This window comes from Gouania willdenowi, chromosome 20 (genome assembly GCF_900634775.1).
Source record: "Gouania willdenowi chromosome 20, fGouWil2.1, whole genome shotgun sequence".
NCBI classification, from domain to species: domain Eukaryota; kingdom Metazoa; phylum Chordata; class Actinopteri; order Blenniiformes; family Gobiesocidae; genus Gouania; species Gouania willdenowi.
Window position 1 is genome coordinate 26,001,071 of NC_041063.1, and position 72,089 is coordinate 26,073,159.

The following is a 72,089-nucleotide window of genomic DNA, read 5'->3' on the forward strand; positions in this document are numbered from 1 at the left end:
TCTTGGTTTGTTTCTATATGTATTCTGGATTTGATCTGGATTGCGCATTTCAGGTTAATCGTTTGAAAAAACGGTGGCGTCCATATATTTGGACCTACTCTATCGTTATTAATGGGGAGAGAAATTTCTTACAAGCCCTTAAAGTGTGAATAATCATGTATGAATGATCAGGATCAATGATCCAGATAACTGCCGCTATCTGGAAAAGAGGAAATTTGGCCCTTGGTGGAGGTTTTTCCTCTTTTAGGCTTCTTGAGTGGTTTTTTTTTGCTTATCACAGTACATTGTATTGAGTATTTAATGCCACATCGCTTCTTTCTCCCTTTAGAAAGCTGGAAAAAAGTATTGAAAATTAGAGCGCAACCAATGAGGCATCAAAAAGCCCATCAGGCAAGTGGTTGGAAAATATGGCATTTAGCATTGTCTAGGAAGACCCCATTACACTTGATGGATTTCAAGATTTGTTTATGGCACTTTAGAGTGTCAGTTATTTAAAATTGGACATGGAAAGTGATCCGCACAACCCGCAACCATCACTGTTGCTTTCAGCAGAGCCGTGTAGCTTGTTTCATGCCTTGTTGAATAGGATTTACCTGACGCGTAGAAACTTTCCAGCTGTCTCTCTCCACTTTCTGGGTGCTGATTGATTGGAGTAGATTTGCTTTTTTTTTTGGCCATGCTTTCCTCTCACCCAGCTCAGCGTGGCTATAAAACTGGGTCCTGAGTGAGCGGTGGAATATTAAACACACAGAAAAGGTCAGTCAATATCTAATTGCTTTGTCAACCCAACCTTTATTCATATCGTGAATAATTAAAAACACCATTACTAATTCAGAGGTGGGACTGTCTGTACTCTCAAATCACAAGAAAAGATCTCATTAGGCATTTTTCATAATGAATGACATCTCTCCTGGCTCTGGGGCTCTGCTTTACATGGATGCTCACACCTCTGGGAGAGAGAGATCACCTTGTCTTCAGTGTGCGAAATGTAAAACAAAGGAAATGAGAAAATGTTTTATCTTTTGGGGAGAATAAAGGATAAGAAGAAACCTGCTGGTGCTGCTCAGGGCACAGTAATCCCCGACTGTCAGCCTCCAACTGGGACATGTGGTAATGTATTTATTTGATTTGATTTGGGTTTAGAAGATTCTTTCACAGGAGTGTGAGACATTATCGACTGTACAGGGACTCATTTGTTTTCTATTACTCAAGACGATGCATTCACAGCCTAACTCAGTGGTTCTCAATCTTTTTTGGCTCAAATCCCCCCCCACAACATTTTGCTCAGAATTCTGTGAAACAACAACTATAGATCATAGTGATGAAATTAATGAGTAATAACACACATTTTAAATAATCTCACTTTGTAAATAAGTAGGGATGTAACGATTAATCGTAAGGCAGTTAAAAATCTATTCATAGGTATCACGGTTCAAATCGATTCTCTGAAAATTGAATCGCAGTACTTTTTTTATTTATCCTTCTCTTTTCTAGAAATATAGGCGGCGGGCAGAATCTGCTACTACTTTCTTTCTGGCCGCCTTCTACTCTTAAACATGTTCATAAATGATTCCTTACCCCTTTAGCACCGAAAGAATATCTGTAATATTATGTGAATATCTGCAAAAGTCAGGTTTTTATATTAGCTCTGTCTGCTAGCGCATAGCATCTCTTCTTCACTGCAAGAATATCTGCATGCCAACTGACCACTGGGTTACCAGCGCCCTCTGCTGGTCCAAACAAACATCTGAGGTAAATACAGTGCAATGACTGTTTTTGTTAAGGCACAAAATACATTTTCAGTTGCACTTTTAAAAAGAAAAAGAACTATTATGCAGTTTTGCATTGTTTACTATAGAACCAGAATTTAAATTAAAAGGCTTCTTCTTCATTTGTATTATTCCTTTATTTTTTTCATTCAAGATTTATTTTTAGTTAAATTGCATTGTTTTGAATAGTTTATCAAGGGATTCTTTTGACAATCAAAAATAGAAGGAAAATAATACAGTATTTTCTAGTTTTCCCCCCAAAAAATAAAGGAATATTTTTCAGTCATCATTTGTCTACAGTCCCATTTTGTAAAATAAATCATGAGAGAATCGTATCGTGAACCCAGTATTGTAAATCGAATCGAATCGGGAGTTGAGTGCATCGTTACATCCCTATAAATAAGTGAATGATACAGATATATTTGTATTGTTTTTATCATTTACGGTGATTTCCCTCCTGATGTGGGACCTTTTGGTGTCATTTTGTATTCTTTTTAACTTGTACATATGGCAATAAACTTGATTCTCTTTTATTATTCAGTATATTTTTCTCTTCATTTGTGTATTTTTGTTGTCGTTTTTGTTTGTCGTTGGTATTAATTAAATTATTCGTCGTCAGTGTGTGTGTTTTTGGTCTTGTTTTGTATGTTTCTCTGTTATTTTTGTGTATTTTTTTTCTCATTTTGTGTTTTTGTTGTCGTTTTTGTGTGTTGTTGGTATTATTTAAATTATTCTCCATCAGTGTGTGTGTTTTTGATGTTTTGTGTGTTGCTGGTTATAGGATTTCTCTCTCTCAGTGTGTGTAATTTTGTGTGTTTTGTTGTCATTTGTCTGGTTTTTTTATTATTTAGTATTTTTTTATCTTATTTTGTGTGTTTTTGTTGTCGTTTTTGTGTGTTGTTGGTGTTATATTTAAATTATTCTCTGTCTGTGTGTGTTTCTGGTGTTAGTTGGTTGTTCATAAGTTGTTTCGTATGGTTCTCTGTTATTTTTGTGTATTTTGTCATGATCTTGTGTTGTTTTTCTCTTATTTAGTGTGTCTTTGTTGTCGTTTTGTGTGTTGCTGATAATCGGAAGATTTTGTGTTTTTGGCGTCATTTTGCGTATTTTGTTGTTCTTTGTTTGTTCTTTTTATTATTCAGTATATTTTTCTCCTATTTTGTGTGTTTCTGTTGTCGTTTTGTGAGTTGCTGGTAATATTTATCATTTTTAACTATAAATAAATATGATAAAACCCTGTATTTTTTATGTTTTCATGTGTTAATTTCTCCCCCTCTCTCTCTCAAGTAGTCCCATTGTATACGCTAATGGTACACGTACCCCCATTTGAGAAACACTAGCCGAACTCATGCAGTTGCAGTTGTCCTAAAGAGGTAAAGAGTGCAGATAAAATGCTACATCACACACTGGAGCAGCTGGATTAGCACTTGTAAATGTACACGCAGGGGAGCAATTACCTCTGTTACCACTGCTTCTGTTTGTGATTGAGCCGATAAAAGGAGCTTTCCTCCACTAACGCAGAGTGTATAAACCTTTTTGATCTGGCATTTTGGCAGACGACCGAGCTTCTCACCCCCGTCGCTAACACTGAGCCCATTCTCGGATCAAGTCAAAATACATTCATATCATTTTTAATTTAAAATTGTAGTTTATTTTTTTGTATACCTTTATTTAACCAGGATAGTCTTTTCCACTGCAGGAGACATTGTAACTAAACAAAGAAGCACTGAAACCTGGGCATGTTGACCAGCTTGTGTTTTTTCAATAAAATCTAAAAAGAAAGTTCTACCTTTCTGCTTTTATTAGTTGTTCTAGGCATAAATACCTCAGTTAAGTTGGTTTAAAAGCCACAGGCAGATTGTATGTTATTTTTTTATTTGAAGTTGTTGGCACATGGCATGTTAAAGCCAATGTTTTGACTGTAAATATGCCAATAAAATATATTTCATACATAATGTTCTCATGAAGGTGTACACATTTACAAATTAGTTGTTTCTTAAGTCATATATTTAAAAAAAATTTGCAATAATTGCCTTATACTTTAATATCGGGATATATCGTATTGTATCATGACCTATGTACTGTATCGGGACCCGAATCGTATACAATACACAGCCCTAGTTGTTACCCAAAGTTCATGACCCAATGTGAACTGGGACGTAGATTAACGGGAAAAAGATCCACAGCAGGCTTGGTTATAAAATTCTCTTATGTTATGTTATGTTATGTTATTCTATGTTTAGTGTTGTACCAGTAGCTGTTGTATAAGGGTGCATTCACCCCACCAAATACCCAACGTCATTTAGACGTTCTGTTTTGGGCTAAACCTGGTCGGTCCGTCTTAGCCTCAGTTTAGCCCTAGGGGTCATCAACACCTGGTGCCCTCAGGAGCTCTACGGAAAGACAAGCTGATTTATATTCCAGGATTCAAACTCGCAAAGATAAATACATGAGAGAAATATAGTCAGTATCTTGCGAAGTTAAATAGTGCTGATAAAGTTTTAGTAGAAAATTAACCAACTTTAAATGTTTATTTTCACTGAAACATTGTGACAAATGTTTTTAAGTGTTGCAGATCTAGTGTATGGTGTATGGTGGCATGTTATATATAATATATATGAGATATATTTAAAAAATGCAAGGTGGAATTTCTATAAATTTGAATGAAAATGAAACAATTGCATTATTTAGTAGAAAAAAGTGTTGCATGTACTTGAAACCTCAACGTTTCCTAACTTTTTAAAGTTACTGTTACAGTGTAGCCTTCCTTATTATCTTAACCTCTAATTACAGTGAAATTGTGAAAATTTAAGATTTATAAAGTGAGTTTCAGCACCTATGAAGTAGCTCACGGCTTCAGAAAGGTTGGTGACCCCAATAATAGCAGTTGAAATTGGGTTTAGCCTTAATATAGTCCTTGAAATTTAGTTGTTAGAGGATCGTCCAATTTGGTCCAATTTTAGCCCAAATATAGTCATAATAATTGATTTGCCAATGGGCCGTCCAACCACGTCTAAATGTTTCCCCAATACAGTTGTTGAAGGTGGGCCGTTATTGGACCGTCCAACTTGGTCCAGATTTAGCACATTTGGTCCAAGTTTGACCCAAAAATACAATACATCATTGTAAATAGGACTTCTCATTTGTGGTAAGTAGTTAAGCCTTTTATTTTGAAGAAGAATATGAAATAAAAGGTATTGTAACAACCTTCAAAATTTAACCAAAAATGTAAATCTGATCCTGGTACAAATGGACCACAAAGGTTTCTATAAATAAGTATTACATTTTAGGGAGGTAAGATGTAACACTTCTAATCAATTCATTAATTCACTCTAAATTCTAACATAATTCATATTGAGAACAATAAAAAACAATGGGATGTTTACAGGCAGTGGGGCCATGTGACATCATCAATCATTTCAAAATGGAGGAACACAGGCTCTAAAACGCTATTTTTAGAAATTAATAAAACAAATACAGTGCATAACAATGAATTTTGTAACACATAGATCCACAAATAAGTACAATTCAAAGATTTTAGGCCAGATTTGTAAAAACAGTGGATGATTACTTTAATTTTTTCTCCCAGTGATCATTTCTGAGGGATCATCTCCACCAAACCATGTGGTCCAACACACTGTAGTGAGAAAAAAACTAAATAAAACTGGATGAATTCATTGAGTCTGAACTTTTAAAAATATTCAAGAAAACATTATTTTTGTTCTTACTGCAGAAAGGGTAAAAACTACTAAAACAAACTTTGTATTCATGGAACTTCTAACAACGTTAGGCCTTATTTATGCACTTCAATTTCTTCTTTGTGATGATAAAAAAAATAAAAATGCACGACATTGAAGAGGTGGAGAAGAACTGTTACCTTTAGGCAAATTAGCAGATTAGCAGGACAAGTTAAGCAACTAACAAACAGGTAAAATGGGATTTGAACTATGCTGTTAAGTGTCTACTATGAGTAGAACATGTTCTGCTGGTTACGACCTGTCTGTGTGAGAAGGTTTCCACCAGTTTCACCTTTATGACCACAAAATGTTTGGAAGTTCAACTCTTTGGAAAACAGGTCAAAACATAAAAGTCAAAGCAAGAGTTTTCTGTTACAACTTAAAACTTCATTGAAGTAAACGTGACCAAATCAGGTCAGCTAGCTTAAAAGTTAGCAAGATTCATCCATTAAATCAATGAATCAATTTATATTCCTACGATCCAACTACATCGATCTGTGCTCGGCAACTTGTCCTTCCGATTGAGATGAATGGATCTAAAATGGTTTTAAAAGCTAATCAATCAATTTAAACATAGCAGACTTTATATGGATGTATTTTTAAAGCTCTTTTAATATTAATATTAGCTCACTGTGTCCACCCTCGACCGTAAACCTAATATTAGGGCTGGGAGATATCTAACAGAATTCATATTTCATTATTTTTTTACTGAAAATGCCAGTATACGGTATAAATCTTGATATTTTTAAACATCACACAGGCTCATATATTAACAGACAGCTGCACAATATGTGTCATTTTTGTTTTTTTCTCCTCTAAGAGACAGCACGTGTGAGTGAGTTTGTAGTGTGGCTTGTTTAGGACGCACTCAGAAATCCATCTAACGGTGCTTGTCATGTTGTTTTAAGAAGTAGAGAAAGAAACAACTCTGAAAACTAGTCTTTTATTACAAAATAAAATGTATTGTTATGGGTGATATTGTAATTTTCTATATCGCCAAATTAGAAAACTCAATATGTTTCCCAGGCCGTACCTAATATGTATTTTTATTGAAAATGAGAGCAGAAACATTTACATCCTGTTAATTTAAACTGTGAGTTAAACTTTATTTAAATAAAATATGAATACATTTTAAATGTTGTTTACTTGTTTGTTTATGTCCATCATTAAGTTACAGACGATTCCCTTACAAGAAACATCAGGAATCTATGTTTTTTAAATGTTTTTATTAAAGATTCCCATTATCTGGTACCATAGTAACTAGCTCGTCTATGAAACCTCATGTACTGTCCAGTATTCAGGTATTTATTTACACTGGTTAAACTGGTTACATTATTATTTTGGCTAAAAAGTGACTGAATCGTTTTGGATCAAATCTTTCTAAATGAACTAATATTGTCCATGAATCGATACGGCAACAACGAATGGTGATTAGAAGGGAGTTGTTGCTAAAGGGACTTGTTACAGCCCTACTATATGACGATAGTTATCTATGCTGTGTTGCTCAATACAAAGAGCTGTAGGAAAAATGTCGCTGTAGGAAAAATGTTGCTCCACCACTTGTTTTGCAGTGACGTGTTCGACTTGTTTTGACCAAATAACAAAATATGATAATTGCCGCAACCCTGAAATAAGGAGCAAACGGGTCAGAAAATGGATGGATGGAAATATATAGTCTATAAATATATGTTTCATTTCATATACATTAGTGTTTCTCAAATGGTGGTACACAATACTAGAGAGAGAGAGAGGAAAAATAGCAAATATAACAAATAAAAGCATTAAAAACATGGGGTTTTATGTTTATTTTTAGTAAAAAATGATAACTCGCAAAAGCACAACAAAAACACCCAAAATAAAAGAAAAATATACTGAATAAAAAAAATAACAGAAAAACTACAACAAAATACACAAAACGACACAAAATTTGAGGGATATGACTGTAAATGACAAAAACTATAGAAATAAATCTATTCAGGAGGTACTAAATATTGTTTTATTCACTTATTTACCAAATAAGATTCTTTAAAATGTGTGTTATCACTCATTCATTCCATTATTATGATCTATAGATGTTGTTTCACAGAATTCTGAGCACAATGTAGTCGTCAGACATTAAGGGGGACTTGGATTTAAAAGTTATAGAGAACCACTGAATTATACATTATAATGTAACAGTTTGGTACATTAAAAATGTAAAATTATACCAAATGTAGAACAGATTTAATCAGAGAGACTGGGACAAAAGTTCAGTCCTGGCTTTTTCTGTCCAGACCAGCCCATACATGTGGCTTTTTATGTCTTAACTTAATTATTATTACCACAGAAAACCTTTAAAAGAGGAAACTTTTAAACTCTTTTTTTTTTTTTAATCTTTTTGCAACTTTTTTTGTCTTATTTTTGCCCTTTTTCAAAAAGTTCTGACACCTTTTACAGATTTGAGCTCCTTCTGTCAATAATTACCTTATTTTTTATCTTTTTTTTTGTCCTTTCTTTACAATTTTGGCCACTTTTCACCTCAAATAAGCTAATTTTTGCTCAATAAATATACTCCTATATTCCTTTTTTGTTCCACATTTTGCCTCTTTTTGTTCCACATTTTTCACTATTCTTTGCCACGTTTTACCCATTTATTCTACCCTTTGCCTTTACATACCACCTGGTTCCTTTTTATTTGCCCATTTTTTGGCCACTCTTGACTGCTTTTACCCCATTTTAGTCACTTTTCACTCTTTTCTTTCCATGTTTTTGTCACTTTTGGACCATTTTTGACCACCTGTTACCATGTCTCTCTCCACTCACTCCTCAAAATAAAAATAAAAAAACAACGTAGCGGACCGGCCCACATTTGGTCAACGGCCCACCTGGTTGATGCTCGGTATACCAGATGACCAGTTCTGGATCCAACCTGATTTGGTGACACATACACAAGTGATTTCACTGATATACATCTCTATAGCTCATATCAATAGTGTTGTGATCAAACTACAATATTTGCCAAAAAAGTTATTAAGTGACAATAAAATAGGAGTTCTGTATTAGGTCTGTACTCCTTTTTATTTCATTTTAAAAATCTGAAATGCAAGAATGTCGTCTGAGCGCTGATGACTATCTCACTCATGCATTGCATTTCTTGCGCCTTTTTCTTTTGTTTCTGGGGTCACGACCTTTGGCTGGGTCATTTTACACATATTTCTTCATCAGGTGAAGTGACTATAAAAGCCATGGAGTGGCTTTAAACAGGCAGACTGGGTGAAGAGGTTCACCATACTGTGTTTCCTAAGAAGGCTATTGGGTAAATATTCATCACGCTCTTATTTCATGTGTTATTTTTCACATTTTAATGCTGCTTGTTTTTAATTTGATTTTTCCCTGACAGAGGATTCCTGTTGCTCTGCAAACATGCTTCGACTGGTAAAGTATTATCTTTAATATTTTCATCCATGGGTCATTCCATGTCATTTCAACACATGTTCAGGACATTTCACACACTTTGGTTTTAAAAAATATGATTTATAAAACACAGAGGAAAACTACAATAACCTAAGTTGGATTCCAAAATAAAAATAGAGACGTTGCATAAGAAAAATAGTTTTGTATTCCAAGAAAGAGTAACATTTATACTATAAATTAAACTAGAGATCAGTTTTTTTTCTTACATTTCCACATGCAGTTATGGGCCAATGAAAATAGTAGGAAAAATTTCCAGAGCGTGTCACCGTAGAACCAATGCATATATGTGATTAATCATTAGTGATGTGAACAGTCTATGTTCATAGCTCTAAGCTGATCACATAACAGGGAGCTAAGTTCTTTACTGAAGGACCAAACATGTTCCAGACCCTATTTAGAGGAGCTGGCATGTCCACCAGATAGGATGTATAGCAGATCTTTTTCTATATTCTGAGAGAGTAGGTGGAGCTATATTACTATACCCTCCTCACTAAATTGGCCATTTCTCAAAAAGTCTTCATTCGGTCAAACTAAAAATTTACAGTGTGAAGGAACAATTGATAAAAATGTCTTATTTTTCTAACATCAAAGTGCGTGGGCCATTCATATATTGTATTTTCAAGCAGTGGTTTTTAAATAAGTGCTTTTTGTTGTTTTTTTTTTAGCTCTTCGTTGCCATTGTTGCTGTTCTGGTTGCAGGTGGGTCTAGTTTAAAAATTGGAGTCTCTTAAAATCTAAATTTCTCCATTTTGATAACCTATATGAAATCTACACACACTATAATATGATGTGTAAAGTTTTACTTTCACTGTTCTCTTGGGGGGTGTTTCTCACAGAAAGCATCCAGACATTAGCTGACCCAACTGAAAAACCAGGTGAGAACCAGATGTGTTTTACGTGGTGCATTCAATGTACTCTGGGTTTTGTTGATTACATTCATTTCAAACTCTACTCACTTTCTTTTCCTCCACAGATACAACAGGTGAAGCTGGTAAGACGTTCAAAAATAGTTTAAAATCTTTTTATGTCTTAACACAGATAAATATCACTTATTTTATTTTTTATTTACTCTAAATAAATAAATAAACTAAATCTTCATCACTTTTCCTCCAGAATTAGAAGTCAGGGAATATGCTGCAGCAACTGAAGAACCAGGTGAGAACCAGATGTATTTTTTGTGATGCATTCAATGTGTCCTGTTTTTTTTTTTTTTTTTAAATTAGATTAAATTAGGTCTCTATTAACTTTCTTTTCCTCCACAGATACAACAGAGGAAGCTGGTAAAACGTTCAAATCAACACATGAAAAATATCAGTTTTCAGTTCTGACATCATCAACACAACGATTTTTTTAAATTTTATTTTATTTCCTTCTTCATTTATTTATTTATTTTTAAAAAAAATAAAATTACTCTAAATTAAAAAAGAAAAAAAAAACACTAAATCTTAAAATACTTTCCTCTGCAGAATTAGAAGGCAGGAAATATTCTGCAGCAACTGAAGAACCAGGTGAGAACCAGATGTATTTTATGTGATGCATTCAATGTGTCCTGTTGTTTTTTTTTTTTAAATTAAATTAAAATAAATTTGGTCTCTATTAACTTTCTTTTCCTCCACAGATACAACAGAGGAAGCTGGTAGGACATTTAAAAATAGTTTAAAATCTTTTTACTAACATCATTCACAAAAATATAAGTTTTTTCTTTCATTCCCTTATTTTCCTATCTACACTCTAAATAAATAAATAAAAAAACACTAATTCTTAAAACAATTTTCCCTCTAAATTAGACGCCAGGAAGAAACGTGCTGCAGCAACTGAAGAACCAGGTGAGAACCAGATGTATTTTGACTTAAGTGATGAATTCAGTGTGGTCTGTTTATTTTATTGTTTATTTAATTTATGAACTTAAAATACATTTTGTCTCTATTAACTTTCTTTTACTCCACAGATACAACAGAGGAAGCTGGTAAAACGTTCTAATCAACACATGAAAAATATCACTTTTTAGTTCTGACTTCATCAACACAAAGATTTATTTTTTTTTTATTCTTTTATTTTCATAATTTAATCTAAATAAATAAAAACAAAACACTCATTCTTAAAACACTTTCCCCCAGAATTAGACATCAGGAGAAAACGTGATGCAGCAACTGAAAAACCAGGTGAGAACCAGATGTATTTTACGTGATGCATTCAATGTCTCCTGGATTAAATAATAACTAAATTCAGACTTTACTGACTTTCTTTTACTCCACAGATACAACAGAGGAAGCTGGTAGGACATTTAAAAACAGTTTAAAATCTTTTTACTGACATCATTCACAAAAATACAAGTTTTTTCTTTCATTCCCTTATTTTCCTATCTACACTCTAAATAAATAAATAAAAAAACACTAATTCATAAAACAATTTTCCCTCTAAATCAGACGCCAGGAGGAAACGTGCTGCAGCAACTGAAAAACAAGGTGAGAACCAAATGTATTTTACGTGATGCATTCAGTTTTTTTTTTTTTTTTTACATTAAATTAAAATAAATTTGGACTTCACTGACTTTTTTTTACTCCACAGATACAACAAAGGAAGCTGGTAAGACGTTCAAAGAATGTTTATAAATTAAATAGTTTATATTTATTATAATATGAATAAATCAGTCTCTGTTTATTTGTTAAAAAGGTCTAGAGCAATTGAAACCAGAGGGATTGAAGCCAGGTAGGAAGTTTTCTCTTTTAACTTCACTTTCAAAACACAAACAAACCCAAATGTAACCAATGTTCTTCCTTTTTTTGTTTGTCTTACAAAAGACATTGGGATCCTTCCAAGTGAGTGATTTTACTTTACAGATTAAAAAACAATTTTTGTTGCTATGGTCTAAGAGATCCTCCACTGTTTTACACAATTGTGGCCTAAAACCTTCAAAATGTACTTATTAGTAGATCTATGTTAGAATGAAACATTCAGGCAGCTTTTTAGATCATTTAGCAGATTTTTTGATCATTTAGCAGATTTTTCAGTCAAAATTATAACTTCTGCTGCTTTTGGTTGATCTAAATAATCAGGAAGAGTTAAAAATGTCGATTTAAACCTCTTTTGTTAAATGAAAGAGGATCAAATTAGTTGTGACTCAGTACGCTGACACGCTCTGGTGGCTGAAGTTAGCGATTAAATCACGGACTGTTGAGGATGCACACTACCTGAGGATAGAAATAATTTTGGGTGGGAGTCTAACTTTAGCCACCAGAGATTGTCACCAGCGCTCTGTTTAAGGGAGAGTAAAGGCCCCTTAGGAGAGCTCTTCTTCTCTGCTTCATCGTCATCAACCACATGATAACACTGGCTCTAAAACGGTAAAGCAGTCTAATTTTTAAAAGTTAATAAAACAAATATGATGCAAATGAATGTGTTTTGTTAGATATAGATCTACTAATAAGGACATTTCAAAGGTTTTAGGCCACATTTGTAAAAACAGTGGAGGATTCCTTTGTTGACACTTGTTTCTAATGCTTCTTCATTTCCATTCAGTTTTTCCATGTTATCAACCTAACATCAGTAAGCACCTCTCAGTTCATTTGAAACATTCACAGACAAAGGTCCTATACTTCTAAACAACTTGTTTTCCTATCTCAGAGTGCTGGACCAAGTGGTTTGATAGAGATGATCCCAGTGGTACTGGGGACTGGGAAACACTCCCAAGCCTTCGCAAAGAGAACCCTGGGAAAATCTGTCCCAATCCAGCAGACATTGAGGTTGTGACTCTGTCTGGGCAAAGCGTGAGTCAAGCTGGGGAAAAGATTTTCAAGTGAGTCCAGATTAAACTTCTATTGCACTTTCTCAGAAGATGATGCAGATTTTTTATAATTTTCTAAATGTTTTTGTCAACTTCCAGGATGGACACAACTTTAGGATTCATCTGTTTAAAGAAAGACCAACCGGATAAGAAGTGCATGGATTACAAAGTCCGTTTCAGCTGCTCCCAGCCTTTCTGTGATGATGGAGGTATGATATAAATATGTGTTATATTTACAATATTGAGCAGGAAAAGACTCAAATCTGTTTAGCCATTCATATGTCTATACATGTGAATAGTTTGTAGAAAAAAAAAAACACAACATAATAACGTAATACAATTTGCATTGCCATGACAATGCAAGTTAGAATTCAAAAAAAAAAATTGCCAAACGCTTAGATATTTGTAGTTAGTACTCACAGGGTTCTACTGATAATTGCTCTAAGGAAGGTCAAATAATTTCTAGGGTAAAAGTTCTACTTGTGGAAGCAACTTAAGAGGTGAATGCTAAGCACATTATTAATATACTATATTATATATTATTATACTATAATTCTATGAAAGAGAAAGATTGTTGCTGTAGCTGCAGGATTAAAGTTTTAACAGCAGTTTTTCCTCAACGTTTATGAGCAGCAGCTGTCACACTCTAACAGACCCAATCAAGCAGACTCATTGACATAAAACCTTAAATTACATTAAAAGTAAGAGAGTTAGAATTTTACAAATTAGATAGCATCATTACCACTAAGCACTGGAATATTTTCATCTTTGAATGGTGGAGATCAGTTAAGAATTGACAGAGTAACAGCAGGTCAAAATAGAATAAGTAGGAAAGAAATACAAAGCCGTTTCCCAGTAGCTACAGATCTATTTAGCCTTCTTCTTCTCTCTTTGCAGTGTGCTGGACCAAGTGGTTTGATCGCGATGATCCCAGTGGAACTGGAGACTGGGAGCTTTTGAAAGACCTGAAGAAAAAACACCAGATTTGTGATACTCCTCTCTACATCGAGGCTATGACCACAGGCTTCCTGACTCCAGCCGGCAGCACGGGACAGAAATTCTATGTGTGAGTTTAATTAGTGGAAAAAATATACAATATTACTGGTAAAAATGTGTTTGTCTTTACAAGAAGATTCAAAAATTATTTTTTTATTTACCTGATTACAAACGGGTTTGCTTATAACCCAACAATTTAATGTTTGACGTGATATTTTCATGATTTGATACAAAAGATCATTGTTTTATTGTGTTTCAGGTACAACCCAACTGAGGGATTGGTTTGCCGCAATAAGGACCAGAAATGGGGAAAATGCCGTGACTACAAAGTCCGCTTTGGATGCAAATGTTAAACCTGACCTCCAACAACTGGATTTTTTGCCAATTTTTCTCTCTCTATGAAAATGATTTGTTATGATTTTGTCTTTTTTTGCTTTTCCCAACGTAATCTAATGTGGGCTACTATGGACTAATAATGTCATGTGGGCTATAATTACAACAATTAAAAATCAAGTTTTCTCTGCAATGATAACTTGTGTATGCGTGTCATTTTCTACACATCTATGATACTTTCAAGAATGCAACACAAAGGTTTTAAGAGGAGGTAACGGTTAGGAAGCATCACAACTAAAGATCATTTAGTGGATGAAAAAGAAGGAGGAAGTTATCCTGAGTATTAGCTCACAGTAAACGCTGCAAATGGTCATTGATTAAAAAAAAGTGTTGCATGTACTTGAAACCTCAACATTTCCTAACTTTTTAAAGTTACTGTTACAGTGTAGCCTTCCTTATTATCTTAACCTCTAATTACAGTGAAATTGTGAAAATTTAAGATTTATAAAGTGAGTTTCAGCACCTATGAAGTAGCTCACGGCTTCAGAAAGGTTGGTGACCCCAATAATAGCAGTTGAAATTGGGTTTAGCCTTAATATAGTCCTTGAAATTTAGTTGTTAGAGGATCGTCCAATTTGGTCCAATTTTAGCCCAAATATAGTCATAATAATTGATTTGCCAATGGGCCGTCCAACCACGTCTAAATGTTTCCCCAATATAGTTGTTGAAGGTGGGCCGTTATTGGACCGTCCAACTTGGTCCAGATTTAGCACATTTGGTCCAAGTTTGACCCAAAAATACAATACATCATTGTAAATAGGACTTCTCATTTGTGGTAAGTAGTTAAGCCTTTTATTTTGAAGAAGAATATGAAATAAAAGGTATTGTAACAACCTTCAAAATTTAACCAAAAATGTAAATCTGATCCTGGTACAAGTGGACCACAAAGGTTTCTATAAATAAGTATTACATTTTAGGGAGGTAAGATGTAACACTTCTAATCAATTCATTAATTCACTATAAATTCTAACATAATTCATATTGAGAACAATAAAAAACAATGGGATGTTTACAGGCAGTGGGGCCATGTGACATCATCAATCATTTCAAAATGGAGGAACACAGGCTCTAAAACGCTATTTTTAGAAATGAATAAAACAAATATAGTGCATAACAATGAATTTTGTAACACATAGATCCACAAATAAGTACAATTCAAAGATTTTAGGCCAGATTTGTAAAAACAGTGGATGATAACTTTAATTTTTTCTCCCAGTGATCATTTCTGAGGGATCATCTCCACCAAACCATGTGGTCCAACACACTGTAGTGAGAAAAAAACTAAATAAAACTGGATGAATTCATTGAGTCTGAACTTTTAAAAATATTCAAGAAAACATTATTTCTGTTCTTACTGCAGAAAGGGTAAAAACTACTAAAACAAACTTTGTATTCATGGAACTTCTAACAGCGTTAGGCCTTATTTATGCACTTCAATTTCTTCTTTGTGATGATAAAAAAAATAAAAATGCACGACATTGAAGAGGTGGAGAAGAACTGTTACCTTTAGGCAAATTAGCAGATTAGCAGGACAAGTTAAGCAACTAACAAACAGGTAAAATGGGATTTGAACTATGCTGTTAAGTGTCTACTATGAGTAGAACATGTTCTGCTGGTTACGACCTGTCTGTGTGAGAAGGTTTCCACCAGTTTCACCTTTATGACCACAAAATGTTTGGAAGTTCAACTCTTTGGAAAACAGGTCAAAACATAAAAGTCAAAGCAAGAGTTTTCTGTTACAACTTAAAACTTCATTGAAGTAAACGTGACCAAATCAGGTCAGCTAGCTTAAAAGTTAGCAAGATTCATCCATTAAATCAATGAATCGATTTATATTCCTAAGATCCAACTACATCGATCTGTGCTCGGCAACTTGTCCTTCCGATTGAGATGAATGGATCTAAAATGGTTTTAAAAGCTAATCAATCAATTTAAACATAGCAGACTTTATATGGATGTATTTTTAAAGCTCTTTTAATATTAATATTAGCTCACTGTGTCCACCCTCGACCGTAAACCTAATATTAGGGCTGGGAGATATCTAACAGAATTCATATTTCAATATTTTTTTACTGAAAATGCCAGTATACGGTATAAACCTTGATATTTTTAAACATCACACAGGCTCATTTATTAACAAACAGCTGCACAATATGTGTCATTTTTGTTTTTTTCTCCTCTAAGAGACAGCACGTGTGAGTGAGTTTGTAGTGTGGCTTGTTTAGGACGCACTCAGAAATCCATCTAACGGTGCTTGTCATGTTGTTCTCAGAAGTAGAGAAAGAAACAACTCTGAAAACTAGTCTTTTATTACAAAATAAAATGTATTGTTATGGGTGATATTGTAATTTTCTATATCGCCAAATTAGAAAACTCAATATGTTTCCCAGGCCGTACCTAATATGTATTTTTATTGAAAATGAGAGCAGAAACATTTACATCCTGTGAATTTAAACTGTGAGTTAAACTTTATTTAAATAAAATATGAATACATTTTAAATGTTGTTTACTTGTTTGTTTATGTCCATCATTAAGTTACAGATGATTCCCTTACAAGAAACATCAGGAATCTATGTTTTTTAAATGTTTTTATTAAAGATCCCCATTAGCTGGTACCATAGTAACTAGCTGGTCTATGAAACCTCACATGTACTGTCCAGTATTCAGGTATTTATTTACATTATTTTATTTATATGAAAAATATCTCAACAAAAACAAAAAAACTCTCAAAAATATACAGAACACTCTTGAACACTAACTCTAATCACTTACCAATCGCTAAATGGGAAGCTGAACTCTCAATCACCATGAACACCGATTTCTGGACAGAAATTTGTTGCAATACCTTTAAGATGACTAAAAACACAAATCTTCAGCTAATTCAATACAAGGTCCTCCACAGATCCCACATTACCCAACAGAAAATGTATAAAATGGGCTTCTCCCCAACAGACATCTGCTCTCAGTGCACCCAGGGAACAGCTGATTCATATTTACATGCCGTATGGCTTTGTTCGCCAGTTCAACAGTTTTGGTTTCTAATCACTGAAAAACTGTCCTCCATTTTGGACTACAGGATTCCTCAGTCTCCAAATCTATGTCTGTTAGGAGACCTGACTATGCTTGATATTCCAGCAAACCAATCACAATCCATCCTTGCGGCACTTGCCATAGCAAAAAAAACAATATTAGTGAATTGGAAAGATAAAAAATCCTTAAACATAAACCAATGGCGAAATCTCCTCATAGAATTTATTTCCATGGAAAAGATGAAAAAATAAAATAACCTGCTTTGAGGAGCGTTGGACTCCTGTTCTAATTGCATTGAATCTTGATTTTTCTTTCTTAGCCTGATGATCTAGCCTGCAAGCAACTGCCAGCACCACTCTTTACTAAAAAAAAAAAAAAAAAAAAAAAAAAGAAAAAGGGATTTATTTACACTGGTTAAACTGGTTACATTATTTTTTTGGCTAAAAAGTTACTGAATCGTTTTGGATCAAATCTTTCTAAATGAACTAATATTGTCCATGAATCGATACGGCAACAACGAATGGTGATTAGAAGGGAGTTGTTGCTAAAGGGACTTGTTACAGCCCTACTATATGATGATAGTTATCTATGCTGTGTTGCTCAATACAAAGAGCTGTAGGAAAAATGTCGCTGTAGGAAAAATGTCGCTCCACCACTTGTTTTGCAGTGACGTGTTCGACTTGTTTTAACCAAATAACAAAATATGATAATTGCCGCAACCCTGAAATAAGGAGCAAACGGGTCAGAAAATGGATGGATGGAAATATATAGTCTATAAATATATGTTTCATATCATATACATTAGTGTTTCTCAAATGGTGGTACACAATACTAGAGAGAGAGAGAGAGGAAAAATAGCAAATATAACAAATAAAAGCATTAAAAACATGGGGTTTTATGTTTATTTTTAGTAAAAAATGATAACTCACAAAAGCACAACAAAAACACCCAAAATAAAAGAAAAATATACTGAATAAAAAAAATAACAGAAAAACTACAACAAAATACACAAAACGACACAAAATTTGAGGGATATGACTGTAAATGACAAAAACTATAGAAATAAATCTATTCAGGAGGTACTAAATATTGTTTTATTCACTTATTTACCAAATAAGATTCTTTAAAATGTGTGTTATCACTCATTCATTCCATTATTATGATCTATAGATGTTGTTTCACAGAATTCTGAGCACAATGTAGTCGTCAGACATTAAGGGGGACTTGGATTTAAAAGTTATAGAGAACCACTGAATTATACATTATAATGCAACAGTTTGGTGCGTTAAAAATGTAAAATTATACCAAATGTAGAACAGATTTAATCAGAGAGACTGGGACAAAAGTTCAGTCCTGGCTTTTTCTGTCCAGACCAGCCCATACATGTGGCTTTTTATGTCTTAATTATTATTACCACAGAAAACCTTTAAAAGGGGAAACTTTTAAACTCTTTTTTTTTAAATTTTTTTAAAAATCTTTTTGCAACTGTTTTTGTCTTATTTTTGCCCTTTTTCAAAAAGTTCTGACACCTTTTACAGATTTGAGCTCCTTCTGTCAATAAATACCTTATTTTTTATCTTTTTTTTTTTTTTTTACACTTTTATCCAATTTTTGTCCTTTCTTTACAATTTTGGCCACTTTTCACCCCAAATAAGCTAATTTTTGCTCAATAAATACACTCCTATATTCCTTTTTTGTTCCACATTTTGCCTCTTTTTGTTCCACATTTTTCACTATTCTTTGCCATGTTTTACCCATTTATTCTACCCTTTGCCTTTACATACCACCTGGTTCCTTTTTATTTGCCCATTTTTTGGCCACTCTTGACTGCTTTTACCTCATTTTAGTCACTTTTCACTCTTTTCTTTCCATGTTTTTTGTCACTTTTGGACCATTTTTGGCCACCTGTTACCATGTCTCTCTCCACTCACTCCTCAAAATAAAAATAAAAAAACAACGTAGCGGACCGGCCCACATTTGGTCAACGGCCCACCTGGTTGATGCTCGGTATACCAGATGACCAGTTCTGGATCCAACCTGATTTTGTGACAACATGCACATACACAAGTGATTTCACTGATATACATCTCTATAGCTCATATCAATAGTGTTGTGATCAAACTACAATATTTGCCAAAAAAGTTATTAAGTGACAATAAAATAGGAGTTCTGTATTAGGTCTGTACTCCTTTTTATTTCATTTTAAAAATCTGAAATGCAAGAATGTGGTCTGAGCGCTGATGACTATCTCACTCATGCATTGCATTTCTTGCGCCTTTTTCTTTTGTTTGTGGGGTCACGACCTTTGGCTGGGTCATTTTACACATATTTCTTCATCAGGTGAAGTGACTATAAAAGCCATGGAGTGGCTTTAAACAGGCAGACTGGGTGAAGAGGTTCACCATACTGTGTTTCCTAAGAAGGCTATTGGGTAAATATTCATCACGCTCTTATTTCATGTGTTATTTTTCACATTTTAATGCTGCTTGTTTTTAATTTGATTTTTCCCTGACAGAGGATTCCTGTTGCTCTGCAAACATGCTTCGACTGGTAAAGTATTATCTTTAATATTTTCATCCATGGGTCATTCCATGTCATTTCAACACATGTTCAGGACATTTCACACACTTTGGTTTTAAAAAATATGATTTATTAGACACAGAGGAAAACTACAATAACCTAAGTTGGATTCCAAAATAAAAATAGAGACGTTGCATAAGAAAAATAGTTTTGTATTCCAAGAAAGAGTAACATTTATACTATAAATTAAACTAGAGATCAGTTTTTTTTCTTACATTTCCACATGCAGTTATGGGCCAATGAAAATAGTAGGAAACATTTCCAGAGCGTGTCACCGTAGAACCAATGCATATATGTGATTAATCATTAGTGATGTGAACAGTCTATGTTCATAGCTCTAAGCTGATCACATAACAGGGAGCTAAGTTCTTTACTGAAGGACCAAACATGTTCCAGACCCTATTTAGAGGAGCTGGCATGTCCACCAGATAGGATGTATAGCAGATCTTTTTCTATATTCTGAGAGAGTAGGTGGAGCTATATTACTATACCCTCCTCACTAAATTGGCCATTTCTCAAAAAGTCTTCATTCGGTCAAACTAAAAATTTACAGTGTGAAGGAACAATTGATAAAAATGTCTAATTTTTCTAACATCAAAATGCGTGGGCCATTCATATATTGTATTTTCAAGCAGTGGTTTTTAAATAAGTGCTTTTTGTTGTTTTTGTTTTAGCTCTTCGTTGCCATTGTTGCTGTTCTGGTTGCAGGTGGGTCTAGTTTAAAAATTGGAGTCTCTTAAAATCTAAATTTCTCCATTTTGATAACCTATATGAAATCTACACACACTATAATATGATGTGTAAAGTTTTACTTTCACTGTTCTCTTGGGGGGTGTTTCTCACAGAAAGCATCCAGACATTAGCTGACCCAACTGAAAAACCAGGTGAGAACCAGATGTGTTTTACGTGGTGCATTCAATGTACTCTGGGTTTTGTTGATTACATTAATTTCAAACTCTACTCACTTTCTTTTCCTCCACAGATACAACAGGTGAAGCTGGTAAGACGTTCAAAAATAGTTTAAAATCTTTTTATGTCTTAACACAGATAAATATCACTTATTTTATTTTTTATTTACTCTAAATAAATAAATAAATAAACTAAATCTTCATCACTTTTCCTCCAGAATTAGAAGTCAGGGAATATGCTGCAGCAACTGAAGAACCAGGTGAGAACCAGATGTATTTTATGTGATGCATTCAATGTGTCCTGTTTTTTTTTTTTTTTTTTTTTTTTTTTAAATTAAATTAAATTTGGTCTCTATTAACTTTCTTTTCCTCCACAGATACAACAGAGGAAGCTGGTAAAACGTTCAAATCAACACATGAAAAATATCAGTTTTTAGTTCTGACATCATCCACACAATGATTTTTTTAAATTTTATTTTATTTCCTTCTTCATTTATTTTTTTTTATTTTAAATAAATTTACTCTAAATTAAAAAAGAAAAAAAAAACACTAAATCTTAAAATACTTTCCTCTGCAGAATTAGAAGGCAGGAAATATGCTGCAGCAACTGAAGAACCAGGTGAGAACCAGATGTATTTTATGTGATGCATTCAATGTGTCCTGTTTTTTATTTTATTTTTATTTTTAATTAAATTAAATTAAATTAAATTTGGTCTCTATTAACTTTCTTTTACTCCACAGATACAACAGAGGAAGCTGGTAGGACATTTAAAAATAGTTTAAAATCTTTTTTCTGACATCATTCACAAAATTATAAGTTTTTTCTTTCATTCCCTTATTTTCCTATCTACACTCTAAATAAATAAAAAAACACTAATTCTTAAAACAATTTTCCCTCTAAATTAGATGCCAGGAGGAAACGTGCTGCAGTAACTGAAGAACCAGGTGAGAACCAAATGTATTTTGACTTAAGCGATGAATTCAGTGTATTTTTTTTTCTTTTTTTTTTTTTTAAATTAAATTAAAATAAATTTGGTCTCTATTAACTTTCTTTTCCTCAACAGATACAACAGAGGAAGCTGGTAAAACGTTCTAATCAACAACAATATCACTTTTTAGTTCTGACATCATCAACACAAAGATTTTTTTCTTTTATTCTTTTATTTTCATAATTTAATCTAAATAAATAAAAACTCATCCTTAAACACTTTCCCCCAGAATTAGACATCAGGAGAAAACGTGATGCAGCAACTGAAAAACCAGGTGAGAACCAGATGTATTTTACGTGATGCATTCAATGTATCCTGGATTAAATAATAACTAAATTCAGACTTTACTGACTTTCTTTTACTCCACAGATACAACAGAGGAAGCTGGTAGGACATTTAAAAACAGTTTAAAATCTTTTTACTGACATCATTCACAAAAATATAAGTTTTTTCTTTCATTCCCTTATTTTCCTATCTACACTCTAAATAAATAAATAAAAAAACACTAATTCTTAAAACAATTTTCCCTCTAAATCAGACGCCAGGAGGAAACGTGCTGCAGCAACTGAAAAACAAGGTGAGAACCAAATGTATTTTACGTGATGCATTCAGTTTTTTTTTTTTTTTTTACATTAAATTAAAATAAATTTGGACTTCACTGACTTTTTTTTACTCCACAGATACAACAAAGGAAACTGGTAAGACGTTCAAAGAATGTTTATAAATTAAATAGTTTATATTTATTATAATATGAATAAATCAGACTCTGTTTATTTGTTAAAAAGGTCTAGAGCAATTGAAACCAGAGGGATTGAAGCCAGGTAGGAAGTTTTCTCTTTTAACTTCACTTTCAAAACACAAACAAACCCAAATGTAACCAATGTTCTTCCTTTTTTTGTTTGTCTTACAAAAGACATTGGGATCCTTCCAAGTGAGTGATTTTACTTTACAGATTAAAAAACAATTTTTGTTGCTATGGTCTAAGAGATCCTCCACTGTTTTACACAATTGTGGCCTAAAACCTTCAAAATGTACTTATTAGTAGATCTATGTTAGAATGAAACATTCAGGCAGCTTTTTAGATCATTTAGCAGATTTTTAGATCATTTAGCAGATTTTTAGATCATTTAGCAGCTTTTTAGATCATTTAGCAGATTTTTCAGTCAAAATTATAACTTCTGCTGCTTTTGGTTGATCTAAATAATCAGGAAGAGTTAAAAATGTCGATTTAAACCTCTTTTGTTAAATGAAAGAGGATCAAATTAGTTGTGACTCAGTACGCTGACACGCTCTGGTGGCTGAAGTTAGCGATTAAATCACGGACTGTTGAGGATGCACACTCCCTGAGAATAGAAATAATTTTGGGTGGGAGTCTAACTTTAGCCACCAGAGCATGTCATCGGCGCTCTGTTTAAGGGAGAGTAAAGGCCACTTAGGAGAGCTCTACTTCTCTGCTTCATTGTCATCAATCACGTGATAACACTGGCTCTAAAACGGTAAAGCAGTCTAATTTTTAAAAGTTAATAAAACAAATATGGTGCAAATGAATGTGTTTTGTTAGATATAGATCTACTAATAAGGACATTTCAAAGGTTTTAGGCCACATTTGTAAAAACAGTGGAGGATCCCTTTGTTGACACTTGTTTCTAATGCTTCTTCATTTCCATTCAGTTTTTCCATGTTATCAAGCTAACATCAGTAAGCACCTCTCAGTTCATTTGAAACATTCACAGACAAAGGTCCTATACTTCTAAACAACTTGTTTTCCTATCTCAGAGTGCTGGACCAAGTGGTTTGATAGAGATGATCCCAGTGGTACTGGGGACTGGGAAACACTCTCAAGCCTTCGCAAAGAGAACCCTGGGAAAATCTGTCCCAATCCAGCAGACATTGAGGTTGTGACTCTGTCTGGGCAAAGCGTGAGTCAAGCTGGGGAAAAGATTTACAAGTGAGTCCAGATTAAACTTCTATTGCACTTTCTCAGAAGATGATGCAGCTTTTTCTTATTTCTAAATGTTTTTGTCAACTTCCAGGATGGACACAACTTCAGGATTCGTCTGTAGAAAGAAAGACCAACCGGATAAGAAGTGCAAGGATTACAAAGTCCGTTTCAGCTGCTCCCAGCCTTTCTGTGATGATGGAGGTATGATATAAATATGTGTTATATTTACAATATTGAGCAGGAAAAGACTCAAATCTGTTTAGCCATTCATATGTCTATACATGTGAATAGTTTGTAGAAAAAGAAAAAAGATAACAATAACATAATAAAAATGCATTGCCACGACAATGCAAATTAGAATTCAAAAAAAAAATTGCCAAACGCTTAGATATTTGTAGTCTGTACTCACAGGGTTCTACTGATAATTGCTCTAAGGAAGGTCAAATAATTTCTAGGGTAAAAGTCAAACGTGTGGAAGCAACTTAAGAGGTGAATGCTAAGCACATTATTAATATACTATATTATATATTATTATACTATAATTCTATGAAAGAGAAAGATTGTAGCAACATGTTAAGCTACAAATTGTTGCTGTAGCTGCAGGAGTAAAGCTTTAACAGCAGTTTTTCCTCAACGTTTATGAGCAGCAGCTGTCACACTCTAACAGACCCAATCAAGCAGACTCATTGACATAAAACCTTAAATTACATTAAAAGTAAGAGAGTTAGAATTTTACAAATTAGATAGCATCATTACCACTAAGCACTGGAATATTTTCATCTTTGAATGGTGGAGATCAGTTAAGAATTGACAGAGTAACAGCAGGTCAAAATAGAATAAGTAGGAAAGAAATACAAAGCCGTTTCCCAGTAGCTACAGATCTATTTAGCCTTCTTCTTCTCTCTTTGCAGTGTGCTGGACCAAGTGGTTTGATCGCGATGATCCCAGTGGAACTGGAGACTGGGAGCTTTTGAAATACCTGAAGAAAAAACACCAGATTTGTGATACTCCTCTCTACATCGAGGCTATGACCACAGGCTTCCCGACTCCAGCCGGCAGCACGGGACAGAAATTCTATGTGTGAGTTTAATTAGAGGAAAAAATATACAATATTACTGGTAAAAATGTGTTTGTCTTTACAAGCAGATTCAAAAATTATTTTTTTATTTACCTGATTACAAATGGGTTTGCTTATAACCCAACAATTTAATGTTTGACGTGATATTTTCATGATTTGATACAAAAGATCATTGTTTTATTGTGTTTCAGGTACAACCCAACTGAGGGATTGGTTTGCCGCAATAAGGACCAGAAATGGGGAAAATGCCATGACTACAAAGTCCGCTTTGGATGCAAATGTTAAACCTGACCTCCAACAACTGGATTTTTTGCCAATTTTTCTCTCTAGGAAATGATTTGTTATGATTTTGTCTTTTTTCTTAGTTAACTAATGTTAGCACAACTATAATGTTATTACTGGCTTTTCCCAATGTAATCTAATGTGGGCTACTATGGACTAATAATGTAATGTGGGCTATAATTACAACAATTAAAAATCAAGTTTTCTCTGCAATGATAACTTGTGTATGCGTGTCATTTTCTACACATCTATGATACTTTCATGAATGCAACACAAAGGTTTTAAGAGGAGGTAACGGTTAGGAAGCGTCAAGGAGGAAGAAGGAGGAAGTTATCCTAAGTATTAGCTCACAGTAAATTCTGCAAATGGTCATTGATTAATATTGATCAATTTTCTCACGCTTTTACGCAGTGTTAGCAGCTTCCTGCCTGCATTCCTTCCTTCCTGTTTTTTTTGCAGTAACTGCAGTTTTTGGTCTGAATTATGATGCGATATCTTTGTTTTTTTAAAAAATATTCCTCAATCGTGACGCATGTTGCACTGACCACATGTGGCCGTTGGTCTAATTTTGTGCGGCCCCCCAAAGAACACACTCAAACCTACTCCAAGAACAAACAAATACAGAAAAATACACAGAGTGATACAAAACATACAAATAAACAACAAAAAGGCACAAAATGACAAGAAATACAAAACAACAACAAATGCTCATAAATCAACATTAAAAATACACAGAAATTACTCCAAAAACACACTGAACAATGACAAAAATACATGAAACAACAACAAAAATGCACCAAATAAGAAGAAAAATACACACAACAAAAATACAATAATTTGAGGATGAGTAGGATTTTAGAAAAAAATAGGTTTCTTTCAACAATTTGAGAGTAAAAATGACTTCTATTGTGTTGTACAAGCATGTGAAAACTGCCAACCCCTGCAAATATTGTAGTTTCATTAAATGTGTGAGAATTTAATGAAACTCCACGTGAATAATTGTAAAGTTCTACTTCCAAATATATCTGTGAATTTTTTGTATATTTTTTGTATAGTGTATTATTTTGCATGGATGCCAATATTTATGTTTGGATATGACACAGTATTACTCCCAGTTACTCCCAATTTTGGCTTCATTTCAATGAATAATTTCCATGAAAAGTTTCTGTTGATATTTTTGGTCCCTATGCAGCAGTACTGAGATTACTGAGATATCTACAACTAAATTATTTAGTAATTTACACTGTTTTCTCAGCCATTTTCAGACTCAAAATGATACCAATGATAAACTGACCGAATCATCGGCACATACTAATATATACAGTAAACGGGGCCCATTACCCCGTACGTGTCATTTTTCAAATACTCTATGAATGAATATGATGAGATGCTCGAAGCCCTTTTTTTTTTTTTTTTTCAAATGGGGCCCTGAGCCCACCCCCATTTCTGGCAATTTCCAAATTGATGGGAACATAGTTGTGTGATATATCGTTTAACTGGTAATTCAACGTAGATTACGATTATGCCTCGCACAATTTGATTAGGGGCCCGAGGGGCCTTTTTTTGTGGCAATTTCCATTAAAGTTGTTTTCACATTTATTTGTGAATCAAATATTGCGACAGTTTGTGGAAACAAATCATTGACACATATCAATATATGAATGGGGCCCATTACTCCATACGTACACGGGGCGTATGTACATTTGGCCCCCGGGCCTTGAGTTTGACACATGTGAGTAATCATATTCCCACCACAAAATAAGTGGTTGGGTGTGTAGCAAAGGTTTTGACAGGATGAACAGACATGTCGAATCTTGTGTTGCGTTCCTATAAAAGCTCACCTTGAACTCGTGTTCAGGATCCTTAAAGTCTGACAAATAACTATACACGTATGTTATGTTTCAGGGAGTGATGTCAATGTTTTAGCCTCTGCAGATCTCTTCTCTTCATGTTGTTTCTCATGTTCCGCTAGATCTTTGATAAACCAGGTCATCTTCTACACCCTTTATTTAACTTTGAAGACCTCACACTTTCCGAGTCCAAGCACACACACACACACACACACACACACACACAGTACACACACACAAAACTTGCACCTTTCAATGCCCACCCACGCATTGGTGCCCAGACCTCATCACCCCCTCTAATCATAGCACGCATGCCCTCGCTGGCCGACTGACAGCGGATCACTGTGACCGACCTTGTCAGATTGTATCTCAGACAGAGATGGATAGACTGTGTGTGTGTGTGTGTGTGTGTGTGTGTGTGTGTGTGTGTGTGTGTGTGTGTGTGTGTGTAATAGCTAAAACCACTGAGTGAGAAAAAAACAGAGTGTATACAGACACGAGGAACAAGATGAATGCAGCAGTAGATGCAGAGGTGTAAATAATAATAATATATCCTACTCAAGTAGAAGTACTGAAATTTAAAATGTACTCAAGTACAAGTAGAAAAGTGACTCAATTCACTGGTATCCAAAGTAAAAGTTACGAGTTACTTTCACCCCTTATGTTTATTTTAAAATGATTAATCTTGCCACGGTTCCCTTGCATACAGTAAACATCTGATCTATAAACTTAAAAAGGAAAAAAGAAACCAAATCTTGCACATTTGGAACTGAATTTAGTATAAATATATTTTTTTTAATTACATACAACCAATTAATTCAATTCAAATTAAAATGACATTTTCAGGCTCTAAGTACAGATAGAGACATAGATTCATACATACACACACCATAGCCACATACTGTACAAGAATGACATTTTTAGCACACTCCATTTTAGATATAAAAACATACTACACTACTATAGCTACATTTATGAACTCCAATAAAGTGCCATGTGGGTAACAGCATAATCAGTAGAAATCACCACCTGAACCATAGAAAACGGTCAAATAACCTCCATTCAATGATGTTTTAGTGCATTACGTTTAATGTGATTGGTCAGCTATAATGTGACACATTTGCATGTTGTCTGGTTATTTAAATTTTTGTCATTTCCCCATGTCCTTGATCATTTTAAAACAAACATAATAATTTACTCAGTAATGGTTGGGTGTAGAAACGTAATTAACACGTGTCAAACTCAAGGTACGGGGGCCAAATCTGGAGCATTCAGGAGAAAGTAAAAATGACAGAGAAAACATGAATCATTGTGTAAATGAAACTTGACAATATTTGCAGATGTGTCACAGTATTTCCATGGATTTTATTGCACGATAGCCATCATCTTTAGTGTTAAACTGTTGGAAACCCCCCCTCAAAAATCTTAATTTACCTTAAATTATTACATAACATTTTCCCTAATTAAATTGGTCACAAATCTAGGAAATTTAAAGTGAAGATATTGTCGTTTTCTTCAACATATTTTGTATTTTATGTATACGTACAAGTGCAAACTCGGGGACAATAAAGTAGAAATAACTGGTTTTTCCCAACATAAAACCTGTGGTAGTGTTGTAGTAGTTGAGTTATTTACTGTGTGGATTCTGAAATAACACGTCAATACAAAACTTTATAAAACAACACACGGTCTGTAGAAACTTCTATGAAGAACATTTTAGTAATTCAAAGCGTTGCAACATCACAATATATTATCAGTGCTACTTTGCAAAGAGTTCGTATAGTGTTATCCCCTTTTTCCAGATCTATAATAGATCTTTTCCCCCACACTTCTATCTTTACTTTCCAATTTTCTTGATATAGTTTATCATAAAAAAAAAAGACAAAACTACTTTGACCTCGTGAAGGTATGATGCACTCATTTTAAACAGTTTTTCCCTCTTTCAACCTTGTTGGGTTGCATGGAGAACATGATTTAGTGTTTTTTATTTACAATAATTTACAACACACATTTTATTTTAGTGCACGCAATATTCAAATCAGCATCCAATCAGTGCTTTGGCTGTCGGAGGTTAAAATTATGATTGCACCTGTTAGTGGGTGGATAATTCAGGCTGCAGATATATGGGATGAGGTTGTTTTATTTTTGAAAGATTTGTGTGCACACGTAAAATTAGGCACAATTTTTTGAATTTATTTATTTATCTATTTTACAATTTTGCAAATTACAGTTGCCTTTGTGTATTTTTCCCCTGTGGATATGAATCTGACAAGGATGATACTGTTAAAATAACATCACTAGGTCACAGGCAAATATCCTCAATGTAAATGTGGCTCATGCACACATTAGTATATATAATAATAATAATAATGAAAAATTGCTATTGTGTTGTTATAACATATGGAATGGATTAAAGAATAATCCAAACATTTCTAAACAACTGAATGTTTTAATTAAGGCCAAACTTTAAATACAATCAGAATCAGAATTTTTTGTGAAAATTATATTCAAACTAGTACCATTTCAGTGCAAGAACATGCAATATATGCAAGAAATTTATTGTGCAATTGCAGAATAACAATAAACATAAGTAAAAGTACAATAAAATAATATCTGCTCCCTGTTTACAAATGTACAAATATAGAATTATGTAAAAAAAAAAAAGAAAATGCATTTTAAGCGTCATAAAAATATATACGCATATAAGTACAAAACCAAATACACAGACGAATTGTGACCCAATCACCAATCAACACCGTCGGAGGGCTTCCTGCTGGACACGCCCCCTTCTTCCTTCATTGCTCAATGAAAAATGGCGGAGCGGCATAAGGCGAGTAAACAGGTGAGTTGATAAAATCACACAAAAGCACAAAATGTCTTTCACAAACACAAATACCAGTAATAACAGATTTTTTATATGCACACAGATGTGTTTTGCAGACAAAAAAAACATCTTTTTACAAATATAAATATTTTCTTTAACAGATTTTTTTTTGCGCACACAAAATCTTTATAACCCTAATTTGATCCGATAGATATTCACTCTCCACTGAAATCCAGGCCCGCTGAGAACCTGGGGAGAACCTTCAACAGGGCGACGGCCAAGGTGACACCGCTGCACCCGCCGGCGCAGGGTGGGGTTTTGGTTCCCAGCTACAAACGGCAAACCGGGCCACGGCCTGGCCGGGGGTGGTGCCCGCGTACCCCAACAAACGCCAGAGCATCCCCCATGTTGCGACCGCTGCAAGCCCATGGCTTGACAGGGGAGGCCGGTTGCATCTGCGAGGAGGAGAAGGTGTTTACGCCACCTTCCACTCATTTAGTGTGAGCAATCATTCTCAATGTTGCTTCTTTAAATTTCACTTTTGTTTCTCTCGTAGCCTGGTAGCCTCTTTTCCTTTGATTTACATTCAAACCTTTGGATTTTTTGGATTATATCAGTGTAAGTATCATAAATGTGCTTTTAGTCCATTTTTGGAAATGTAGTTTTTTCACCACGGCAAACGTCAGATTATTACGTCACATAGTGGAAGTGCGTCTTGTCAAAACAAACATAATGGCCTATACATAACTCCTCTCCTAACACCTTTCCTTAACCCTGTGACGTCATCCCCGGGGTTAAGGAAAAGTGGATAGGAAAGGAGATAGGAGGGAATAATTGGACGCAGCCATAATTACCCGTTTCAGGGGAAGTGTTTTCGTGTTGTCTCCGTGTGGATGAGGCCTTAGATCATCTGTCACTACTAATCAGCTAAAAGGGTTCTCAGCGTATAATATGAACAACACACAAATGGATCCCATTGGGCATCAATGCTAACCATAAACCTGGTTAATCACAATAGGGCTGTACCAGCATGTAGCCTAGCTAGCTTAACCATGGCATTTATCTTCTTCTACTCCTACTTCAGATTTTGTCGTCCTCCTTCTCTGCTGTGATCGTTTCCTCTTCTCTCTCTGTCCAACCCTACAGTGTAGCTGATCGCACTCGGATTGTAAAGAAGACATAATAATAATAATAATAATAATAATAATAATAATAATAATAATAATAATGAAAATAATAATTCATAAAACTCTGTTATGCATTCAACTCGTACACCCGTCGAATACTATCGAAACAAATCCAATAACAACAACTCAAAGTACAGCCTCCAGCAAAACCTCCAGTAGTAACGCGTCTGAAATAAAACATCTGAATCAATATTTAAAGTAATAAACATTGATAGATGCTGTACAAATGTGAATCTTTTGAAATTAGACTCCAACAAAGCATGATATTGGTTGAAAACGTGTGAGAGCGTATATATATATATATATATATATATATATAGGGTGTTTATTGTTCTTCTGTGAAACAAAAAGTGATTCTGTATTGAAGATATTCAGCATCTTTGTAACGAGTGATAAACAAATGTTATGTACTTTTAAAAAAGTAAAAAAGTATTATAATGACTATATTTACATTGAGGGCTCTCACTGCACGTATCTAATTATGAATCTCATCACTATAGTGAGATTATCTGTAACCATGTGTTTATATTACATTTATAGGTTTAGAATAATCACATTTTGCATATTTTTCTTTGTCTTCTTTTTTTTTTTTAAATCCATGAAACAAAGTTACAGGCAGTAAATTAGAAATCCTATTATTTTCACTGACCTGCAGGCTCATGTTTCCACATAGTTTATTTCATCCTCGACAGTAATTAACTGCAATTAAATCCACATGATTACCAGCGTGAGACGAAAAAAGAAAATTATACAGAACAATTTGTTTATTTATTTAAGGTTTGTTAAAGTGGAGTCACTTGATATTTCCACCAGTTTGTGTGTGTGTGTGTGTGTGTGTGTGTGTGTGTGTGTGTGTGTGCCTCACATGCCTAATGATATTTTTGGGCCTGTACTACGAAGCTGGATTTTTGCGTTCAGAAAATTGGCTTTGTAATTGTAATTGGAATGAAATTACTATAAAAACTGTCAATTATAATTTAATTAAATGCAAAACTGGGAAATCTTGTTACAGTTCTATGGCTTAAACATAAGTAGTTAAATTAGTTAAATGTAGTTAAATATAGATTAAATGAGAAACAAATGAGATGATAAATAATATTTTTTAGTGTATTTTAAAGATGATTTAAGACATGGGTCAAAACTGACCAGTTATGATAACAGATAACACGAGAAAAATTTTTATTTAGACTATTTGTGATTAATTGTAATTGAACTTTAGTAATTGAGAACGTAATTGACTTTCAGGGGATTGAAAAATGATTGTAATTTGATTGTAATTATGGAAAAATGTCGATAATTTGAAAGTTTAAAGCTAAGGTGGATAAAAGCAGAAAGAGCTGAAGATAAATAGAGTTTGTCCTGTTTCTGTAACATCATTCTGAAGTTTTCACATTCACAGAAGTTCCCTCCGAGGCATGGTTTGTCTGTATGATTAATGAAAGCTCTGAGCACAGGCCCTAAAACACTTAAGGGATTCGTGCTCATACAAAAATTGATTACCTTTAACTGGAAAACAATGGAGAATGTGGCAGTGTAATGACTGGGCACCTGTTTTACTTCACGGTCATTACCAGCTCACGGAAAACAATCACTCTGCTTTGTGCAGCTCTGCTGGTTAATGGCTCTTATTTTTACCCAGTAAAACGTCACTATTTGTTCTTCCTCATAAGACTGATCACCATAGAACAAAATAAAACATTAATACTACACAGATGGACTGACTCTAATGTCATTAAAACTCCCAACCCTCGCAGTCACATTGAAAACAAGGCCTTTTAATCTTGAAACGTCAACGGCATTAGCAGTTAAGGAGATTAATAAGGGTTAATTTGAAGCCGATTTCAAAAAGATTCACCAACCCGTCTTTCTCCACTTTGTTGCAAATACCGATTACAATCACTTTAACCGGATTAAAGCAACTTTTCTTTTAGCACCTCATTAGATTCATCCTCTCTGCTAATGGGTCTTGTGATGAGCTATTGATCTACAGCCGAGTGTCACACACAGTAAGAGAGCGAGGAGAGAATAAAACGGTGAAAAAAGCAAAAATATTCTGCAAAGTGATGAAGGAGGCCTTTCAGTGAGTCTGAACATTACCATTTCTTACCATTCCACTCTCATAACGCCCTGAGCTGCTCTGTTACTTTTCACTCTCAGGCACAGCACAAACATTTTGTTCTGCTGAAACTGTGCAGAACTTTCTGTAGTTATTCACCTCTAGGTTCACACAGAGGTACGCCAGAGGTGACCTGTTGTTTCTGCACGAAAAACTAAAATATGACGGTATTTATAGACGGTTCATGGGTGAATATTTAGGGATGCAAAGAGCAAGTTCCAGTCCTGAGGTTGTGGAAAATCTCCACCAAACTCTGATATAAATCAGAATATACTTCAATAATCACACAGGGAAAAATAACTTTTGTTACCGTGGCTCCAAATAAAAATAATCTTTTTTTTTTCAAGGTGAAAAGTTAGTAAAAAGGTGAACATAGAGACAAAGACCATGATTATAAACACTAAATATGGATTAAATACTAAACAAGAATTAAATATGAATACTCAGGATTATATGCATGTAAATGTGATCCAAATAAACCAGAATATAGCAGTGTAATAACTACTAGCTGTTGTGTTACAATGATTTAAACAGCAAAGTTGATTTAATTAAAGCTTTACTAATGCAACAAATGTGTCAAGTGTTAAATTGAAGTTGATTTATATATTCAAAAGTTTTTTGTATTTTTTAATCTGCACTTTTACTTTACTACATTTAAAAAAAAAAAATAATTAAAATATGAATATAACTATCCGGTTTGTTCGCAGATTTAAGGTAACGGCGGTAATGGGATGCCCAGGGCAAGCGGAGATCAAGATGCTGACTCAGCAGTTGTCGTTGATTAGGGTGACCATACGTTGGCTTTTACCCGTACATGTCTTCTTTTCACGACTTGTCCAAACCGTCTGGCCGGATTTTATAAATGCATCAAATTGTCAGGGTTTCCCAGGGACCCTGAACACATCTCGGGGAACACGTTAATTTAAAAGATCGTAACGCCGCTAATATTTGCTCTATCGGAGAAATTCCACCCGTTTCTGAAAGCGAAGGAGTTTCTCTTTACAGCCAATATCGATCAATATCTGAGGCGGAGTCTTAATTCACAAACTGTGTTTAATCAGGCGTTTTTTGTTTGTTTTGTCATATCACATGTTTTTCATTTGCCTGAAATAAAGAGAACAAAGGGAAAACATTTATGGCTGTTTTGTTTATTTTTCTGCTGATACTGTACTTTTATTTGTACTTCTGACACTTAAGTCCATTAAATGTGAGCTGTTATTGTATTTATACTTTATGTACACCTCTGCTTATATAGCACCAAACACAACACAGTCATTTTATTAATAATATCAAAGCAATGTTTTTGTCTTTGGTAAGTATTTGATGGATTGATGGTATTAATCTGCCCTAAATATCCCTGCTTTTTAATTTAACGTTGTCGTTAGCAGCACTTTTCCAGATATTGTTGATCATTAGGCAGATTTCTGCTCTCTTGGTTTTGTTTTTTTATTATTCTGCTTGAGTACGTACCAGTGCTACACTAATTACTCAAGGCTAAACAGTCCACACGAGAATAAAAGGTCACAATGAAAACAGCTTATCTTTTTAAATGAATGATCATTTATCATTAATCCAGCTTGTCAACATGCGTTTTTTTTTTATCTGCTGACAAAGCAAAGGTGGCTGATAAAACTGCTGAAGATATCAGAATGTAATTAAACACAAACAGATTAATGCTAGTGGGATGATGTCGTTGTGAACCACATCAAAACAAAAGAGCATTGAACATTGAATAAATATTATTGATGCTGTGATTTGTCACGTAAACCATTGTTTGAAACACTCCAGACTTTGTTAAAGGCAGTAGGTTGGATCAGCTGCACCTGCCATAATGTTCTAGTCCAGACATGGACAACTGGTGGCCCGGGGGCCACATGCGGCCCTCTGCCTAACTTTGTGTGGCCCTTAATGTAAATACACAAATTGACTTCAAAAACACTCAAAAAAACAGGAAAAAAACACTAAATAACTCCAAAAACAGGAAAATTACACTAAATGACTCAAAAAACAAACAAAAAACAGGAAAAATAGCCCAAAGTACTCAAAAAACAGGAAAATTACACTAAATGACTCCAAAAACAATCAAGAAAACAGGAAAATTACACTAAATGACTCTAAAAACAATCAAGAAAACAGGAAAAATACACTAAATGACTCTAAAAACAGGAAAAATTCACTAGATACACTAAATACAAAATGAGTGAAAAAAGTAAAGAAAATACAATAAAAAAAACACACAATGAGAATAAAGTATTCAAAAACGATGGAAAAATACATGACAACAAAAAAAACAAAATAAATCCAAAAACACAAACAAAAATGTTTTTTTCAAAGTACAAAAAGCAAAAACAAAAAAATATAGAAAATAATTCCAAAATGCACTGAAAAGTTGCTCATCTATGTTCTAGTCTGTGTCTCATTTTACATCAATAATGAAGTCATTTGATTATAAAAACTGATCCAGTCATTACAAATAAATAAATAAATAGATGGTGAACAGTATCGTGTTGTGTGTCGAAGCACTGTTTTATTACAATAAGGGGGGAAAAAGGGTCAGAATAGAAAAAAGGAAAGACCTTGATAATAATAATAATGATAATAATAATTTAAAAAAAAAACACCTCAAAGCAGAATCTGGAATAATCAGAGCCTTAAAATAATGGTGAGGAATTGGACTCGTGGGATTTAAAGGGATTCAGGACAGACTAAAATTAGGAAAAGGGGAAAGTATGCATTAATTAAACACTAAAGTGTGATCTAGTTACAAGCCATAACCTCTAACCACTTTTCATGTATTAACTTTATTGTGTATTTCCCACTTTGAACGAAGGTCAACTTTAAAGCCCCACCTGAACCCACTGCCCCCCAAATAATCCTGACAAATAAAACATTTTCTAATTTAATGAACTAACAGGGATGAAAGAACATTGTATTTTATTATACAACAAAAAGTAAATTAAACTAATCACCTACATAAAAAACAAAAGTAAGAGTGCAGTAGTAAAAAAATACAGGAATTATGTGATAAAAAGCTAAAAACAAAACAGAAAAGGAAATATTTTATATAAGTTTATTGTTCCGCTGCACTTCACATGCCGACATAAATCATTATTTTTTTTTATTTGCACAAGGAATCATTAGTGATGTCATGTCATTTTCAGCTTTGCTTTATGTTAATGAGTCTGCAGAATTAACAATTATGTGTAAGGAGAAAATTATCGGCATCGAAATTGGATATCGGCCAAAAAAATAGCTGAAAAATATTGAATATCGACCAAAAATACAATATTGTGCATTGCGTGAAAATATATGTACTTAATTATTATAGTTACCTCAATTAATTGTAATGAGCATTTTAGGCACGATTTCAGGGAGCTTAAAAGCCATTTAATAATTAATCTATTTTTCTTTTTGTTTCACAAAGAAAAATAACCTGAAGATAACTTTTCGTCAATTTAACAAAACAAAAGTAAAAGTGCAGTAAGGCAAGGCAAGGCAAATTTATTTGTATAGCGCATTTCATACTCAAGGCAACTCAATGTGCTTTACATGATAAAACATTCAATTGTTTAAAATCAATAAGAACATTTAAAATCATCAGTAAAATCAATTAAAATCATCAGTAAAATCAATTAAAATCATCAGTAAAATCATCATGACATCAACAACATGACTAAAAATCTCTCTCTCAATCATATGCAGTAGAGAAAAACAGTTCCTTTAACTTTGATTTTGAAATGTTCACACGTGATGCTGATTCAGCTCCGCTGGCAGTTTGTTCCACTTCTTTGCAGCATAACAACTAAAAGCAGCATCACTGTGTTTACTGTGAGCTCTGGGCTCCACTATCTGACCTGTGTCCATAGATCTGAGAGACCTGCTGGGTTCATACCTGACTAACATGTCACTGATGTATTCTGGACCAAACCCATTCACACATTTATAACTAGCAGCAGAACTGCAGTAGTGAAAAATACAGGAAATCTGTGATAAAAAGCTAAAGAAAAGGAAATATTTTTTTAAGTTTATTGTTCCGCTGCCCTTCACATGCCAACATAAATTATTATTTTCTTATTTTGCAGAAAGAATCATTAGTGATGTTACATCATTTTCAGCCACATACAGTATCTATTTTGTCTTGTAATTTAATGCTCTTTTCATTTTTGCTACATTTTTCGATTTCTCATTATTACTTTTTTCGTGTGTTTAAGAAGATTGGCATGTTTTTGGTGCCCCACCTGTCATATCTCCATTCCCCACCTGTCATAAAAGCTCCGCATTGGTGCCAGGGTTTTAGACCAAAAGCAACTTCTTGGATTTGATCACCAAACATGAGCCAAATCAGGATAATATTAGTAATTCATTTGTCAGTTTTTCCACCTTTTAACGATAACGGGGCCACGGAAAGACGAGTGAGACCAAATTTATCAATAGTTAATAAATATAGCATTTAATCACACATAATCTGCTATTAATCATTATGTTATTATTAGTTATGGGCATTGCAGTAGCAAAATAAAATACCAAAGCCACAGTAATCAATAGCGTGAGCTGAAATAAGCTGAAATCATTAGACCGTAAAAAGATACAAAACAAAACATAAAGCGCAGAACAAAAATATCAACATGTGAGAATAAATCATTTGTGAACAACAGCTTTGTGTCAGATCAGCGACTTTGAGCGATTCCACTTTAATGAAGTGAAGGCGTTGGAGAATCTAAAGGGCAGAGAAATGCTTCGCCCGTCACCGTAAGTAATCATTTCTTTCTGTTCCACTACAGGATGATAGAAATGACGCAGCAGAATGAGTGATGACAGTAATTAGAGTTACGTTGTCCTTTCTTAACCTCTGCTCTTCAACCTTGGGTGGATCTTTAAGGACTTTATTCTTTTGTCTTAGGACAATCCTGTATAAAGGAGTATGAACAATGAACATCCATCACAAGGTGTGGAATGATTATAAAAATTATATGTATATACTGTATTCACTGATTTACTCTGGCTCATTAATGGCAAAAAACTAGATGGCATTGAAAAACAAGTTCAGATTAACTACGGCCGGGCCCGCAGAACGTCTCTGTGCCGAATAGCACGTACCACGTTCCCGAGAATTCAGTGAAATGACTTGGTTTCACTGAATAAAAAAAATGAGGCCCCCGTGGCACATACGGAGTAATGGGCCCCATTCATATATTGTTATGCATCAATGATTCGGAACCACCAACTGTCGCATAATTTGACACAAATAAATGAGACGACTTTAATTGAAATTGCCAAAAATGAAAGGGTAGGCCCCTGTCCCCCTCGGGCCCCTAATCAAATTGTTCGAGGCATAATCATAATCTACATTGAATTTCCTTTGAAATGATATATCACACGACTATGTTCCCATAAATTAAAAAAATTACCGTAAATGGGGGGTGGGCCCCCGGGCTCCCAGGCCCATTTTCAAAACAAGTTCGGATGAACTACGGCCGGGCCCGCGGAACGTTTCCTCGCCAAATAGCACGTACCACAATCCCAAGAATTCAGTCAAATGACTCGGTTCCAATTTGAAAATCGGGTTCGGAGTGTCGATGCGTACACATCCATAGGTTATAACTAGCAAATTTCAGCCCAATCTGTTCATGAATAATAGAGCAGTGATTCTAACTAGTGTAGATGGTGCCTATACACGCTGCTACCAACAAAGAACTACTGTATACGACAACATTACACCCATTACCACCTCAATACGACAACGACGGCGGTTTTTCGGACACTGCTGGCGCAATAAAAACAAACTGGCTGCAGACGTCGGCCATCCAACAAAAATAGATCACAAGGGCGTCCCTAAAGTCCTACATAGACCAACTGACTGATGATATGAGATGTAGGGCAGATGCATTGGTTACTGCTATGAGTGACAGAGATGGATGAATAGAAAGTGTCATCAAAAGCAGAGCCAGCTCGACCTGGTAAATAAGGGTATATCGCCCAGCTCTATGCAACGTGTCCTGATTTCTAGTATCCAGGATTGTTCTTTTATTCTCCAGTGGTTCAAACATGACTATGAAATTCTGTTTTCTCTCTCATTTATTCACCGTGTGTTTTGCCGGCTGCTTGGTGAGATTTGCACGCCGATGGAATGTGATCCCTGACCAAATGTAGATGTACGGCCTTTTTACCTTTGCTCAGCAGTGCAGTGATCCAGCAGCGTGGGGAAACCATGTTGTGCTGACTTTACTAGACATGAGAGCAGCTCACCTCTGTGCACAGAACAACTTTATTTACATGGTCCGCTGAGAATAGAAGGTGTGTGCGTTGTGCAACGGGATTTAAAGAATACATGAAATTAAAGTGGGATCAGGTTACCCTTTGTATAAATATACAACGCTGTCATCTTTTCATTATCTGGGCTTATCTGAGATCTAGTATCAGATCTGCTGGATCTAATACTTGCCTAGTGACGATAGGCATTGTGCAGCTGCACATTCAACATTCTATATTTCTGCTTCTATACAATCTTATTGTGCTCTGGACAAGATAGTAATGATTTAAAACTCATTAGTAGAAAAGTAATTGACAAAATCATAAAAATGGTTTTAGAAAAACAATCTTTCTGAAAAGAAAACAAAATGGATGTGTTTAGGGTGGTGTAGGACAGATTGTGCTTTAAAGTTGGGTCTGAATGGAACAGACATTGATGGTGTCAATGAGACCAAGTTCTTGGGCGTCATCATAGATCAGACATAGACAACTGGTGGCCCGGGGGCCACATATGGCCTTCAGTCAAATTTTTGCAGCCTCCAAAGCAAATATTTGTTAATTTAATCTGACTCTGGGACATGCACAAGAATTCCATTGTACCTGTTCTTTTTTGGCATGTGCATATGGCAGTAAACTTTATTCTATTCTATTCTGAAATTGTATTTCAAGAAGTTGGAAGGAAAATTAAGCCCAATATAATACGGCAGAATGCACGAAGTACACAAAAAATTCCCAAAATACACAAAACACATAAAAATGACAACAAAGAAAGACACGACAACCACTTAAAACAACAAAATTACTACAAAAACACACAAACTGTTGGCAAAATTACACAAAATGACAGGAAACAACAATAAAAATACAGTAAGTGACCCCAAAAAGGCACAAATCGACAACAAAAAAGAAACAAAGAACACATCAAAATTACAAAATAACAAGAAATACATAATACATAAATAATAATTTACACACTAACGGTTGGGTGTAGAAATGTAACAAATGACTTTACTCCTTTAAAACGTACTTAAGTACGAATAAAATCACTGATTTTACAAGTACCCATAAAAGCAACTCAATTACAGTAACGTGAGTATTTGTAATCCATTACTTTCACCTCGTAACTATTCCCCAAAGTTTTGGCTAACGTACGCCTCGCCTGGAAATTCAAAAAATGTCTTGATTATGGGCGGGGCTCCTGGAGCAGTTGGGACACGCCTAGTCTCTATACTATAAAATATCCAAAGAACAATCTATGCTATGCTAACTAGCTAGTTAATACTCACTATAGCTTTCTATTCACTATTCTCTCAATCCATCCGATTCACCACACACTGTATCGTAGTGTCGTCAGGTGCTAGTTTTTATTGGAGGGGCGGGGCCGACAGTGGTGGTTAGTGATGTAAGAAGTCACCAAAACATCACACACCACCATTCTCAGCCAATAGCAATAGCCAGGTTTGAGGTTTTGTTAACGGTCGTTACTACTAACTACTTCAGACTTTTCCATAGATAAAAAATGTATTATAATTTTCAAACCCTTTTTAAGTTTGTCTGGACTTTTTATCACGAGAACCTCTAATTTTACACTACATATGCGGTATTTCCAAAAATGAGGGCCAAAGTGAAATATTTCAGATGAAAATATTACAGCATTGATCGTATCATTAATTGATAGCAGGGTTGATTTTATTGCATTAGTATTTTTGGCACAAGGACAGTTTTAAAGTTGTACACTTTATGTATGTACAGTATATTATAAGAAATCCAGACCATCACTGGTTGGTCTCTGGTTGGTAGGGAGTCATTACACCTAAAACATATTTTCCTTTGTTTTGAAGGTAGAAGCTTTGATCTATTAGGTATTATTTGAAAAAGCATTATGATTAGTCATGATTACAGTGTATGAAAAATATGTGGTTACAATAAGAGTCAATGGGGTTAATTTGGTCACTAGGTTACAAAGTAAGTCAGTATGATGCACAATGTATCTCCTTTTCTATATACTTCCAATACACACGACTTTGGAATGAAGCAAATATGTATAAAAAAAAAAATGGTGGCAAAAATTCATACAATTAGTCTTAAAAATGACCGGAATATTGAGAAGCAAACAAACAAAAACACCCAAAATGTCACTTTTGGTCACAAAGATGCTCTGAGGGTTAAAGCAAGAAGGCTCCAAATTCAATCCCTGGTTACACAATGACAACTCTAACACCTTTACCCTTTGAAGATCTTTAAAGAACCAGGGCCACCATTGAGGGCACAGCCTTGCCCACATGGGCTCAAATTGGGCTGTTAGTGGCCGGACAAGCACTGGTGGGGACACGGTGTAGAAAACAAACTATTTGTAAACAGCAAAAGACCCTTTGAGTTTCTACTTCACAATGAGTCAGATTGAGATCAAAAGGCTTTCCTCACAACTCAAAGTTGTTACGCCTCAATGCAAGCAGGAGCTTGGACCATTTACTATCCGGCAGTTTCTTTGCTCTGCTGGGAGAATGAGTATTTCTATCAGTGGTAAAGGGATGAACACAAGAGACCGGACACCAGGCTGGCTTCAAAGATATAGCATGTGCATTAAATTACCTTGTCGGGGGTCCTAATATTTGAACAAACCCTTCCGAAGCAAAACAAGTTGCTTTATTTTGTCATAGTCGGCATAGTGGGCAAGACAGTGAACCCTAAGTAGCTCCCAGTGATTGACCAGTGCCTTGTATGGCAGTGAATGAGTTGATATTGTATTTGGGACTACTTCAGTGTAGGCATAAAAGCACTATAATCCATTTACCATAGTCATGTATGTATTAGCAAAGGCAGTGGTTCTCAAACTTTTTTGGCTCAAGTCCCCCCTTATGTCCGACTACCACATTGTGCTCAGAATTCTGTGAAACAACAACTATAGAGGAATGAACGCGTGATAACACACATTTTAAAGACAATCATTTTGTAAATAAGTGGAATTAAACAGTATTTAGTGTCTTGTTCATTCCCAACCGATCCTTGTATTTTCAGGTCATGTTCTAATCAAGATTATTTCTATTATAATTTTGTGTGTCACTTTTGATTTTTTCTCTTATTTTGTGGGTTTTTGTTGTCGTTTTTTGGCATGTTGTTGGTAATATTTTAATTATTTTCTCTCAGTTTTTGGTGTCGTTTTTTGTGTATTTTGTAGTGATCTCTGTGTGTTCTCTGTGTGTTGTGGTAATAGTATTTTTATATCAGTGTGTGTGTTTTTGGTGTCATTTTATGTATTCTGTTGTCTGTTCTTTCTGTTATTGAGTACATTTTTCTCTCATTTTGTGTGTTTTTTGTCATTTTGAGAGTTGCTGGTTATATTTTGTATGATTATCATTTTTAACTAAAAATAAACATAAAACCCCATGTTTTTAACGCTTTCATTGAAATTTTGCACACTCTCCCTCTCAAGTACCCCCTGTAGTGCCATCGCGTACCCCCATTTGAGAAACACTGAGCTAAGGGATTCAGAGATTTATGAACAGGTTTTTAATGGCGATGCTAGAGTTAACCAGTCAAACCAAGAACAGAGGTTAAAGTGAGAACTGTGAAGAGACGGACACAAGCCCCAGAATTCCCCTCTGTACACTGGTCAGGATGAATCTGGGTTTTAGTCAGAGAGCCATGCAGGAGGTTGTGAGTTCACAGGATTTATGGCGTTAAGCTGTGCACCGCTTTAACTCTGACTCATAGAAACACACATATACCACAAAGCTCTTCTTTTACTGAATCACCTTCTTTCTCCCAACTGTGTCATTCACCTTTTTCCCAGAGATTTGATCAACTGACTTTGTTCAAGGCCTTGCAGCTCACGAGTAAAAAGCCTTTTTGTTCACTCATCTAAAAGAAGTGAGCTTTACTTCAGTATGCAGTGTCGGGGTCTGTTTGTGTTACGTACTCTAAGATCTACCATGTTGTATTTATGTTCAATAGTTGGCGTCTACTGTCAGATCAAGAGATGCTTCTTGGCCAATCTGACCGAACCAATCATGGCTTATGGCAGCAGTATGTTCTGCCACAAGTGTTACTCATAATCTACCTCAAGTTAAAGTTGTCAGCGACTATCTTTAAAACCTCTTTAAACACAATTTAAGACGTAGTGTAGGCCTCATAGATCAATAAATCAAAGGTGGAAATTGCCGCTCGCAAGATTGCTATGGGGTTTGTTGACAAATAGTCATGTGACTTGAACTTGGGAAAACATTCATGCATCGCATTGTGAGATTGGGAATCCCTTAGAAGAATGCAAAAATGGCGCCGAACAAGAAAAGTCTCATGACATACAGTATGTGGCAAAGATACCGTAGGCTAAATCTGTGCAGATGCAGAGGTAGGGAATTTATTCCTTTTCATCCTTTTGCCGCAACTAATATGGAATACATCTTGTTATCACGCTAAATCTACGACACTAGGTTAGACTGCAATGTTCACCGTTACATTTCTGATATTTAAGAAGATTTTTTTACTTCATTCTTGTTGTGATTTCTTGTGTTTCTTGGGCCAGGCAAGGAGGACAGTAATTCACTTTATGCCATTTTGGTTCTGGGTCGACATGAAGTTTCAGCCGTTGTTACGACTGCCATCATATGTCGTGTTTTGTTGGTGTTCTGTATATTTTATGTGTTCTGCTGCGCTGTGGGCATGTCCTTAAATTGACAGCTGAAGCCTAGACTGTGTGATAGTCTGGGAAGGAAATGGGTCCTCACTGGATTGGCTGAGCTTTGGAGGAGACTGACCACTAGGGGCAATGCCCCCCCCCCCGATAGTCGAACGTTTCCATTACAGTTTTCCTGTACTGTAGGTAAATAGGATTCCCTCTCCCTTCTCGGCAAGAATCTCAAACTCCGCCTATGGCATAACACAGTATTTGGCTGTGTCTGTAAAAGCCACAAAATCAACATGCACAATCGTTTTGGCACAACTTTTAATTCATGAAAACACCAGAAATTTCCCTTTGGCATCAGTAGTGGATGAAAATGACTAAAGTTTGATTCCGTTCCCTACATTTTCTTCTTCATCTGCTTTCATTACCCAGCATGTACATATCCTGACTCTGCAGTTGATCTTGATCACTTGTGTCAGTTTTACCTACATCTGTTTTAACCAGTAAAAATGTCTCTACATGCCTCATGTGCTTGGTTTCTCCTACAGCCCCAAACTCTGAATCAAAGGACATGATCTACAGTGTTTCATAGCACCGTGACATTGTCCTCACCTCAAAGATCTCCCCATGTGGCAGTTATGGTCATCACTGTGAGCAATAGAGGCACTTACACAGCCAATACCAAAGTTGTACATCACTAGATGCTATGCTAACAGTCGCCATGCTGTGTTTTTCTTATCATATTTTTATTTGTGTCTCCTTCTCTGTCTTTTTTCAAGGGGATTCATATCAATTTGTCCACATTTTGCCTCATGCTGTGGCAGTAATTTAAAAGCAGAGATGCAGACAAGGGGGAAAAGTGTGTTTTTCTCTGCATTTCTGTTTGTTTGGGTTTTTTTGTCAGATGGGGAGATCGAGGGATAGATAACTGAGTGGAAGGAAAAGATAAGTGAAATAGAGGGGATGACTGTAGCTGGAGAAAGTCTGGGCTGTTTAGACCTGTAACAAAATACCATCTAAATGAGGAATGATCAGTCTGAACCCACCTGTGGTGGGTGGTTAGCATGGTGGAGAAGGGTTGTGTGTGAGATGTGATTCAGGGAAGGGGCTGTTGCTGATTATTCACAGGTGTAGTGCATTGTGATCAATCGCACCTGCTATATACTGTATGTCTTGCAGAGGAGCTGCTGGAGGAGAGCACTGCACGTGTTTGTGTGTGTGTATATATATATATATATATAATATATATAAAAGTGTGTATGAGAAGCAATAAAGCCTGTAAAACCGTCATTCCCACTTTGTTGGTGTCTCTGGAACCCTACCTCATGAAGAGACTTTGTTACAATCAAACATACTGAAAAATATCAAGTTATTTTCATAAATGAAAAAAGTCTAGAGGCATTTTTGCCACGAAGAAGAGATAAAGAATTGGCAAAAAGTTCAAGCTCATTCCTCCAGTGGGTAAAGTTCATGCATGGATTTAAAGAATCCAAGCAGCGTTCACACGTGGACATGTTTTCTAACGTTTGGTGACTGTCTGTGAACTGTCAGTAGCTACAGAGGCTTGTTATTATCCACAAGTGAAGAGGTTGAGGTGAGAAGCTCAGGTGGAGGGTATCGTGTTGTATCCTCCCTGAACTTTAACCCTAACCATAACTGTGCATCCAGATTCCCCAGAGGCTGCAGTGACTGATTTGGTCCAGAAATGTGCAGCACAAGATCAGATGTCTCTCCAGCATCCAGGCCAACGTCTGCCGTCTTTGGTGGTTTTGGTACCACGGGCAGGCCCATATCCTGCAGGACCTTTACAGCCATGTGCAGCTTGGCTGTACGCTTGGTCGGTTCAGAGGCCTCAAAGGTTTTTCCATTCACTTTAGTGGACATGGTGAAGACCGGAACAGGATGTGGGCAACACTTCGTATTGGAGACCCGGCTTCTGCTGGTTGAGCCTCCTGAGGGCGTTCATTGCCTGAGGAGGCGCCGCCTTGTCTTCTGAAGATTTCCTTTGCACTTTTTTCTTTTTTTTGCTGGGACTCATGTCCTGAGTTCCCTCCTCCTCCTCAATGGGCCTCTTCATTGGGGGAGCGATGCTGTGGTGTGGAGGGTTTGCACTGCGTAATCAATGGTCGTTTCACTGCTAATCTTTTTGGAGATCTTGGTGGGAAGACATTCCATCCCGAGCACTTTGTAAAACCGTCCAAGGGCTGACAGCCTTACGACATGCTGGACGCTTGTTGTGATGTCTTCTCTCTACTGGCAGTCCAAGTGAGCGATGGAATCTGTGGGCTCTGTCTCACACTGGTCAATGAGGCCAGGTCCGTCTGTCATGAGGACCCACTCGACCCAGGAGGAGCTGAAGAATGTCCAGAACATGGTGTCTCACACAGAGCGGACCCTGAAAGTGGTTTCTGACTGTCTGGACAAGCATGAGAAGGTGACCTCTAAGGGCGCAGAAGATGGATGGGCTTGCGTTTCTTTAAATGGGGGGAAAAATACACAAGAATTGGCACTATTATATGTGCTTTGGTCTCAAGGACAATTTATACGCCAACGCACTTATACTATGGACTGTATCTGCAGAGATGGCGAGAAATAGATGGAGGTACATGGAAAAATTATCACAATCCTTGGGGGATGATATATACATTTGTGCTCTGTATTCAGTGAAAGACGGGATATTAGGGACATAAATCAAAACTTATCAGGCAGCAAATGAAAGCTCCGCTGCTGAGTCACCGAGTGACGGAAAAATGGCCAGAAATAAAACCATCATTAGTTTCTTTTTTACTACATATTTTGTTGTAATAGAGATAAAAATAAAAAACCATAAAATTTTGTTTTTCCATCTGTACGAAAATTTAGAAAAATAAAATAATTATAATTCTACTGAAGTAGTGAATGTGAAAGGTAAACATGTATTCATGTATTACACCTGAAATTATAATTATAATTATGCATGAAATAATGAAGTAAAAATAGTTTAGCTTGGAAGCAATAAAAAACCCACCTAAAATGAATATTAAATCTGGTAAATTATTGGTAAATAAATGTGTAGATCAGAATAAAGTGCAAAAGTTGTCACTGCTGCATGATATAAGCCAAAAAAAGGCTACTTTTAACACAGCGGGGCCCAAAGAAAATATGATTATCTGATCCAAGGGCCACATAAATTAGCATTTAGAATGATGACTAATCTGAGCATTAATACAGGGAACAGATATTTTGTTGTCGTTTTGGATTTTTTTCTCTTTTTTGTTTGTGTTGTGTATTATACGAGTCATTTTGTGCATTATTGTTGTACTTTTATAGAAATTTCTGTTATTTTAGTGTAAATTTGTAGTTGTCTTTTGTGTTTTGGGAGTAAATGTCACATGTGTAAAGGCTAAAACTAAATGCTAAAGCTATCATTCCTCTAGTAGATTAACAGTAAAGCAGGAAGAGTGAATTATAATTTCAGAGTAATAAGAGTAAAGGTTCACAGACTCATTTAAAACTAAGCACCCTTAAAATCTCAGCCTTTTTCAAGTCCTTAGCTTTTATCACACCTTGGTTTGTTGACTTTTAAAACAGCCCACGTCGAAAACACGAGAATTACTTCCTCCCGTGGTCCTTTAAATACAGCTTCATGGGCCTTGACCAAAACTCTCCTCATTATTAATGGGTCTGGACAGTGGCTTCCATCAAAGAGGAAAACACGGGACACGCTGGGGAGCAGAAGTGGCTGAACGAGCAAGATTTATTAAGCAAGCCCGACGGTAACCGGCTTATGTCAAACGCCAAGAAAAGGCAATCACGTCCTTTCAGAGACTGAAGCACAGCCTTTTGGTCAGTGTAATACAATAGTAATATCAGCCCTGCTGAGCAGAAAACAGGTCTGTTTCAAGCCACTGTTAAAGCTGGCAACGACATGTTGGAATATATCACCATCTTACATATCACTTTACTTACATGAGGAGAAACAGCTCCACTTTGGAGCCCATTCTATAAATCATGACCTAAAGTAAAAAGTGAAATACTTCAAGACCCACACCCTACGGATCCATCTTTTAGTGAGAAATATACAAACACTTGTCTATTGAAAAGAACATCTCATGATTAAAGGGCTCATGTTACTCTAAATGGACTTTTCTGTGCTTTAAACATGATAAAGTGTTATTATGGCTTCATACTCATGGTCAAAGTGTTTTTTTCATTGATTCCCTCGATCATTAGAGGGTGATTTGCTCCTTTCTTACTACAGGGTGAGCCCAAACACCTCCCTACAGTTTGATGACTCGTTCCCACTTTGATGACGAATTTGACTCAGCACTGAGCTGGAGAAGCCACGCCTCCAGGAAGCTCTCTGCCGTGATTGACATGTAAACAGACACGCCCACAGCATTTCAGCATCCTTCTCGCAGTGCTATGTCTGTATTTTCTAGATATAAGTCTATAGACACGCCCACTCATGAATATGCATAAGTAGGCCGCGAATCAGCCTGTTTGTGTAGAGTTGCTCAGAAAGTGACTTTTCAGAGGCTAAAACTCTGGAAAACAGGCGAGTTGGCAAAATAAACCTCATATACTATGTTTTTAGGTTTCTTTAAACAAACGGAGGTGGGTGAAAAATAGCATGATATGGAACCTTTAAGAACTGATTTCAGCAACTGGCGGCCTGGGGGCCACATATGGCCAGCTGTCAAATGTTGAATAAATGACTTCTAAAAGCACACAAAATTACATAAAATTGAAAAAAAAAAATACATGAAAGGACAACAGAAGTACACAAAAACGACTCCAGAAACCCAAAACAAAATCAAAAACATTTTTTTTTTTTTTTACACGACAGCTGAAATACACACAACAAAAATATGCAAAAAACACCCAAATTTACTTCAAAAACACACAAACCTTGAATCCAAAATAACATTATTACCTTTTTAAATGACGCAGGAGGATTAAAATGCTGTGCTAATTGATTCAGTTGTCAGTGTTTCTTTAATCACTGTAAAGCTGATTATGGTTTTTAAAGCTAATCTGACCAAAGCTTGACAATCCCCATAAATATGCTGCAACAGGTGTTAGTTTAGCGTTTTTTAAACATTTTTGAATGAGATCGAGACAATTTTTGTGATTAACTCCAAATTTTGCTTGTTTTTGTTTTGATTTACCACCTTTGTCGTAAGTCCATTAGTTAGGCAAGCTAAAAACAGCTACACATGGAAAGGTTTGCTTGTCTCTCTCTCTGTGTGTGTGTGTGTGTGTGTGTGTGTGTGTGCGTGTGTGTGTGTGTGTGTGTGTGTATGTGTGCGTGTGTGTGTGTGTAGATTTTATAACATTTGTGATTCCTCCTCAAATCTCTCGAGGTGTGATTCTTATTTAGCATAGGAGAGGGAGAACTGCAGTTCACCACAAGGGCGGCGCCCTTCAGTAGGTCTGGTAAATAATCTCAAATAATTGGTGAAAATTTACAATTTACAGGAAAACTATGATGAAAATCTTTAGTTATCGTAATCAACAGTACCATGGACAGCTCCTTTTTATTTTTATGTGTGATGACACTCCACATCTGTTAGCCTGGTGTGACCGAAACAACGCCGCCCCATCGAGGCATTAGTCGTGGCTCTTATTGTGAGACGAGAGCAGACTCTACACAGCCTTAAAGTCAAACTTCTGCCACCATAAAGAACAACAAGCAGCTGCAAAGCACCAGGAGAGCACTGACATCAATCCATTAGGAGGAGAAACGCAGCACGGCGGAGGAGATAAACAGTGAATAAAGCGTAGAGTAAAATAAAATAAAAAGTGAGACAAAGGCCCATGAAGAATAGAAGCATATATAGCAGGTGAAATGGAAACTTGGCATGTTAATTGGCCAACTCGTCAAAAGTTTGAATCCACTTTTGCAAGGACGCAAAACGAAGACGGACGTGTCCTTTCAAGAGAAGCTGGCCGTGTTCTGGGAAAGGTAAACCAATGCAACCTTGGGGAGGAAGTATAGAATAGTATGCATACTGCACGGTCTCATAAATTATGTTGACCTGAGGTTAATTTGTTGGTTCAGTGCCCTCTAGAGGTTACTATCATGTTTGAGCAGCTTTAATGATTCCATCATGGCAACCACCTCATGCAATTATTTAGAAATGCACTTTGACATCAGTGTGTCACTGAAAAAGCAGCTACCGTATGTAGGACATCTGACAATAATAAAAAAATCTTAAAGCGTTCATTGTTTTTAATAAGTTCAGCATTAGTACAATGAAAAATGCTGAGAAAGTAATATTTCAGAGTACATTTATATAGTTTTTGAGTCACTTTCAGCCAAACAGTACTGATATCTCCTACAAGTAGAAGTACTGTTTCTTGACTATTGTAAAAATACAAGTAAGTCATATATAAAATACTCAAGGCAAGTAACAGTTACTAGTGATTAATAACCTCCATTCAGTGCCATTACGTTTAATCTGATTTTTCGGCTATGACGTGAAACATTTGATGGTTGTCTTGTGATTTCATTTTTTGGAGTTCCAAAATGTTCGTTGATCTTCTTAAAACAAAAAAAAATAATATTTTACTCATAGGCGGAGTTTGAAATTCATGCTGGGGTGGGGGGAATAAATAAGAATAAAATACATAAAATGTCTCGAGTTTTTGCTTCACAAATAAGGAATAAAAACAAATGTACCAATATATCTGTTTATTTATTATTATAATTTTTTATTTTGTTAACATATGTTTCTAAAGTTGTATTATGGACCTGCCAAAATAAATCCAAAATGCAGCTTGAAATGTTCAGCACCCTCTTGTAACTTAAAGAAGGAGACAGTAAAGTTGCTCAAATTAAGCAGTGTTATTATTTATGATGTTCTAAATGATATATGATACAACACTCCATACATGTGCTTTAATATGGGAGATACACTTATGGAGGGATAGACTTGCTGGCAGTTGTAAATCACTAAGTTTTGCAAGAGTTAGAATAGAATAAAATGATGAAAGGCATTTAAAAGTCCAACAACGTAGATTATGGCATTAAAAGTCTCTAACATCGTAACTCCACCATCGCTGAATGTCTACGTGCTCCTGCGGCCGGTGGATGCCAATTTCGTCCCGGGGGAGGGTGGACGAGTAGATTGGCACAACCACACAAACTCTGTGTATGAATTCATTCAGTAACAATTGGCTGTAGGAATGTAACTAATTTCTTTATTTCTTTTAAAACGCAATTAAGTACAAGTAAAATAAAAATTAGAAAAAGTGCTAAATGTGGCCCACTAAACTCAAAATTGCAGACTTCCTGTTGTATTTAGGTTATAGGTCCAGATTACATTTTTGCTAGTCACAGTCCACTGCATATACACATTGAATGCCATCAAGCTGATTCAAACCAGTGAAAAGTTACAAACTCTAGGTGGCGCTAACAAGTCCTGAAATTGCATCAAAAAACTACACGTTAAATCTTTCAAACTAAACCGTCCTGTCAAATTTCATGAAATTGCTTCACAAATCCAAGTAAAGTGGTGGTTAAAGAATAATAATAAGAAAAATCCATCCGGAAACAATAGGGCCTTCACAGCACTTCTGGTGCTCGGGCCCTAATTATTAATTTAGAAATATACTCAAAAAAGTACAAGTACCTATTCATTCTGTGTTTTCCCACAATTGACAGCTTTAGTGCGACTGATAAGTTCACACACAAAACAGATTAAACTTTGAAGAAAAAAATGTGCATTATATCCAGGTTCTGAATTTTTTGAAAAATGTAAACCTAAATCATCTCGTTTCACAAAATAAACTGCAGCAGAGAAATTGCCCTTGTGCAGGTTTGCAAACGTTACTTTCTGCATAGAAGAAGGTTTTTTTAAAAGGCTGAATGTGAGGATGTACCTGAGCTACTTCAACAAAAGAAACATGTCCACCTAAAGAAACATGTGCACTGCAGCGGATCTTTGCAGGAGAATACTCTTCTTATTTTTCAACGATTGCACAAAAACGTGACAGAGGAAGATGTTGAGCCTTGAAAAAGCACCAGATATCATCACTTACAAGGGTTATTATTCACTTGAAGCATAAAGAATATACTGTATATGTATATATATTGAACTGTCTGACCATTTAACATCATTATTACACATTAAAATGCTAAAATAGTCACACACACGAGCCATAAAAGTGCTGAGGAATCTGCAGAGTGGATCAGTTTAAGGGCAAAGCTTCCACCTACTACAGAAAACAAGGGTTGTTGAGTCCCGTAAAATTGTGCCTCGCCTCTCAGCAAACACCCACTTCACTCTAGTCTAAAACATAAAGCATGAAGGCAGCGCGAGGAACGTGAGCACCTCATTCATCAAACCCCAGTTGGCTACTGGTGGGTGGGCATCACTGTCAAAAGGCCAATTAACAGAAAAGCCCATTGTGAGGAGCACAGAGCAGCTCAGGGGAGACTAAACCATTAGCTCACATTCATCATTAGGAAATAATTGGACCAGAAACAGGAAACGTGTCCTTGTTTTCCAAAAAGCTGTCAGATATGAGCACGACTTCCAGTTGGAACGGTGTGGGAGAACGTTTTTTGTCTCGAGACGTCCTTAAAAAGTGCATTTCTGTTTTCAACTTGTTAAGACAGTGGATGTGAAAGATGAAAAGAAAGCGAGCTGAAGCATGTGCAGACGTCCATGTTGTTTAAAATCAAAAACTGAACTCGAGAAGGAAAACAAGATTATTGCAGAACCAGATATATGAAATGTGCTCCAGTTGTTTACGTTTGGTCACGTAAACATTTATGCACATATGGAAATAATTCAGATCAATTAGGAAATGTACATTCACAAAAGTTACATGTACGTAGTGCGTTCTCATTAGATAGTATGGAAAGATTGAGTATGCACAGATGTATACTGTGTGGGGAAAATTTTTTAGTATGCACGGTGGGCACACTAGTCATACTCAACCATCCCATGATGCATTGTGAGGGGAATGTAAAAAGGTCCTGGGTCCGGCTTCAAGCTAAAAATCAAACATCCCCCTTTCAAAATAAAAGCATCTCTTCTTGTCTTTCATTTGTTTTTTTTTTAATACCCTTTTGTAAATAGGGCTTTTATTTTGAAGTTAACAGAAAGTGTAGTCAGTAGCACCATAGTGGGTCTCTGATAATATCCGAAATGTGGAAATTAAATGTGTTTTCGTGAGTTTTATGGATCAATGAGCACATGTTGATATTGTACTTGGTCACGTTCTCAATTGAAATGTTTTCAGAATTTTCAAAGGTGAAAAATCAACAGAGATATTTATCTCTGTGATTCAGGTTTTTAACGCTGTAGGTTCCAGATGCATCTTGGGAAAATTCTAAGTGTACTTGAGTGGGAACGCTCATCATCCTAATCGTACTAATAGTATATAGTAGAGAGTATATACTCATTTAGTGTGTAGAGTATATAAGCGTTGTAGGGTATGTAATGCTTTCACATTAGATAGTATACTACTGTATATGGGGACATTTTTTAAGTATGCACAGTGGGCACACTAGTCATACTCAACTGTCCCATGATGCATTGCGAGAGGAATGTAAAAGGGTTCTGGACTGGCTTCAAGCTAAAAATCAAACATCCCCTTTTCAAAATAAAAGCATCTCTTCTTTTAGTGTATAGTACTCTTTCATGTCTATCTGCATGCTACTTTATTTTGAAAAAAAGGACAGTATATAATATTGAGTGCTAAGAAATATTCCTAAAACATAATAAAAAAAATCTCCCAAAAATCTGTTTTTTAGTGCCACCATTGCCTTAGTTTTCATCAAACTGTATTACTTATGAAGCAGATTCATATTTCTGAAGCTAATTTTAATTAAATCAAGGCTCATTCAAGCACAAACAATTAAAGGTCTTGGTATATTCAGAGAGAGGGAGCAACGCATACCTTGGAAAACCTCTTTCAGCGTCTCGTATTATTGACTGTGAAGTTTGAAGTGTAAAAAGGATAATTAGGAGAAGTCTGAGCTGACCTCAGCGTCACAGTGAGCAACGGCAAAAAGGCAAAATGAAGGTGATGCTGATGAATAATAAACTTTGAAGGTCCAGAGTTGCACACTTTGGCTCCAAATTATCCAAACCTAGTCTGCGTATAATAATAAGTATTACTATTTAACATTTTTGTCTCTTTTTAAAATTCAAACAGTTTCAACAATATCATCAAAAGTTTAGATTCAAACTATATGTGAAAACTGTCCTCTTTTAACCCTCCTATTATCCTCAGATATTACATTAACACGATTTATTATGAGGGTCAATCTGACCCCAAGGATATTTGCCTATAGAAAATTATTTTCAGAAAATTGTCGACCAAGTTATTTTTGTGTCAGACACTTTGTTTATTTGAAAACATAAACAAGGCTTTGATAATGAAACTTTGACCTGTTCTCTAGCGCCACCATCAGGACAAACTTTTAAAATAGAATTAATTTATCTTGAATAGTTTTCATTCAAATCCTGTGTGTATATGTAAGGCAGAGGTGGGCAACCTTTACCACAGCGGGGCCACAAAAAAGTGATTTTGGTCGTTTATTTTATTTTGTTATTTGTCATATTTTCCTCTCATAATGTTTTTTTGTGTTATTTGTCAATTTGTGTATTTTTGTAGTCATTTTGGAAACATTTTTTGCGTTTTTACGTTTTTGGAGTGATTTTACTTGTTCATTTTGGAGGGCCGCATGTGGCCCCCGGGTCGTCAGTTGCCCGTATCTGATGTGAGGTCATACATGTGTCAACACACACACACACACACACACACACACAGACACGTTTTACACAGCGAAAACAGCTTGGGGTCAAATTGACCCCAGAGGAACACCAATGCGTGCACATTGAAAAAAATATCATGATAATTTTATGCTTGATCAAGTGAAGTTATGAAATATGAAGCAAAAAAAAAAAAAAAACTCAGTCAACTATTATTTTTGAATGATAAACATTAAATGGGGTCAAATTGACCCCAAGGATAATAAGACTTTTAAACAAAAATGTACAATCCAACTTTGTTCGACTTTTTCGGAATAAAAACACTATAAACAGATGCATTCATTCATCCAAACAATACTAAGACAAGACACAAGTTAAGAGCCACAGCTGGAGAATGTGACAATGTAATAAAAATGTGGATAAAAAAATAATATACCAGCAGCAGTTGGTGCATATACAGCATTGATTATTATGGCTGAAGTTGGGTAATGGAGGGGGTGAAAGCTGTTTCCCAGTCTGTCAGTTTTGATCTTGATTTGCCAGATGGTCACAGTTCAAACACAGAATAACCAGAGTGGGATTTCTTTGAGTTCATTAGTGTAAACAATGTCCAGTCCAGTGTAATTTATTGATATGTTTAATATAATGACTTCAGATAAGACAAGTTGCAGCAGTGGTTACCTTTTACTTACTTGTTTTTTAACTATAATTGCACGTAAATCATCATCAAACACATAGGATTAAACCCAGTGTAAGTCTGCTAGGTTTTTGTTGTTAATGTCTAAAAGTCAAATACCTGTGATTAGTCTTTAACCTGTGTTGCATGAGTCGAACACTGATGCTTTTTTTTTATATTGGCTAAACAGAAACAACTAATCATTAATGGCCTTATTGAACAGAGATCAACCATGATGACAACACACTGATCTGGACTCACTTGTGGCCTGTACTATGAAACATTCTCCATCAGAGAGGAGCTGTACTACAAAACAGGATATGAACACAGTCACTTAACCCAGTTGTTTTCCAGTGTCTTGCCTTCAGAGTAGGCAAGGTAGGCAGTGCCTATCCAAGGATGAATTGATATTTTGATTATTTGTTTTAATTATAATATAATTACAAATCATTTATTTTTCCATTTCCAATAGCCTACAGTACCTATAAGTTTGAAAGTGTCCGTATTTTGAGCGTTTCATAGCCCAGATGACTAAACAGCGCTATTACCTGGAACAGCTGCACAGTCTTTTTTTTTTCACTCCACTGTAAGGCAGAGGGAGGCCACGCCCCCTCCCAAAGGTACGTCGCTCCTCTGCCTCAGTTCCCATTGCGTGTTTTTACGTGTTTGTGCATGCGCAGTCAGGTCCCCAAGATGACAACCATTTACGTCCAAAGACAGCGTAGAGAGCTGCCTTTGGACGTAACCGTGCTATGCTAAATGCTATACGTAAGTTCACAGTACATTAGTGAATAGATGCCATGTGACCACTGCTGCTACGTTCTCTAGCTAGTGGGCGGGATAACACTACAGTCAGGATGACAGCGCCAGAGATGATAGAGAAACTTTTTTATGAGGAAAAACGACAGCTTTTAAAAGAGGGAGACCAACACCTGAGTTAGCAGACCTTCAGCAAAGGTAAAGTCAGAACATAGTTGGTACTTTCTACAGTGAATGGTAGGATTGGCTTTGTGGATGCTCCTCACTGAGGCTGTTCTGAGTTGTTGCTGTTGTCTTTTTCTCCATGTTTCTGTGTTTCCAGCACAGATGGATTGTGGAGGCTATATTCAATAATTGTTTATGTTTCTTTAATGGTGTTTAAGATGTTGATTTTGTTAGATGGCTAAATGCTTGTTCATGTGGATCTTATTGGGTTTTTTCTTTCTTATTAGGAATTTTATATTTTGATAAGTGCATTGAGATGACTTTGTTGGAAATTGCTTTATACAAATAAAATTGATTTGAATTGAATTAACACTTGACAGCAGAAACATATGAAATTGTCTTTGGTGGTCTCGATTTGCAACGTGCCTACCCAGCCCTAGTGGTCACGGCACGTCACTGATAGCAATACTAATAATACAATGAGAGTACCAGTCACTATAATATAAAATAATCAAAAAGAATATAAGAATATCATGGTAATTATAAGAATAGCAATAACATTAATGCAGTAGTTGTACCAATAATAATAATTTGAATCATAATGGCAATAAAACAACATGATGAGAATTGATTAGTCAGCATGAAGGCTGTAAAAGGTTGTGTCTCTCATTTCTTCCTTTTACTTAATCAGACAAAGAGAAATTTAGTAGAAACACATCATTTTGGGAGAGTTTTTATTTCTTTTTTTATTGATTGTGGAATGAGTAACAATAGTTTTTGTGAATTTTAAAGAAAGTTTTCAAGACTTTATCTTTTCTGACTTGTGACTTCAGGAAGTCACAGAGTAAGACAAGCATCCCCAACATTTAAAGCTTTCCATTTATTTGACTAGTCAGCATTAAACTACACTTCCAGTCCAGATTTTGCTCCAAGTCTGTATCAGCTGATGATGTCCATGATCAGATCTTTTACCTCCTCTGCCATCGCTTTGTCAGAAAGTTGATGAACCTCTTAAACACAGATTTCTTCTTTGGAGGATCTTTCTCAGGTTCACTGATGTTCATGCTGAGATTTCTTTTCAACAGTTCAGCTTCTACTTTAGCAGAGGCCTTCTTCTCCCTCAGCAGCATGATTTGAAAATGAAGGTTCTCCTGCTCTTTCATGGCCTGAACGTGTTGTTCTAGAAATTCTCGTGTCTTCTTCTTCAGCTCAGTCTGAAGAAGGTGGATCAGCTCCTTGTCCTGTTCTTGGAAGTCATTCAGTTGCTTGCATTTCTCTGTTGTTTCTTCAAGCTTTTCCTGTTCAGTAGTGAGACAGGCCTTCAAGGTGGAGATCATTTTTACATGTTCAGCCTCCAGATGAGCTTTATTTTCCAGTTCCAGGACTTGGATGGAGACCGTACGCTCATCAGTTTCCCATAAAGCGCTGAGGCGGGAGATTTCCTCTTCATTGAGTTGAATCATCACATTGGTTTGCTGTTGTTGAGCATCTTTTTCTGTGGCCCACTGCTCCTTCAGCACCTTAAAGTCTTCTGATGATTTCTCCAGTGTCTGTTTGAGGTGGTCAATCATCTCTCGTTGCTGCTGAACGATGGTCTCCTTCTCCTTCTGCGTGTCCAATAATCTGGCCTTGTCTTTGTCACACTGGGTCAGTTGGGCCTCTAATGCTTGTTGTGACAGGTTCATAGACAGTTTGAGGTTTTCATTTTCCTCCTTCAGTTGGTCCAGCACAGAAGTATCATTTTGGACCTGAGAACAGTGGAGGATGGACATTTCCATCGGCTGAGAGCCAAGGAGTGAAGTATTCAAGCACAGACTCTCTGTAACAGACTCTGGGTTGTGAGCCTTGTTGTCTGCTACTGTTTTTTTAACTGGTTCCTGGTGTTTAGAAGATCCATCAGGACTTGGTGAAGGTTTTGAATCAAGGAGGGAAGAAAGCTTTGTGCAGTCAAAGTCTTCAGTGGGAGCCTTCACCGGATCATCTTTCTTTTGTCTCACAAAACGGCGCCGGCCTTGTCTGTGAGCGTTCTTAGGCATTTTAGTAGATGAAGTTTGAGGATTTAACAATGTAAATGTTGCTTCTCAGGCTTTGAACTGCTTTGTGTGTTCTTTCATCTAACTTCAAAGACACTGAGTTCTAAATAAAACAAAAAATGGAAAAAAGAACACGTTCCAAAATCATCACCATAGCAACCATTTCAACTGAAGCAGAATTTATGCTACTGCTAAGCTAATCTTTTTAGCATCTTTTGAGTCATGTTTTATTTGAAATAAAGTGTCACAAAATGTGCAAAATTATCTAAAAAAAAACTCCATTCTACGGCATCATTGCCATCAAACAGCACAAAACATTTTCTCTCAAATACTCCAAATATCAAAGTTAAAACCCATAAAACCACTAGGAACCACTGATCAGCTGCCATATTTGGTCAGTGTTGATTTCTTGGTATGTTGCGTACATTCCAGTGACATCTCTGTGTGGTGTCAGTATGAAAACTGACATGTGTTTCTTTCATCACCTCAATAGATGATTAGATTTATTAACATAATCAATAACCCTGATACATGCAAAGCTACAATCACGGGCGTGGTTCTTGGTTTCCTTCATAACAGACTGCTCCGGATGCCAAAGACCTCTTTTCATATATTCATGTCTTTTAAAGCTCTTATTAAATAAATAGTATCGGCTCTATTTAGCAGACCTTCAGCAAAGGTAAGGTCAGAACATTGTTGGTACTTTCTACAGTGAATGGTAGGATTGGCTTTGTGGATGCTCCTCACTGAGGCTGTTCTGAGTTGTTGCTGTTGTCTTTTTCTCCATGTTTCTGTGTTTCCAGCACAGATGGATTGTGGAGGCTATATTCAATAATTGTTTATGTTTCTTTAATGGTGTTTAAGATGTTGATTTTGTTAGATGGCTAAATGCTTGTTCATGTGGATCTTATTGGGTTTTTTCTTTCTTATTATGAATTTTATATTTTGATAAGTGCATTGAGATGACTTTGTTGGAAATTGCTTTATACAAATAAAATTGATTTGAATTGAATTAACACTTGACAGCAGAAACATATGAAATTGTCTTTGGTGGTCTCGATTTGCAACGTGCCTACCCAGCCCTAGTGGTCACGGCACGTCACTGATAGCAATACTAATAATACAATGAGAGTACCAGTCACTATAATATAAAATAATCAAAAAGAATATAAGAATATAATGGTAATTATAAGAATAGCAATAACATTAATGCAGTAGTTGTACCAATAATAATAATTTGAATCATAATGGCAATAAAACAACATGATGAGAATTGATTAGTCAGCATGAAGGCTGTAAAAGGTTGTGTCTCTCATTTCTTCCTTTTACTTAATCAGACAAAGAGAAATTTAGTAGAAACACATCATTTTGGGAGAGTTTTTATTTCTTTTTTTATTGATTGTGGAATGAGTAACAATAGTTTTTGTGAATTTTAAAGAAAGTTTTCAAGACTTTATCTTTTCTGACTTGTGACTTCAGGAAGTCACAGAGTAAGACAAGCATCCCCAACATTTAAAGCTTTCCATTTATTTGACTAGTCAGCATTAAACTACACTTCCAGTCCAGATTTTGCTCCAAGTCTGTATCAGCTGATGATGTCCATGATCAGATCTTTTACCTCCTCTGCCATCGCTTTGTCAGAAAGTTGATGAACCTCTTAAACACAGATTTCTTCTTTGGAGGATCTTTCTCAGGTTCACTGATGTTCATGCTGAGATTTCTTTTCAACAGTTCAGCTTCAACTAAAGCAGAGGCCTTCTTCTCCCTCAGCAGCATGATTTGAAAATGAAGGTTCTCCTGCTCTTTCATGGCCTGAACGTGTTGTTCTAGAAATTCTCGTGTCTTCTTCTTCAGCTCAGTCTGAAGAAGGTGGATCAGCTCCTTGTCCTGTTCTTGGAAGTCATTCAGTTGCTTGCATTTCTCTGTTGTTTCTTCAAGCTTTTCCTGTTCAGTAGTGAGACAGGCCTTCAAGGTGGAGATCATTTTTACATGTTCAGCCTTCAGATGAGTTTTATTTTCCATTTCCAGGACTTGGATGGAGACCGTACGCTCAGCTGTTTCCCATAAAGCGCTGAGGCGGGAGATTTCCTCTTCTTTGAGGTGAATCATCACATTGGTTTGCTGTTGTTGAGCATCTTTTTCTGTGGCCCACTGCTCCTTCAGCACCTTAAAGTCTTCGGATGATTTCTCCAGTGTCTGTTTGAGGTGGTCAATCATCTCTCGTTGCTGCTGAACGATGGTCTCCTTCTCCTTCTGCGTGTCCAATAATCTGGCCTTGTCTTTGTCACACTGGGTCAGTTGGGCCTCTAATGCTTGTTGTGACAGGTTCATAGACAGTTTGAGGTTTTCATTTTCCTCCTTCAGTTGGTCCAGCACAGAAGTATCATTTTGGACCTGAGAACAGTGGAGGATGGACATTTCCATCTGCTGAGAGCCAAGGAGTGAAGTGTTCAAGCACAGACTCTCTGTAACAGACTCTGGGTTGTGAGCCTTGTTGTCTGCTACTGTTTTTTTAACGGGTTCCTGGTGTTTAGAAGATCCATCAGGACTTGGTGAAGGTTTTGAATCAAGGAGGGAAGAAAGCTTTGTGCAGTCAAAGTCTTCAGTGGGAGCCTTCACTGGATCATCTTTCTTTTGTCTCACAAAACGGCGCCGACCTTGTCTGTGAGCGTTCTTAGGCATTTTAGTAGATGAAGTTTGAGGATTTAACAATGTAAATGTTGCTTCTCAGGCTTTGAACTGCTTTGTGTGTTCTTTCATCTAACTTCAAAGACACAGAGTTCTAAATAAAAAAAAAATGGAAAAAAGAACACGTTCCAAAATCATCACCATAGCAACCATTTCAACTGAAGCAGAATTTATGCTACTGCTAAGCTAATCTTTTTAGCATCTTTTGAGTCATGTTTTATTTGAAATAAAGTGTCACAAAATGTGCAAAATTATCTAAAAAAAAACTCCATTCTACGGCATCATTGCCATCAAACAGCACAAAACATTTTCTCTCAAATACTCCAAATATCAAAGTTAAAACCCATAAAACCACTAGGAACCACTGATCAGCTGCCATATTTGGTCAGTCTTGATTTCTTGGTATGTTGCGTACATTCCAGTGACATCTCTGTGTGGTGTCAGTATGAAAACTGACATGTGTTTCTTTCATCACCTCAATAGATGATTAGATTTATTAACATAATCAATAACCCTGATACATGCAAAGCTACAATCACGGGCGTGGTTCTTGGTTTCCTTCATAACAGACTGCTCCGGATGCCAAAGACCTCTTTTCATATATTCATGTCTTTTAAAGCTCTTATTGAATAAATAGTATCGGCTCTATTTAGCAGACCTTCAGCAAAGGTAAGGTCAGAACATTGTTGGTACTTTCTACAGTGAATGGTAGGATTGGCTTTGTGGATGCTCCTCACTGAGGCTGTTCTGAGTTGTTGCTGTTGTCTTTTTCTCCATGTTTCTGTGTTTCCAGCACAGATGGATTGTGGAGGCTATATTCAATAATTGTTTATGTTTCTTTAATGGTGTTTAAGATGTTGATTTTGTTAGATGGCTAAATGCTTGTTCATGTGGATCTTATTGGGTTTTTTCTTTCTTATTATGAATTTTATATTTTGATAAGTGCATTGAGATGACTTTGTTGGAAATTGCTTTATACAAATAAAATTGATTTGAATTGAATTAACACTTGACAGCAGAAACATATGAAATTGTCTTTGGTGGTCTCGATTTGCAACGTGCCTACCCAGCCCTAGTGGTCACGGCACGTCACTGATAGCAATACTAATAATACAATGAGAGTACCAGTCACTATAATATAAAATAATCAAAAAGAATATAAGAATATAATGGTAATTATAAGAATAGCAATAACATTAATGCAGTAGTTGTACCAATAATAATAATTTGAATCATAATGGCAATAAAACAACATGATGAGAATTGATTAGTCAGCATGAAGGCTGTAAAAGGTTGTGTCTCTCATTTCTTCCTTTTACTTAATCAGACAAAGAGAAATTTAGTAGAAACACATCATTTTGGGAGAGTTTTTATTTCTTTTTTTATTGATTGTGGAATGAGTAACAATAGTTTTTGTGAATTTTAAAGAAAGTTTTCAAGACTTTATCTTTTCTGACTTGTGACTTCAGGAAGTCACAGAGTAAGACAAGCATCCCCAACATTTAAAGCTTTCCATTTATTTGACTAGTCAGCATTAAACTACACTTCCAGTCCAGATTTTGCTCCAAGTCTGTATCAGCTGATGATGTCCATGATCAGATCTTTTACCTCCTCTGCCATCGCTTTGTCAGAAAGTTGATGAACCTCTTAAACACAGATTTCTTCTTTGGAGGATCTTTCTCAGGTTCACTGATGTTCATGCTGAGATTTCTTTTCAACAGTTCAGCTTCTACTTTAGCAGAGGCATTCTTCTCCCTCAGCAGCTTGGTTTCCTTCATAACAGACTGCTCCGGATGCAAAAGACCTCTTTTCATATATTCATGTCTTTTAAAGCTCTTATTAAATAAATAGTATCGGCTCTATTCCGGGACGCCGTCTTGGATTACGTTATCACCAGTGCACCATAGCGGGAAGTCGCGCATGCGCAGAACAACCGGAATTAACTTAAAGCAGAATTAAGTGTTTACAAGATAGAGGAATTATTTAGTTCAGAATTAAAATCGGAATAAACCAGCCGTTTAATTCGGATTTAAGTTTAATTCGGAATTAAATTAGCATTAGGAATTAAGTGTTTACAAGGTCAGTGTAAAGAGGAATTAAAGCTCCCATGTAAACGTGGCCAGTGTCTTCACCTCTCGTCGATTCCTCTTAAGATGCTGTGTTTGCGTGTTTACATATTTACAATGTCTAGTTCACCAAAAATGATTCTACATACCTGTAAGCATTCAGGTTAGAAGCTAACATTCTGACAATATTTAGGCTTAGCTTTAGAATCTGACGGCGAAAACCCACTCCCTCTGCCTCTGAGGCCAATTTGTATTATCTGTAGCGGCTGCAAAGCTGGATCTGACCAATTTCATTAATTAAAAACCTCTCGTTGCCCTCAGTCATCAAAATAGTGTCCCAGATGTCCTACCCTGTCACCCCGTGTGTGTGTGTGTGTGTGTGTGTGTGTGTGTGTGTGTGTGTGTGTGTGTGTGTGTGTGTGTGTGTGTGTGGTGTGAGAGAGGATGTGGCAGAATAATTAATGGATGACATCCTGGTCATCTCAATCACCAGCTCTGAAATTACCACAGAAAAAAAAAAACATTTGAATTGCACCAACAAATTGGATTTGATGTTTGTTTCAGCCAAAGAGTTTAATTGAATTTATCCAATATCATCGGTTTGGCTTGAAAGAAAAGTTTTTCTGGACGTCTGAATTAGCAAACGACCTTGTTGTTGTCGAGGACGCGTTTGCTGTGTTTATCAGGGCAATGAAAACAGCCATTATTTCCCTGTTGTGAGAAAGTGTCACACTGACACCCCGTGCACACAAAGGTCCCCCTCTGCACTGTGACACAGGAAACGAGGCGGTGCCAGAGCAGCTGGGCGCTTCCGAGGAGAAACGTCGCTTTTGGGACATCTGGCACGGAAAGACAGCTGAGACATAACGGGTAATTGGACCGCAGTATCCGCCATCTTGGCTCAGTACCTAAATAACAGCTTTGATTGAGGTGAATGGGTCCTCCAACGGTTGTGGAGGAGCTGATAAAGCTCCGGCGAGGCTTGGCCAGTCTAGCAAAGGCTTGTTGGCATTTGCAGTGAGTTCTGAGCTTCCTGCAGCTGAGACCCGGATCAATGGGACCAGTACCTGGAATGCCAGATGTCTCAGAGAGGGAATCTATGGGTTTATCTCTGAGGAGGATGACATTCATCATGAAGGCAGTGGGGACGTTGTTCCCGTCTTCCCTTAAGTATTTACTGACAGATCCTGAGCTATTTTTGCAAAAAGTCAAGAGAAAACTACAAGGAACCAGTAACTTATAAAAACAAACCTAAATGTAATCAATCAGGAAGAGCATAAAGTGCATAACCTTGGTTATTCAAACCACTTAAAGACTGAATTATTGCCTTTGTTAAGGAGGTAATATTATCACAGTATTTATTGGTTTGTCTGTCAGCAGGATTACATCAAAAATACTTTTTTAACCAAATATAGACCTTACGCCATGTAAGGTTCCATAATATTTTGGAGGGGCTCTGGATGAATACTGACACTGGTTCAGTTTGAACTAGGGATACACTCAACCAACCATTTGATAGTAATTCCAATTTTAAAAAAAACTCAAAACATTTTGAATACATAGAGATCATATTTTGGAGAAAAAAAGTGATCAGTCAAATACAGATTCTAATTCCTTTAGTTAGATTGTCAAGATTTTTGTTAAACTAATGTATTTTCTTCTTTTAATCTTCTTACAAACCATTTGAACTCATTATATGACCTTATGATATTTGCAGAGCTCAGTTTTCCAGTTCTTATACATCACATGACGGCAGTAGTTTTTTCCAAAGTCTTGCAAATTTACAGAAATTATTAGACAAATTTTCCAAAATCAGGGAGATTTAAGAGAAGATCCTGCAGGGATCACATACTTTATCATTTATATATCATAACATATCATATGTGAGAGTTTAAACTACAGCACATTAATGTTGAATTTACTGTTTTTTCCCCACCTAAAATCTGTGGCCCACTTTAGGTCAAACTGGTCCATATTTGGGCCCTGAACTAAAATGAGTTTGACACACCTGCTGTAAGATCACACACAGGCAGACACGTTTTACACACTGCCAAGACAGCTTGGGGTCAAATTGACCCTTGAGAAACGCAAACATGTGCAATGTCATCATGATAGTTTTATGCTTAATCACTTGTACCATATCCAATTAGAGAAAGACATGAAAATATAAAGCAAAAAATATTTTGAATGATAAACATTGCATGGGGGTCAAATTGACCCCAAAGATAATAGGAAAGTTAAGCACACTTTGACACTTTGAATTTGCAACTTTCGTGCAACAGCAAACCATGAGGTGATGCACATGGCTACACGTTAGTCCCAGATGGGTGAATGAATATAGACAGTAAAGAGATAAAAAATACCTGAAAAAAGATGTGACTGTATGACAAATGTCGGTAATCCCTTTTCCCTCTACGCCATAAAAACCTCCGTTTTCTGACAGTTCATTAATTTTTCAGCATTCGTTCGATGTCTTTCCTGCTGTTGTTTAGAGAAACTCTGCTTCCACAGCTTCTCATACAAAAACATCAGCACATATTCATCACCACGCTAGTTTTTTAGTTTTCCTTCTTCCTCTAGGAGCACACACACGCACACGCACACACACACACACACACCATTATGTAATTTTTGTCTGAAATAGCCAGTGGCTCTGCACAGTCGTGTCCTGAAACATTATTTGTAATACACGTGCGTTTCTATTCCTGCATTCCCAAAACACAGTGGCTCTGTGATCCATGTGAGAGCACGAAAGGAGGGAAAAGGAGGTGTTTAATGAAATGTTCACAGCTCGTTAACCTATGTCTTCCTCACTCACCTTGTTTGCCACTCAGACGGTGTGAATTACGGCTGCTCTTGAATGCACCATTTACGGAAAAAACAAAGATAATCAATAAAGAAGGTTTAATTTATATCAGTTGCTAAACCATATGTGAAAAAAGATACTCGAAACCAGGGGTGTCAAACTCATGTTAGTTCAGGGGCCAAATATGGAGAAGTTGGATCTCGAGGGCCACTGGTTTTATGTGGAAAAACAAGTAATTTCAACATTATTGTGCCCTAGTTTGCACTTGTACGTATGCATTAAAAACAAAAATATGTAAGAAACACACAATATGCATGCCGTAACTGACATAACATTCCCAACAGGAATTTGGAACTTTAAATTTCATAGATTTGTGACCATAATATTGCTTTTTGTGAGAATTTTGAGGTTTTTTCTAACAGTTTGACGTTAAGAATGACTGTTTCATTTACACATTGATTCATATTTTCTCTGTCATTTTATTTTCTCCTGGAGGTGGAATTGGATGCTCCAAAGGGCTGGATTTGGCCCCCGGGCCTTGTGTTTGAAACATGTGCTCTAAATCATTTATTATACACATTGTAGAAAAATTGGGGCATGTTTTATTTTTTGGCGCCACTTCAAATGTTGGACCAGAAACATCGTGTTTCCCACTACAAACTTTCTTTATCATCTTTTCTTAAAAAAGAGTTTCATCTCAAAATCACGTCCTAAAAACCTCTGAACAAATACATGGGAGATTTTAAAGGGTTATTTTTTAGAAGAAGTAACCCAAGGAAACAAAAATGAGTGAAGGTATAGGGACGACACTACATGGGCCAAACCACTGTCTGTGTGAATGGGGGGGTAAACTGGTTACAGGGCGTGTCCTTTATGCAGATTTACTAGATAGACTCAGGCGTTGACCTGAGAGGCCACAAGCTGTGGTAATCAGTGAATTTATTCAAACAATGGATCAATGCAAGAATGAATAAAATACAGTTTTAATATTCATATATGTTGCTAGTGAAAAACTGATAAATAAAAAAAATGATTATAAGCTACAAAGGCTTGAGGTAAAGGATTTTCAATATTTGAGAGTGGTGAAATAACTCAAAGCTGAGGTCCAAAATAAAAATAAATAAACATTGTTTTATATCCAAAGAAAGAGAAATAATTATACTATGAAGTCAGACAGATCAGATTGTTTCCTACATTCCCACATGGCCACCCTAGAACAACTACATATCTGTGACGAATCATTAGTGATGTGAACAGTCTATGTTCATAGATCTATGCTGATCACATTACAGGGAGCTAAAGTGTTTACTGAAGGACCAAATATGTTCCAGACCCAAACACTGGCATGTCCACCACATAGGATGTATAGCAGATATTTCTATATATTCTGAGAGAGTAGGAGGAGCTACAGTGTATTACTATATCATATTACAGTTTCCTGTGTGATGTAGTTCCTGAGATATTGGAAGATGAAAATGGGAGAAAAATAAGGACGAGCAAAATTTGTTTCTAAAATAATTGGGGGAAGGGGTTTTGGCATACGTTTGGACCCACTGTACTTTTATTAATGTACACAGAAGGATCACTAAAACAGATAACTACCAATATCTGGCAAAGAGGAGATTTAGCATTTAGCACAGGTTAGCGCTCTTTTGTTTGACGCGTTCAAAACCAACAAACAATAGTTGCGGCAAATAATGAAACTTTATAATAGAAAAGATCTTCTCGTCAGTGCTAAAAAAAACCACATGAAAATGTATAAAATTTCAACGTCCTCCTTTTCATCCTCTGAGATCAAATCTGATGACTTTTAGGTCGTTATGCACATGTGAGCGTCACATCTGACATGCACACGCTCCCATCTTGTGACCTTTGTCAGTGACCTTTAGTCGGTCCTTTGGGAAACGCCTTTATCGTCCTCGGTCGGTTTGGAATGTCACATGAGTCTGAGTCTGTGTTGGAAATGTCACACTTCGTCCTACGCGCTACAAACTCAATGAGTATATACGTCTATTTTCAGAGACCCTTCATTGTGCTACTGACAAAACATCTGATTAACTTCAAAACAAGAGCCCTATTTACAAAAGAGTAAAAAAAAATGGAAGACAAGAAGAGATGCTTTTATTCTGAAAATACCATGTTTGATTTTAGCTTGAAGCCGGTCCCTGGACCATTTCATGTTCCGCTCACAATGCATCATGGGACGGGCGAGTATGACTAGTGTGCCCACTGTGCATTTTTCAGGCACATAGTACCATTCTATAGCATACTCAAATAACTATGCTATCCAATTTTTTTTGGGAAAATGCAGCAAATATAAAAAAAACCCTCTGTCTCTTTAAGAAACTCCAAGCTTGTCTGATGTGCCCATGAACACGCCCCCTTCAGTACTCACACAAACACTAATTAAGTTTGTTTTCTTCTGTTGTTCTGTGCGCTGTATTTGGCTACTTTCTACATTTTTACATTGGACTGATTATCAAAGTGAGGAATGCTAACGTACAAACGGAGAGCTCGCTTCCCTGTCGCGCACACGCACGCACGTACGCACGCACGTACGCACACACGTGCTGCTGCTGGCTCTGAAGTAGTAGTGGGGGATAGTAGGGATCGATAGGGGGGTGCAAGTTTTTAAAAAATTTTGAATGCATACATTAATGAGTACAGAGAACATAAGCCATGGGTTTCTTACAAAAGTATTTAAAATTAAAGTAAATTAAAAGCTAGGAAGAGAACATAGGAGGGGGAGGATCCTCGTCCCCAAGGCGGAGCCTCATCCCCTCGAGCAAAACAGCAGGAAAATGGCTGATTTAAAGATTACTCAAAAATACGTGACTCAATCTGAGAAACACTGAAGGTATGTTTTTCAGGAGGGAATGACACACTAACATTAAATAAAGCTTGAAAAAGTGATTTTTATATGGTAATTTTACATATTAATTTAGACATCACACTTAGTGTGAGTAGTACGTTTCTCAGAGTGACTACACACGCACGCGCGCGCGCGCACGCACGCACGCACGCACGCACGCACACACACACACACACACACACACACACACACACACACACACACACACACACACACACACACACACACACACACACACACACACACACACACACACACACACACACACACACACACACACACACAAAGGAAATTGATATGCAATACGATGCACTTAGTAATGACTCATCCATCAAAGCATGATGAGGTCAATTTGAAACAAATGACTTATTTTCTATGACATGCAAAAGTTTTCCGAAGATAACTAAACACTAAAAGGAGGAATGTGTGCACGTCACTGACCCCGATCACACACACATTCCTTTGTCCTCACTGTGTAAACCCACCTGTACGTCTGTGGCAGCGTCTGTACGTGTGAGGTGAAGGTAAAGAGAGATGGATAGAGTCCAGTCAAACAGCAGGGTGATTCATAACACCTGCTCCTATTACCCTCTGCTCACAGATGGGACGTCAGGTTGAAGGTTGATGGAGAACAGCACAGTGTGTGTAGTAGAACATCCCAACATACAAATTAGACTTGGTCAGCAGACTGTGGCCCACGTCCCCCCTTTAGCCCATCCTGCATCCTTCCATTGGGTCCATTTGTCAGTGCTTGGCCTCTCTGTCAAACCACAGCAATAAATAAACAATCCAAAAGCAAAGAGAAGTTTCAATGTATTATTATAATTATTTTTTTTACTTTGTCTGCACATGCTGTTGGAGGTCAACACTACAGGAAGTGCAATCTTTTGAAAACAGCAATGCATGTTTTGTTATTGCAATTAAATACATGAATTTATTTTATTGTGACCATCACCAGCCCTCCCTAAGGAAGGGCATGAAACACTTTATTAAAGGGAGGATGTAAAAATAGAGAGGGCAGTGTTACACCTAGGTGAGGGGGAAGAGAACAGGGAAGAGGGAGTCAGGGTAGGAAAATGGAAAGGGTGGGGAAGAGTTGACTGTTTTAAGGTGAGAATGAGATGTGATGTTATAGTTGTGTTGTGTAATCTGTTCAGTCAGTCAGGTGACCAGTGTAGGTGGTGACTCAGCACCCAGCTTAGGTATAACGGTGGTGGCTGTGGACAGAGGGAAGGAGTGAGTGGGATCAACGTGTTTAAGGTTAAGCCCAGTACGAGTTTTATCCCACAGCCCAAGGCCAATGCATGACCAATGTTTGTGCAAGAACCACTCCAAGCGTCGCCCCGAGCCCCCCCACCTCCCCACGATCGAGCAGTCCCCTCCAGACGCCCTAGATTTTTGGAACTGATCCAGAATCAGTACATTGATCCGGATCCTCTCCAAGATTTAACACAATCTTGCACTTCGTAAGGTCGTTCTTGAATCAAAGTGTTGTCAAAATGTGTAAACCCCAGTAAAACGATGATCTCCTTACAAATAAAAGGTATGTTTTAATCGGAGGTTTTCAATTGTGGTTTTCTTAAAGAGAGAGAGATTGTGCTGAGTGTTAAAGATCAGTTAAAATCAAATCAATCTTTATTTTTCAAAAGTCCTTTTCATACAAAGAATGCAGCACAAAGTGCTTTTCAAAGTAAAAAAAAAAGCAGGTGTAGCTTATTTCTCAGTTATTGAACCTTCTTTTCTAGTTTTGATGAGTTTTATCGTCTTTTGCTTCTCTTGTGGTTCAGGCTGAACTTAGAAAAAAACACTTTGACCATGTGTGAAGCCCTAATAACACTTTATCATGTTTAAAGCACAGAAAAGTTCATTTAGCGTAACATGGGCCCTTTAACGTCTACCTTCAGTGTTTTAGTTTAGTTTTGAACTTTTGATGGCCTTTATTTTGTACCTGGTAGTTTTGGGTTTATTGTTATTGAACTAACTGTAATTTAAATCACTCATACATCCTCACACTGTGACAGAAACCGTGCATTTTGGTGCGATAGACACGTCACAATGACTCAACCCTCACACAGCATTGTTGATGTTAATGAAGCTTTTGGGAACTTTAAAGATGCTTCATTTGCTTTAGCTGTGATGTAAGACCAACTCATGGAGGCGTTTAAGGTGAGTTCTAAAGAACGTGTACCACTATTATTCTAAGAGACACCACTGGGAGCAAAATAAGTCAGAATAAAGCTTATGCAACAAATGCAAACCTGATTAAAAATACACAAAAGCCTAACTTGTCCTTAAGGGCCCTTAAAACAACCCTAGGAGAAATGACAGAAGTGACTGTAAGACACCAACAGGGTGACTTGAACCTGACGGATCTATTGGGGACAGTCTGCCAACTGCCAGTGCTCCTCAGAGGCGTCTGCTGATCACTTTGACGTGTCCTCGTGAGTCCCTCATCCCTGTTGATATTCAAGCTCCGCCTCCTGATCTTGATGGTTTCTTTGATCCAGCGTTTTGCCAGCCTGACAGAACTGGTAAGAAAGAACTCACAAGGAAACCTCAAAGCGATCAGCAGACGCCTCTGAGGAAGACTGACAGTGTGCACTTCAAACATGTCAGGAGATGAAAGCAAATTTCCTGAAAAACAAAAGTTAAATTCTATACTTTGCTCGGGCCGAGTTCTGACGCTGCACAGTCAGATGATGTTTCTAAGGACGTCATTGGCTGACCTATGGTAAATAAATAAATGATGTTAAACGTGTATCACGCTGTGATGGGTTCAGGCTTGATAAGAAATCAGCTTGATTCGCGCTCCAGCCGTGTTTGGTTAAAGTTTTGAGGTCTGGACTTTCCAGGAAGACGATGATTCTAAACACACCTCAGAGTAAATCAAAAATGTCCTGGACTGGCCTTCAGTCACCAGATTTAAATCTGAAGAAACATCTAAGGTAGGATTAAAAGAAGGCAGTTGTAGGATGGAGGTATCTGAAATAAAAAGACAAACAGTAATTATTAGGGCTGGGCGATATGGACCAAAACTCATATCTCTATAGTTTTTCTCAAAATGGCGATATTCGATATAAATCTTGATCATTTTAATTCAAATTAAGTCGTATCAGACTTTTGACTTTTTTTCCTATAAGGGACAGCACGTGTGAGTGAGTTCTGTAGTGTTTAGATGAAGGTCTGGGTTAGGACGCACTCAGTAATTCATCTCACTGCTTTTAATGCTGTCAAGGCCAGCACTGATTTCTGCTATTCTTCAACTTCATTAATGTAATAATAAGGAGAAGCACATGGAACTGTACCTGATAATTGATATAATTTGATTTAAAACATTAAGCGTTAGCTCACCGATTGTTCTGCCTCCTTGGAAACATTTTTAATTGCCTTATGTGTCAGAAACCATTTCATTTTTTATGAAAATACATCAGAACACTTCATTTACCTGACAAATAAAGGTCTTATTTTCTAGGGATTTAAAAATAATTCTGGACTTATCAGTAGCTTTTAAATACATGCAA

The 72,089-nt window shown here is 36.2% G+C and overlaps 2 protein-coding genes and 1 long non-coding RNA gene across 3 annotated transcripts; all 3 read left to right on the forward strand.

Moving 5' to 3' along the window:
- Positions 1–8,767: 8,767 nt before the first annotated feature.
- LOC114454028 (mucin-5AC-like) lies at positions 8,768–14,092 on the forward strand. The gene is made up of 22 exons (XM_028434105.1): positions 8,768–8,801; positions 8,886–8,920; positions 9,625–9,658; positions 9,796–9,834; positions 9,933–9,950; positions 10,073–10,114; positions 10,222–10,239; positions 10,426–10,467; positions 10,578–10,595; positions 10,747–10,785; positions 10,908–10,925; positions 11,077–11,121; positions 11,217–11,234; positions 11,386–11,424; positions 11,528–11,545; positions 11,633–11,668; positions 11,761–11,778; positions 12,479–12,505; positions 12,584–12,755; positions 12,843–12,952; positions 13,641–13,809; positions 13,999–14,092. The coding sequence occupies exons 2-22, from the start codon at positions 8,909–8,911 to the stop codon at positions 14,090–14,092; spliced, it is 1,026 nt and encodes a 341-aa protein (XP_028289906.1). The 5' UTR covers positions 8,768–8,801; positions 8,886–8,908.
- Positions 14,093–19,553: 5,461 nt separating this feature from the next.
- LOC114482179 (uncharacterized) lies at positions 19,554–20,737 on the forward strand. The gene is made up of 5 exons (XR_003676315.1): positions 19,554–19,593; positions 19,678–19,712; positions 20,417–20,450; positions 20,588–20,626; positions 20,725–20,737. It is a non-coding gene; the product is annotated as an uncharacterized LOC114482179 (long non-coding RNA).
- Positions 20,738–20,886: 149 nt separating this feature from the next.
- On the forward strand, positions 20,887–24,944 carry LOC114454029 (cartilage intermediate layer protein 2-like). Its single transcript, XM_028434106.1, has 6 exons — positions 20,887–20,923; positions 21,028–21,045; positions 23,416–23,587; positions 23,673–23,782; positions 24,493–24,661; positions 24,851–24,944. Exons 1-6 carry the CDS (start codon positions 20,887–20,889, stop codon positions 24,942–24,944), a joined length of 600 nt encoding a protein of 199 aa, XP_028289907.1.
- The last annotated feature ends 47,145 nt before the right edge of the window (positions 24,945–72,089 follow it).

Bases quoted from the DNA above. Each gene is read 5' to 3' on its own strand.
- LOC114454028 (XM_028434105.1), top strand. The intron at 9,659-9,795 runs GTGGGTCTAGTT...TGTTTCTCACAG, and splicing joins TGTTGCTGTTCTGGTTGCAG to AAAGCATCCAGACATTAGCT. The intron at 12,756-12,842 runs GTGAGTCCAGAT...GTCAACTTCCAG, and splicing joins GCTGGGGAAAAGATTTTCAA to GATGGACACAACTTTAGGAT.
- LOC114454029 (XM_028434106.1), top strand. From the start codon at position 20,887: ATGCTGCAGCAACTGAAGAACCAGGTGAGAACCAGAT. The intron at 23,588-23,672 runs GTGAGTCCAGAT...GTCAACTTCCAG, and splicing joins GCTGGGGAAAAGATTTACAA to GATGGACACAACTTCAGGAT. The intron at 24,662-24,850 runs GTGAGTTTAATT...ATTGTGTTTCAG, and splicing joins ACGGGACAGAAATTCTATGT to GTACAACCCAACTGAGGGAT.